Source organism: Gorilla gorilla, chromosome 3 (genome assembly GCF_029281585.2).
Source record: "Gorilla gorilla gorilla isolate KB3781 chromosome 3, NHGRI_mGorGor1-v2.1_pri, whole genome shotgun sequence".
Taxonomy (NCBI): Eukaryota; Metazoa; Chordata; class Mammalia; order Primates; family Hominidae; genus Gorilla; species Gorilla gorilla.
In genome coordinates this window covers 194,821,733-194,887,226 of record NC_073227.2, presented here as the reverse complement: position 1 = coordinate 194,887,226, position 65,494 = coordinate 194,821,733, and the positions used below count along the sequence as shown (strand labels likewise).

General features: G+C 36.9%; 1 long non-coding RNA gene across 1 annotated transcript; it reads right to left on the bottom strand.

Moving 5' to 3' along the window:
- Positions 1-4,968: 4,968 nt before the first annotated feature.
- Positions 4,969-57,474, bottom strand: LOC129533034 (uncharacterized). Its single transcript, XR_008679041.2, has 3 exons — positions 57,365-57,474; positions 24,222-24,286; positions 4,969-6,132 (listed from the first exon to the last, which is right to left on the bottom strand). It is a non-coding gene; the product is annotated as an uncharacterized lncRNA (long non-coding RNA).
- Between the last annotated feature and the right edge of the window lie 8,020 nt (positions 57,475-65,494).

The following is a 65,494-nucleotide window of genomic DNA, read 5'->3' as shown; positions in this document are numbered from 1 at the left end:
ACAGATTGCCACTTCTCAACCCTGGAAACTTTTACTCAGTAGGTCTCAGGTAGAGCTTAGGAATGTATATTTTAAATAATTGCCCAGGGAGCCCTACGATCCAACAAGTTTGAAAGCACTGCACGAGGCCATCTTACTCATCCCTCTGGTTTTAGAAATCATCTACATTCTGGGGATGTCTAAATTTACGGATCCCATCCAGACATCTCTTGTATATCTATTTGACAACATTGCTTAGATGTCCTATATGCATCCTAAACTTAACATGTCTAAAACTTATCTGAGGATTATCTGCCCCATAGTTACTCCATTTCAGTCTTTCTTTTCTCTACAAATGACACTAGAATCCACCTGGTTACCTAAAAACCTTACAGCAATCATTGACACCTCTTTCATGCTTAACTCCTCCATTTAAACCATCACCAAGATCTGTGAACCAGACGTCCGAAACATATGGCACCCATCCACTCTCATCTTTCACATTTTCACTGCCGCTGCCCTTGGAAATAAGTCAACAGTTTTCTTGCCTGAAGTACTGTGATAGCCCCTTGATTTTTCTCCCCCATTTTACTCTTGCTGCTTTCCTACTCATTCTCCGTGCAGCAGCCGGATGATCTTCTTAAAATGCAACTTGGATCATTCCTTGCTTAAGAATCTTTAATGAAGTTTCTCAGTACTTAGGATACATTCCAGTTCTTATCCCATGTTGGATGAGTTACCCCATTTACCTCTCCAGCCACAGCCTGTGCTACACTTCTACTCACCACACTCTGGGCTGTTTCTCTCCAACCAATCGTTAATAATCATCTAGTCTTAGTCTCACTTAAATGTCAATGCCATAGAGAAGCGTTCCCTGACCACCATTCCCTCAAACTAAATTACCATGTCTCTCAGAATCTCTTGTACATTTTTTTTCCTTCTTAATGCTTGTATGTTTGTTGTTTGTTCTTTTGGTAATGTGTTTAATGACTGTTTATCCCACTAAACTATATACCCTTGAAATCAGGAGTCATTCATATTTTACTAAAGACTTACCTACCAGTGTTTGGTAGGTTTGGTGTATACTAAGTTCTCAATAAATGCTTTTTGAATAAATAAGTGATTGTTAGGTATTGAAGACACTTAAGGGAACAAAAAATAATAATAATCCCTGCTTATAGGGGGTTAACATTCAATGAGGGAGCTATTATTACCTGGTATTATTACCTGGTATTATTATTACCTGGTATTAATATGTTTGTGACAAATAAAATGGAAGGGATTTTTTGTTTTGTTTTGTTTGAGACGGAATTTTGCTCTTGTTGCCCAAGCTGGAGTTCAATGGCACAATCTCTGCTCACTGCAGCCTCTGCCTCCTGGGTTCAAGCGATTCTCCTGCCTCAACCTCCCGAGTAGCTGGGATTACAGGCACGCGCCACCATGCACAGCTCATTTTTTGTATTTTTGTATTTTTAGTAGAAATAGTTTAGTTTCACCATGTTAGCCAGGCTGGTCTTGAACTCCTGACCTCAGGTGATCCGCCTGTCTCATCCTCCCAAAGTGCTGGGATTACAGGCATGAGCCACTGCACCCAGCTGAAAATGGAAATTTTTATTACACACACACAAAAAAACTTGAACAACATGAAAACACATTTTATAACATTCATTTGTTCTTTATAATGTGGTAATTACTGACCATGTCAGCATCTGTACCATTTTGATTATTTTAAAACTTGTAAATGAATAGAAATTTCTAAATAATTTGTGTTTAGAAACTATTTAGAAGAGATTTTAATTTTATCCCCAACTACTCCAGTTGGATGACTGTTCGTAACCTCAAGAGACATTCTTCAAATGTGCAGGATTGAGCCCTAGCTGAAGGCCTCATCCTTCCATGCCCTTTGCTTGTCCACCCATCAACAAGCCAGGGTGAGGAGAAGCAAAGACAGCAGCATTTACCCACAGAACCCTTTGTTGGCAGGAGCAAAAATTGATAGTGGAACACATGAGGGCAGTTCCACAAGATCCGTGCATGAAGAGTCGGATTTATCAAGAAAAATATTATTCTTTCGTGAACAAGAAAGAAAACAAGACAATTTAAAAACATCTAGATTAAAGATGAGCATGTCAATTTCAGATGAGTCATGAGCTAATGGAACTAAGTTAACAGAATTCTCAAAAAACTTTCCACTTATTCATATTTTACTAAAACAATGCCAGAAATGTTTTACAAAAATTATAGAAAAAGGAGAAAGCCTGTATTCTAAACCCTAGAGTGTGTTTAGTGTGAACTCCAGGTCTATAGCAATGTAAATCATACAACTGTAGCCAACTAATACCTCATGGGAGAAAGAAACCCAAAATGTCATTTTAAATCAGAAACCAGAGTTGGGTGTGGTGGCGTGCACCTGTAGTTCCAGCTACTGCGGAGGCTGAGGCAAGAAGATTGCTTGAGCCTGGGAGGTTGAGGCTGCAGTGAGCCATGAGTGCGCCAGTGCACTCCAGCCTGGGCAGCAGAGCAAGACCCCTGTCTCAAAAATAAATAAATAAATAAATAAATAAATAAATAAATAAATAAATAAATAAAATTAAAATTATTAGAAACTAGTAAGTATGGTCCATTTTAATCTGAAATTTTCCTTACACTCTAAAGGAAAACATTGTTCAGCTTTTCATTGCCTTGGAAGCACAAGGTCCTGCATAAAAATGTCAGCTACAGATTTCTAAGCAAATGTTCCTTTTACAATATGGCACACATCATAATTCCTTTGCCCTGGTCCTCCCTGAAAAAGAGGGGGAGTATAACCCACTAACCAGCACCCAAGCACTCTTTTCTTCAAAATGAGGAAAGAAGGAAGGAAAGAAGGAAGAAAGGAAGGAAGGAAGGAAGGGAAGAAAGAAAGAGAGAGAGAAGGAAGGAAAGAAGGAAGGAAGGAAGGAGAAAAGGAAAGAAAGGAAAGAAAGAGAGAGAGAAAGGGAGAAAGGAAGACAACCACAACAAAACAAGTTATCCAGAGCAAAGGTCATGCCCTGAATTAATCATTTCTATTTCCTCTAGTCTTTTAAAATATCTCTAGATACTTCCTTTTTGCAAATAATTAAAGGTCAGTTAGTAAAATCACTGTAAAAGTATTTTCCTCAAATAAACTAATGCAATTTGGCCCCTAACATCCAAACACTGGTTAACTTTTACTGTTCATACTATCTCATGATTAGTAAAAGCAAGTCTGAAATTCTAATGCTTAGTCCTATTTTGTTTTAATGGAGAAATTCTCCTGGCACGAAGAAAGTTCTTTAGAAAGAATTCACTCTTCTGAAAGCCCATATATATCTGGTTCTTTCCTTTTCCTCAGAACTTATTGATTCTCACACCAAGGTATAATTTGCCAATTTCCAGACAGGAGTTAATTTTTCTAAAAATGTTATAAGCATTTGAAAAAAAAAAAGTTCAGATCCTTAACCAAGCAGCATGAACAACATCACTGCCATAAACAATCATTTAAGGGCTTTTAGTTAACTCCAAAAGCCACAGGGAAACTTTCATCTCTGTTCTGTTCCTTTGTCCCCATATTGACTGAAAAAGGAAATATATCTTAACATAATATTATTATGCCTTCCACTTATGATGGTGGCAACTTTAAGATAAGTGTGCATAATTATTTTGTCCCAGGGAGGCCTTTCTAATCCAGCAGATCCTACAGAGGGGATATTCTTTCATCAGCTCTTACATTTGCCTCAGCTGTACACTAGGAAATTAGAAAATGTTGCATCAATCATTCCTACCATTCAGCTAGCCAAGAGAAAAATATTCCCAGATAATTAAAAATGCAACTGAGGCCTGTGGGTTGCTAAAACACATAAACAACAACAAACAAGAGTACATTCATAATTTATTATTAATAATATTAGTATTTTTTCTCTTTCTCTGAAGGATTCTTCATAAAACTAACCTTCATGATTTCTCTTATGACCCCATATATTTCTTTGATGAACCAGAAGCCCAAAAACAAACTAGTTAGATGTGGGCAAGAATAATGCCCTTCTATGAAATTAAAAAATATATATATTGGTACTATTCTTTTCCCATCCAGAATAAAGAATGAGAATACACTTACCAAAGAACACCTCAGAGGTATGGCTAAACTCCCAAGTGAAGTTAATAATTAAAGGAAACAAAAAATGTGTGATTCCATTTGAATTCAACTCTGCTGAAGACACAGTTGATATTAAATGTAGCCATTTTAACAGCCAGTTGCCAGGCATATTTGTCCTATGTCCAAGAACAAATGTGCTACATTTTTTTTCAATCTCTATATTACTCTAATTATTCTTACCAATAAAGAATGATGATTGGAAGGTGGCATGTGTAGGCAGCACCAGACCCACCTAATTTTTCAGATTTTAAATACTCAAACCTGTGAAGCAGAACGTTTATAAATGATATCAAGGTAAAATTTGAAATGCCAATTAGGTGAGCACAATGAATTGTTCCATTTCAGAAAAGAAAATGTAACATTTGACACCTTAATGGTTAAGTAAATTTTAATTCATGAAAGAAAACATCCTCAAGTTCCTCTTTAAATGAAGGAAGGAAGGAATGAGGATAAGAGGAGAGTATTTGAGATTTCATGACTGAGAAGGGCTTTCATAGTGTGGCTAACACAAAATAATTATTGTATATACCCTTAAATGATATCATCTTAAGGCAATAAAAAAAACCCCCAAAAAACAAACTAACTAAAAAGCCTAGAATCAAAACTGTACCAAAAAAGCCTAAAAAAAAAAAAAAAAAGCCTAAAATGAAAACTGTGCATGGAACACAATACTAATGTGTTTTAAAACGCGTAATACCCTAGGTAAATGCATCCACGATCAGGTTGATTATCTTTAGAACATCACTTTATAGTTGATTTTATTTCTTTTAACTTTTTTTTACAATGAGCATATTTTATAGTGAGAAAACAAAACAATAAGGCTAATTTTCTAATGGGCATTTTTCTTGTCATCAAGAAATTGTTTGTACTGAATACCATAATATGCAATAGCATAATAGTATCATTATAATTATTACAGTATCATCACATATGCTCCAGAAATGATATTAAAGTCTTGGGGACCCTGGAAGTGGAAATCATTCATACCAGGTGGAATAATAAGGAAATTCTCATATGAGGGAGAATTTAGAATTGGTTCTAAAGAATGAGAAGAGTACTTACTTTTTGTTTGTAGAAAGGGCATGGTGAGAACACCCTGGTCAAGAGATGTGTTTAAGAAGTGTAATTAATTTGGCATGCTTGGAGAGGGAAGCCAGATGGTCAAAGGTCTTGTAAGCCACCACTGTTATCATCATAATAGCTGACATTTTAAAAAATTCCAAACTATGTATTGGGTGACATTCTAATAGTATAACTTACTTTTCATCTTATCTAATTTTTGACATAACCCTGGGGGGTAGGTACTCATCCACATTTTGTAGATGAGATGCTAAGGCAAATTGAGTAAGTAACTTGCCCAGGATAACATTAAACAGTTCCATTAAATGATACCAGTTTAGTGAGAATATTTTAAGGATCAAATGTAAGTACCAGATTCACATTCATTGAACAAGTAGAACTACTTGTTCATTCTTTATTAGAAGTTTCCTATTGTTGTCTCACCCTACACACCATTTTCAAACTCAAAAGCCCAAAGCTGTTATTATTTTTCCATCACTGACTATTATTTCTCTCTTGCCATCCATACATTGTCATTTAACTGACAGTTTCCTACATTCGTCCTTGTCTTCTCTTCTTCCCATCTTCACTCAGGTGTAAGTGGCCTCGCAGGAATGAAAGGCTGTGCTGTCTGTATACCACTGCACTGTTGCCTCCCTGGAGAACTTTATGCCTTACCCTGGAAGCACCCTATCTTCAAAGCAGGGGTGTTTGAAAATTCATTCCCATAACAGTGTGGAGCACATCGAGAAAGACTGTATTGAAACTTCCAGATAGAACTTATGAGGACCCAGACCCAGCAGTGGCTGTGAGGATGAAGAGGCAATGGGATCTGGGACCTCAGATAGATCCAAGAAATATGCAGCAGTGGGGATCAACGGCCTTGTATAGATCCTTGATGTTAGAAGGAAAAGTGAGATGAATGACGATGATATGCACTAAAAAAAAAAAAAGAAAGAAAGAACTTTTATTTTAGGAGAACATTTTTCAGACTAAATGGGCTGAAGGACTTCAGAGTGATTACAGATGCTATTAGGGTGACCTCATTTACACCAAGAAAATATCCAGAAAAGACTTTCTTTTTGCACTATCATCCATCAAAATTATCTATATAAAGTACATCCTAGAAAAAAAATGCGCAGAATTAAAAAGAAGGAACACATGCTGTCTGACCTCAAAGAGTTTAAAAGCCTGGTTGAGAGAGAGATGATGAACAGAGAAAGCATGAGGTAGAGGAGAAAGAATACAAGGAACAGGAGGCACTTTAAAACAAATGAATGAATGCATGTCCTCCCTTGTACCAGACAGGATTTATGGTGTATCCGTGGTTGCAACCAGGGAGGTATTCCAGGAGCTGCAGCATATATATCAGCTTTTAAAAGCTTGGAGGAAGGAAAAGACAAGGTTTACTTGAGAGATGCTAAGTTTGACTGTAATGGAGATCTCAGGAAAAGACGTTGGAAGTGAGTCTTGAAAGGAGAAAGCTTGTGAAGGATCTTGAAGGTGGAATTAGGAGTTTGAGATGTGGGCAAAGGAAATTCATTGAGAAATTTTGATCAAGGCAAAGAATCTCATTGAAGTAGCCGCTTGAAAAGAGGGCCTGTGGGTCTGATGAAGGACTACTCGGAAAAGGCAGAAAGTGGAGGCATGATCCAAGCGCAGGAGAATTCATGCCTAGGCTCCGTGATGTCATGAAGAGGGAGAATGAGACTAAATTAAGAGGTGTTTCAAAGAAAGAATCAATAGGAAACCAGTTGCATTTGGGGTTAAGAAGAAGAAAGAGTCAAAAAAGAATCCTGGAGCTATGTACAGGTTATAAAATTGGAAATCATTTGCTAGAGTCAATCAGTTCTCATGTCCTTTCATTCCTTTCCCCCACTCCAGGACCCTACTGGCTCTGTGAGGTTAGAGTTTTGGACTTTCCTCAGTTAGAACCTGGGTTTATGTTGTAAATTGGTACTATTGACATGGAAATGCTGTCACAGTATACAATTATAAGTTTGTTGTTTTTGTTTTTGTAGAGATGGGGTCTCTCTATCTTGCACAGGCTGGTCTCAAATTTCCTGAGCTCAAGTGATCCTCCTATCTCAGCCTCCCAAATTGCTGTTATTATAGGCATGAGCCACAGCACCTGGCCATAAGTTATTTTTAAAATAGTTAGGTTCAGTTTTTATTCTTTGAGTCTTATAATGGTGTTTGATCTCAGAACAGTAAAATGGTGATTGGACCAATATCTTTAGCAACAGGAAAGCCAACAGTTGTACAAGCTATAGATTTCTTACTCTTAAACAAAATACTACTTCCTTATGAATCTCAGTATGTTTTTGCTGCTATAACAAAATACTGAAGACTGGGTATTTTATAAAGAACAGAAATTTACTTCTTACAGTTCTAGAGGCTGGGAAATCCAAGACCAAGGTGCCAACAGATTCAATGTTTTTTTGGGGTTTTTTTTTTTTTGAGACAGAGTCTCATTCTGTTCCCCAGGCTGGAGTGCAGTGGCACAATCTTGGCTCACTGTAACCTCTGCTTCCTGGGTTCAAGTGATTCTCCTGCCTTGGCTTCCCAAGTAGCTAGGATTACATGCATGTGCCACCACACCCAGCTAATTTTTTGTTATTGTTGTATTTTTTTAGTAGAGATGAGGTTTCACCATGTTGGCCAGGCTGGTCCCGAACCCCGGACCTCAAGTGATTCACTCGCCTTGATCTCCCAAAGTGCTGGGATTATAGGCATGAGCCATTGCTTCTGGCCAGATTCAAAGTCTTGTGAGGGCCGATGTCTGCTTCCAAGAGGTGCCATGTGAGGTGTCTCACATGGCAGAAGGCAGAAGGCAGAAGGCTAAGACATGAGGGTATTTCCTTCAACCTCTTTTATAAAATCACTAATCCATTCCTGAGGGCAGAGCGCTTGTGACTTAATCCTTCTTAAAAGTCCCCACCTCTTAACACCATCATCTTGAGATCTAAGTTCCAACATATGAATTTTGGAGGGACACACACATTCAAATCATAGCACCGTGGAAGCAAATTTCGTCCAACGTTTTAGAATAGTGATGTTGGGTTGAGTTTCTGAACTCACAAAACTGCCATTATAAGTCCATTTTAGTGCCAATCTACATAAAAATAAAAATTTTAACAATGAATTTGCCCTAGTGTCTTTTAATCATCAAAAATTAGGGAAAGATAAATTATCTATTAGAGAAGAATGCATATTCCTAGTTCTTCTTGGTATCATATGAACTTTCCCACAAAAAACTCTGTCCTCTCTTTGTTACCTATAATCCATGAAGAAGATTGCCTTGTCTAATATGCAGGTTTGAAAGAAAGGGATAAGATGCTTTGTCTCAGCTTCTGAGCCTCATTCTCTGATTTGAAATCAGCATGACTGCTGGGATCATGAGCTCTGGGCTTCTCCGAGCCATCTGCCTTGCAGAGGACAGTAGTCATCCAGGCAGATGCAGACCTGGGCCTATTTGTTGTGCCTGGATACACTCTAGACACACCAAAAATATTGTTGCCTATACCACCCAAATAAAAGTTTTAAAAAACAAGTGTGAGACTCTGTGAAATTTTTAAAAATTCTATTCCTTTTTTTAAAATTTCCAGTCATAACCCTCTAGATTGATTTCACAACCCACTAACGGGCCATGATTCAAAGTCTCAAAGCACATCCCAGGCCCCTCCTGCCTTGCCCCATCATCTAAGCAGAATCTTCCTAATTCAAGTCTCTCTCACCCCAACACCCTGATAGTTCCAGAATCTAGGTTTCCTTCCCATCACCACTTCTGGAACATCAGCACATGTTCTAATAATTTCTCATTTCTCACCAAGACTATTGCAATAGTACAAATAGGAATAATCGAACACTAATAATAGTAAATCTAGAACCTACATTCATTAAGAGCCTACTACATACCAGAGGTTGTTCTTGGAGCTCTTCGTGTAGCAACACTTTATTGAATCCAAACAACAACCTAGGCTATTCTCTCCATGGGGGTCCTCTTGCCTCTAGACATGCTGATTCTTTCCTCCATCTGTGCTTGTTGGGAACAGGCCCCCCCAAATCTCACCATAAACTGGCCCCAAAACTGGCCATAAACAAAATCTCTGCAGCACTGTGACACGTTCATGATGGCCATGATGCCCATACTGGAAGGTTGTGGGTTTACCGGAATGAGGGCAAGGAACACCTGGCCCACCCAGGGCAGAAAACCACTTAAAGGTGTTCTTAAACCACAAACAATAGCATGAGCGATCTGTGCTTTAAGAACACACTCCTGCTGCAGATAACTAGCCAAACCCATCCCTTTATTTCAGCCCATCCCTTTGTTTCCCATAAGGAATACTTTTAATCTATAATCTACAGAAACAATGCTTATTACTGGCTTGCTATTAATAAATATGTGGGTAAATCTCTGTTCAATGATCTCAGCTCTCAGCTCTGAAAGCTGTGAGACCCCTGATTTCCCACTCCACACCTCTATATTTCTGTGTGTGCATCTTTAATTCCTCTAGCGCCGCTGGGTTAGGGTATCCCAACCGAGCTGGTCTCAGCAGTGCTCCCTCCATACTACTTTCAGTATGATTCTAAAATACAAACGGAATCACATGATTCTAATTTGTGATATGGCTCAATTTATAGGACAAGCTACTTAGCAAAAACACCAGTCCCGTCAGGACTTGCACCTAGACTTATCTACCAGCATTCCACTGGCAGCTTCTACTCAGAATGCTCCCCATCCCCTATCTGTACCATGCACTGCTTTGATGACTTGTGAGCTCTTTACTCCATATTCAGCCATACTCTATGCTCCCAGGGGCTCCAGTTTATATCTCTCATTGATCATTTCTTCTATTGTGCTAGGTTATTTATGTGCCTGTCTCTCCCACTGGACTGCAAGCCCCTGGAGGGTCAGCACTGCAACTGTTTTATGTTTGCATTACTGTTTTCACTGCTAATATTCTGGTAGCTATCTAACCACATCATGCCAGAACCACTGTGTTAGTCTTCTTCCTGCTCTTCTTGACTCTGTTACTTCAATAATATTTAGCCTGCAGTTGCCAAATATATTGATTATGTTCTACTTCAGCTCAAGCAGTAGCTCCCCATTGCTTGTCCTGTTATATTCAAATTTCCTGCAGTGCATTTTAGAGCCCTTTATAATTGGGTCACTCTGTGCAAGTACAACCTTATTCCTCACTTCAGTAGGCCTAAAAATTCTCAGCTTTCACCTTTATGGGTTTTACTATATTCAGTGATAACAATGTTCCATGACATGTGGTCATTTGAAAGTTATCGCGGCAGAATCTTTAAAACAGAGGGGCCATTTGAGAACAAAAGTCTTGCCACTGAGTGAACCTAGCCGACTGCCCAACATCCATGTGAATGGCTTTGTTCAATATCATGAAAAAAGTAACTCTAACTCTACCTAGAATCATGAATACAGGAATGAGATGATTAAATATTTTTAATTATATGTTTCTTTATTTTATGGAGTAAAAAATATGCTATGATGGTATTCTTAAATTTGAGACGATAGAAGATTTGACATATATCACCCTCTAATGCATTATCAGTGCAGGTGCTTCTCAGGGTCCTCAACTGTCTTTTTTTGTTGTTAATGTTGCCTACAGAACCCAGACTCCTTGCATGTAATTTTCCCTCTACATTCTTGTCAAATGAATGGATGAGTCAATTAATCAGAGGACAAAATGGAACTCAAATAATTTCAACTTAAGACATGATGAATTTAACAGCTGTTTACAAACACAAGCAATGACTGAAACAGTCTATTAGATCCAGAAGACATACATGTGTGGAAGAGAAGCAAAAAAAAAAAAAAAAAAAAGTAATACCACGAATGTGCTAGATTAAGGATTTCTAGGCAGGTGGACAGAAATAACATTAAGGAAAACAAATACAAATATTTCACTTCAAATAGGTAAGAAGGGCTTCCTTCTTTATTTTATTATTTCTCAAGTAATATGAAGTGTAATAATTAAATTATTACACAATAAAAACAATTGATGATAAAATAACAATTGATGACATAATCTTAACATTTCTTTTCATCCTTAATAATGGCTCTATTTGATATTGAAATCAGACTTCCTGTTTACCACATCAAGTCTTGCCTATTTTGCTTGACTTTCAAGGTCTTCTATAACATGGACCAACATGATGTTTCCAAACGTATTCCCCTTTCCTACTCACCTGAATGCGTGGTACTCCAGTCTAGTCAAGGAGTATACTTAGTGTCTGATAAAACTGCCTTGTTCGTTAGTGTTCCCTTTGCAAAAGACAAAGGTATGCATTCCATCTTATGCCTAGTACAGCACTGGACACATAGCAAGAATTAAACAAATAATTGAAGTTCAGCCAGCAAAATAAGTTGGCCTACAAGTACTCAAGAATCTGTACTATTTGTTGAGAACTTGCTAGGTGTGGTTGAGGATTCAAATGTAGACTACATAGAATCTGTCCTCAAGAAGTGAGTTATTTGTCTTAAAGCAATGAACAGTAAAATGCAAAACAACACATAAATAAGTGCTAGATATCATCATACAATATTTTTGCAATTTTTGTGGTCCTTGGCTTCATATCAGAAGATTATTCCTTCTTCAGGAACAGTGTCACAATTATTTTATGTATCCATCAGTATTTAGGTCCAGTACCTTACACACATAATTGAATTATGTTGCACAGACCAATTATGCATTAGGAATTTAAAGAGTGGTGAAGTGGGGGCGGGGCCAAGATGGCCCACTAGAAGCAGCAGCCATCAGAGGTTCCCATTGAAAAGATCCAAAACAGTGTGCGAAATCTGCGCTGGCAACCAAAGTATCCAGGTTCTGTCATTAGGACTGACTGGGCAGCTAGCGTGACCCACAGAAAGGAAGGAAGAGCAGTGTGGTGTGGCAGCCCACCTGAGAGCCACATGGGGCAGGGGAGCCCCCAACACCAGCCAAGGGAGGTGGTGAGTGAGCGTGCTACCCAGCCTGGGAAACAGTGCTTTTTCCACAGAACTGTGCAACCTACAGATCGAAAGATCCCACTCCGGAGCCAGTGCCACCGGGGTCTTGGGCCCCAACCATACAGCCACGTAGATTCTCAACACCCACTCAGCTAAAATTGGCCTAAGCCTACCAAGTTCCCTGGAGGAGGGGCAGCCATAATTACTGCTGCAGCTGCCTGTGGTCTAAGCCATCTGAGCTCTTTGGGGGAGGGGGCGGCAGCCAACACTGAGGCTGCAGGGCATCCCTGCAGGAACTCCAGTTCTAGCTGAGGGCTCAGGGACAGAACTCTGATCTCGCTGGGCCTGAGCCCCTAGGGGGATGGCTGGCCATAGTCTCCATGGACCAGCAGACTTCATCTTTTCTCTTGCTAGCTCTGAGGAATCAGGACAGCCCAGAGAAATGGGTTTCCCCCAGCGCAGCACACGCCCTCCAGCAAGGGACAGCCAAAGTGCTTCGTTAAACAGGCCCTGCTTGCCGTGCCACCCAACTGTGTGAGACCCCCAGCAGGGATTGTCAGACATTCTATACACAAGCGTTCCTGCTGGCATCAGCTCAGTGCCCCTCGAGGTCAGATATCCCAGAGTGAAAAACAGGCACCCATCTTTGCTGTCATTCAGCCTCCTCGAGTGACATCTCCAGGCACTGGAGTGAACCAGATGAATAGGGTCTGAAGTGAACCCCCAGCCAACCACAGCCACCCTGCAGAAGAGGGAACTGACTATTGAAAGAAAAACAAAGAGAAAGCAACAATAGCATCAACAAAAAAAGTCCCCACAAAAACCTCATCCAACTGTCAGCAGCCTCAAAGATCAAAACTAAACGAACTCATGAAGATGAGAAAGAGTCAATGAAAAAAACGCTGAAAACCCAAAAGGCCAGAGTGACTCTTCTCCTCCAAATGATCTCAACAACTTTTCAGTAAGGGCACAAAACTGGAGGGAGGATGAGATGGGCAAATGGACAGAAGTAGGCTTCAGAAGGTGAGTAATAACAAACTTCACTGAGGTAAAGGAGCATGTTCTAACCCATTGCAAAGAAGCTAAGAACTTGATAAAGTTTAGAGGAGTGGCTAACTAGAATAACCCATTTAGAAAGGAATATAGATGACCTGATGGAGCTGAAAAACACAGCACAAGAACTTCTAGAAGCATACACAAGTATTAATAGCCAAATCAATCAAGCAGAAGAAAGAATACAGAGATGGAAGATTATCTTTCTGAAATAAGACAGATGGACAAAATTAGAGAAAAAAGAATAAAAAGGAATGAACAAAACCTCTGAGAAATATGGGACTATGTAAAAAGAACTAACCTATGATGGATTGGAGTACCTGAAAGAGATTGGAAGAATAGAACCAAGTTGGAAAAAAAACACTTCAGGATATTTTTCAAGAGAACTTCCCCAACATAGCAACAGAAGCCAACATTCAAATTCAAGAAATACAGAGAACACCACTAAGATACTCCACGAGAAGATCAACCCAAAAATCATAATCATCAGATTCTCCAAGGTCAAAATGAAGGAAAAAATGTTAGAGAGAAAAGCCAGGTCACTTAAAAAGAGAAGCCAATCAAACGAACAGCATATTTCTCAGCAGAGACCTACAAAGAGACTTAAACTCCCACACAATAATAGTGGGAGACTTTAACACCCCACTATTAATATTAGACAGATCAATGAGACAGAAAATTAACAACAATATTCAGGACTTGAATGCAGCTCTGGATCAAGTGGACCTAATAGATATCTACAGAACTCTCCACCACAGAACAACAGAATATACATTCTTCTCAGTGCCACATGGCACTTGCTCTAAAATCAACCACATAATTGGAAGTAAAACACTCCTCAGCAAATGCAAAAGAACTGAAATTGTAACAGTCTCTCAGACCACAGTGCAATCAAATTAGAACTCAGGATTAAGAAACACTCAAAACCACACAACTACATGGGAATTGAACAACCTGTTCCTGAATGACTCCTGGGTAAATAATGAAATTAAGGCAGAAATCAGGAAGTTCTTTGAAACCAATGAGAACAAAGAGACAACATACCAGAATCTCTGGGAGACAGCTAAAGCAGTATTAAGAGGGAAATTTATAGCACTCCATGCCCAAATCAGAAAGCTAGAAATATCTCAAATTGACATCCTAACATCACAATTAAAGAACTAGAGAAGCAAGAGCTAACAAATCAAAAAGCTAGCAGAAGACAAGAATTAACCAAGATCAGAGTGGAACTGAAGGAGATAGAGACATGAAAAACTCTTCAGAAAAATCAATGAATCTAGGAGCTAGTTTTTTGAAAAAAAAATTAATAAAGAAGAGACAAGAATCAAATAGACACAGTAAAAATGATCAAGGGGATATCAACACTCACCCCACAAAAATACAAACTACCATCAGAGAATACTATGAACACCTCTATGCAACTGAACTAGAAAACCTGGAATAAATAGATAAATTCCTGGACACATACTCCCATCCATGACTAAACCAGGAAGAAGTTGAATCCCTGAAGAGACCAATAACAAATTCTGAAACTGAGGCAGTAATTAATAGCCGACCCGCCAAAAAAAGCCCAGGGCCAGATGGATGCACAGCCTAATTCTATCAGAGGTACAAAGAGGAGCTGGTACCATTCTTCCAGAAACTATTGCAAACAATTGAAAAGGAGGGACTCCTCCCTAACTAATTTTATGAAGCCAGCATCATCCTGATTCCCAAATCTGGCAGACACACCAAAAAAAGAAAACTTCAGGCCAATATTCCTGATAAACACTGATGCAAAAATCCTCAGGAAAATACTGGCAAACCAAATCCAGCAGCACATCAAAAAAGTTATCCACCATGATCAAGTTGGCTTCATCACTGGGATGCAAGGCTGGTTCAACATTCACAAATTAATAAACGTAATCCATCACATAAACAGAACCAATGACAAAAACCACATGATTATCTTAATACATGCAGAAAAAGTCTTTGATAAAATTCAACATCGCTTTATGCTAAAAACTCTCAATAAACTAGGTATTCATGGAACATATCTCAAAATAGTAAGAGCTATGTATGACAAACCCACAGCCATTATCATACTGAATGGGCAAAAGCTGGAAGCATTCCCTTTGAAAACTGACACAAGACAAGGATGCCCTCTTTCACCACTCCTATTCAGCATAGTATTGGAAGTTCTGGCCAGGGCAATCAGGCAAGAGAAAGAAATAAAAGGTATTCATATAGGAAGAGAGGAAGTCAAATTTTCTCTGCAGATTGACATAGTCCTATATTTAGAAAACCCCATCATCTCAGCCCCAAAACTCCTTAAGCTGATAAGAAACTTCAGCAAAGTCTCAGGATACAAAGCCAATGTTCAAAAATCACAAGCATTCCTATACACCAATAGACAAGCAGGTAGCAAAATTATGAATGAACTCCCATTCACAATTGCTACAAAAAGAATAAAATATCTAGGAATAAAGCTAACAAGGGATGTGAAGGACCTCTTTAAGGAGAACTACAAACCACTTCTCAAGGAAATCAGAGACGACACAAACAAATAGAAAAACATTCCATCCTTATGGATAGGAAGAATCAATATCGTGAAAATGGCCATACTGCCCAAAGTAATTTATAGATTCAATGCTGTTCCATCAAACTACCATTGACATTCTTCACAGAATTAGAAAAAATTTCTTTAAAATTCATGTGGGACAACAACAACAACAAAAAAAACCCGTATAGCCAAGACTGTCGTAAGCAAAAGGAACAAAGCTGGAGGCATCACGCTACCTGACTTCAAACTATACTACAAGGCTACAGTAACCAAAACAGCATGATACTGGTACCAAAACTGACATGTAGACCAGTGAAACAAAATAAAGACCTCAGAAATAAGACCACATATCTACAATGATCTGATCTTCAACAAACCTGACAAAAACAAGCAAATGGGGAAAGGAGTCCCTATTTAATAAATGGTGCTGGGAAAACTGGCTAGCCTTATGCAGAAAACTGAAACTGGACCCTTTCCTCATACCTTGTAAAAAAATTCACTCACGATGGATAAAGACTTAAACGTAAAACCCAAAACCATAAAAACCCTAGAAGAAAACCTTGGCAATACCACTCAGGACATATGCATGGGCAAAGATTTTATGATGAAATCACCAAAAGCAATTGCAACAAAAGCTAAAATTGACAAATGGGATCTAATTAAACTAAGGAACTTCTGCACAGCAAAAGAAACTATCTACAGAGCAAACAGACAACCTACAGAATGAGAGAAAATTTTTGCAGTTTACTCATCAGACAAAGGTCTAATATTCAGAATTTACAAGGAACTTAAACAAATTTACAAGAAAAAAACAACCTCATCAAAAAGTGGGCAAAAGATATGAACAGACACTTCTCAAAAGAAGACATTTATGCAGCCAACAAACATATTAAAAAAAGCTCAACAGCACTGATTATTAGAGAAATGCAAGTCAAAACCACAATGATATACCATCTCACACCAGTCAGAATGGCAATTATTAAAAAGTCAAGAAACAACAGATGCTGGCAAAGCTGTGGAGAAATAGGAAGACTTTTGCATTATTTGGTGGGAATGTAAACTAGTTCAACCATTGTGGAAGACAGTGTGGCAATTCCTCAAGGATTTAGAACCAGAAATACCATTTGACCCAGCAATCCCATAACTGGGTATATGGCCAAAAGAATGTAAATCATTCTATTGTAAAGATACATGCACATGTATGTTTATTGCGGCACTATTCACAATAGCAAAGACATGGAACCAACCCAAATGACCATCAATCATAGACTGGATAAAGAATTTTTGAAACATATACACCATGGAATACTATGCAGCCACAAAAAGGAATGATATCATGTTCTTTGCAGGGACATGGATGAAGTTGGAAGTCATCATCCTCAGCAAACTAACACAGGAACAGAAAACCAAACACCACATGTTCTAACTCATAAGTGGAAGTTGAACAATGAGAACACATGGACACAGGGAGGGGAACAACATACACAGGAGCCTAATGGAGGGAGGGTGAGGGGAGGGAGAGAATCAGGACAAATAGCTAATGCATGAGGGGCTTAAAACCTAGGTGGTGAGTTGATAGGTCCAGCAAACCACCATGGCACAACATACACCTATGTAACAAACCTGCACATTCTGCACATGTATCCTGGAACTTAAAGTTAAAAAATAAATAAATAAAATATAAAAATTTTTAAAATTTTAAATATTTTTTAAAAAGAGTGGTGAAATCAACTTTGGAAGAGATTTGTCAGCAATTTTTAATAAAGGTTTCAATTTAGCTGAAGCCACATATTAATATACGAATGGAACAGTTCGGCATGGTAGAGCTGCAAGGACATTGGCTTTGAAGTCAGAAGATATACTTAAGAGTTATGTTCTACTAACTGCTGGCTGAGTGACCTCGTTAAGTCACTTACCCTGAGACTCAGCTTCCATACCTTTGAAATAGCTCTAAAGATAGCTTCGCTTCTTCCTGTCTCACAAGGATGTCTAATGAGCAAATTAAGTAATATGGGGTGAGAGAAAGTTTTGTAAGCATAATAGTACACCGGCATATGTTATCTATTATTAGCTATTATTTAAACTCTTTTGCTACTAGATGAGAATACAAACTTGTTAGAAAATATTCAAGAAGAGTCAATTATCAACAATACAATTTCAGCTTAAAGGACATGAATGCTTTTCAAAGGAATCATCCTGGGTCAGAAGTATTTAGTAACATCTTTAATGACACAGATGAATTTTGGGAGGAGCTCATTAAGTTACTAGTGGCACCAAGCTAAATTATCTTTTCCAAGCTTAGCAACTTAGAGAAGATAATTATACTTTTAAATGACCTTGAAAAATAAACAGAATTAATGGAAATAAAAATTTAATCAGAAGAAGTGAAAAAAGGAAAAGCAAACCATACAGAAATGATGTTGAAGACATGGTTACAGACAAATACAGCATAAAAAAAAGAATTACAGAGGATCATACATGAGTCACCAATGCCATGTTAATGTTTAAAAATGTGTTGATAATAAAGTGAAATAACTAGGATTTTAGCAAGTGGGAGTTACTAGACCATCTTCCCACCATCCTTAGGATTTTATCATTTTGAAAAAAAAAACTTATCAAATACCTACTGCATTCAAGGCACAGTCATAGAGAAATGTGTCTGATCTGAGGCCTTAAAAATGAAGTATGGGCTCCCTGGATGGGATCCCAAGAGAAGAAGCAAAATGATTCATAGTTTGCAAACTAAGGTCTCTGAGTAAAAGTTAAAAGGATTAGGTTTATTTAGAGTGGAGCAAGGGAAAGCAGGGATGTGGAGGTTGGGCGAGATTAGTAAGTATCTAAAATTACAAGAAAGAACATATAGATAGAATAAGAGAAAATGCATGCATCTGTCCAGGAAGAGTTTGTCTTGGGCAACGCCAAGAAGCTGCCTGCCTGAGCATTGTGAGAGTTGCACCACTTTGCCAAAGAGAGGCTTCTTGTTACCAGCATCCTGGACAATTACATGTTCAGTAAGTGCCATTTCACATCGACAGAAATGAAGTTTACACTTATTGAAATTTTTTGTTGCACCCAAATTTTTTTCCTAACTCAATTTATGAATGCCTTAGTGCTGTCAATATCTTTATCTCTTCTGATTTTTCCATATTCTATTACATTATCCAAGCCAGAGGCCGAGGAGACATCCTTGATTTCTTCCTCCCACTTTCCTCCAAATGTTCAATTAAGCATGAAGCTTATTTTTGGTTACCTCCTAAATTCCTCTTAAAAGTTTGTGTCTTCTCTCCAGCACTGAATCTTAATTGTTCTTATTGACTCTTACCTAAACCATTGCAATTACTTCCTAATTGGTATGCGTGCCTGGAGTTCTGGCCCTCCCAAACTTTTCTTCCATCTACACATCCCAGTGATATATTGAAACTGTAAATCTCTACTAAACTAAGTTATTAAACAGTCTTCCCACCATGTTCAGATTGTGTTATTCTGAGAAACATTTATGAAACAACTGGATGCTTGGCACAGGTGTAAAAAGAAAAAAAAAACAACTCTAATTTGAGGCCTAGACCCCAGATAAGGCCTTTCTAGGTGGATTTCAAAAGAAGCAAGAGTCTTCAATAGCTCCCTTTCACCAACAAAATTAAATCCAAGCTTCTTGATGTTCAAGCCCCTTGATCTGGCCCTTCCCAACACTCTGCTCCCAGCTCTTTCTTCTCTCTTTCTTACACTTACACTCCAGCAACATGTTTTTCCCATCCCCTACTTTTGTTCCTGTAGTCCCCTCAGCCTGAAAGCCTCTTCTTCTATTCTTTGCTCGGCTTGCTCTTAGGGATCCTTACAGTCTCTGCCTGGAACGTCTTCTCTGGCCCTCTGAATTAAGATACTCTGTCGGGGTTCTACTGTCCATGGGTCGCTGTCTCTTAATCACCTGTTAGTGTGACCATCTCACACAGTGAGTGAGTACCTTAAGGACAGGGACTTGGATGCATTTCTTGGGTCTCCTAAGCCCCTCTCAGAGTACCTGGTAAAGTGGATGCTGGATGGATTTTTAAGAATTTCTAGAAATGGAAGGAATGAAAGAATGAAACCATCATCAGTTCTTCTGTAAAACGTTACCAAATAATTTAAATTCTAGCAGAACCATAGTACCTTCATGTAAGGTATGAAGCCATGATTTAACTGCGTATATCTGATAAGTTACATTAAATGTTTTTTTTCATTTCACCAGTCTAAATGGAGTTAGAACAAATGGCTGAGAACACAACAGGTATCATTCTTGAATGCAAAAACAAGACAAAGCACAAAATAGGATGACTACAGTGAGATGTTTTATTCTCCTTAGTTGAAAAGCTTAGAGTTGAAACTGGAGAAATATTAGAAATTGTACAAAATTAAAGATGGATTATTTTGACAGGATTAAACTTAGTAGAAGCCACTCTTTTTTATTTGCTACCAAATTGCGAGGTCTCACATTACTTGAGCTCTACCAACCTCTTTACTGTTACACTACCTTGCTCCACTTTCCCCACGGCTGCTATGTACCATGCGAAGGTCATGCATTTGAGCACTCAGCCAAGGAGGTGATGGGGCTGAAATACAGCCCACATGCTGTTCAACAATCCATGTACCCTGGTGCAGTCTGCACCCACTTTGACAAAAAGGTGCACAGAGACACTGAGTAGGCAAGCTGGGCTCTGACTCACTTCACCTCCTGTACTGATGCCACATGGACCTTCTCTCAGTCTCATCACAAAGCCTTTCACATATGCCTGTACCCCTGCCTGGAATTCTCCTTGTTCTCTTTAGCTCATTGTTCGTATTTCAATTTGAGCCACCTTTTATCAGGGAAGCCTAACATCTATGACTGAGTAGGACAGTGCTCCTATGGTTAGTAAGCTTTCATCAAACCATAAACCTCCCTGTCACATTTCCAGGTTGATGATTGTACAATCACTAGATGGACGGCTCTCTCACTATATTGCAAGCTCTATGAAGACAAGGATGGAGTCCATTTTTTACTGCTATTGTACCCCCAGAACACATGGCAAAGGTTAAATAAATGATTGTGGAATTAACAAATTAATTCACACAGAGCACATGGGGCACATAAATTTTGTTGAATGATTGAATTGCTGTATTTCACTCCCAAGTGATTTAGCTGATATTAAAAATAAAATAATAAAAATCAAGTATAACATTCTAATTCCTCTACACATTTTGGACATGATTGGCTTTTGATTTGGTTTGTTTCATCATTTCATAATGATCTTCATCTTCGTCTTCAAGGTTTAGTGTTAGGGGAATAAATCAATACTTGATTTTAGCATCTTAAAGGTCAGAAACACAAAGTTTAGTTATTTAATCATCTGTCAAATCAGCAAAAGTTTAATGCTTTCTATACATGCTTTCTATACAATTTGTTGGAATAAAAAATTAATGCTTTATTAAATAGTGAAGATAATATGAACCAATAATGCAGACAGGTTGATTATAACTGTAAACCACATGCTTATATACTTTGGACTTTTACAGCTTTTAATTTATCAAAGGAAATAATTAGCACACTTTGTGGCAGCTAGTGATGGAATTTATTCATTTGGAAGGCCATGGGTTTCCTGTCATTAAAACTACATCATGTCCTTCCTTTTCTATTAAACTTCCACTGAGGGCAGTAAGAAGTCACTAAAAGGAAATGAAGAGTTTTTTTGGCAATGTTTTTGTACAATGATTTAATACTCTTAAAAGATAGCAAACCCATAATGTATGCCAACAAGTATATCATATAAGATGAGGGGCCCAATTACCACATTATTTCCTTTATTTGAAGTTTCATCTGAGACTCAATTAACTGTGATTTGCAAACTCTTGTCAATAAATTTAGTTTCTTTTTACAGGTTAATGCATTTTTTTTTGTTTTAATTAGTAATGTTTCACTCTAGCAAAGGAATAGATTTAGATTCCATAACCACTGTATACAGTTTTATATGTCAAAGGATATTACTTTCCTCTCCACATGATCAATGGCATCTCATTAGCCAGAGAATCACTGTAGTTAAAGCTCACACATATTTTTTTTCTCACTGAAAGGATTTTCAGTGAGATTAACTACTAATTCTAATCTTCCTTCTGCTGAGATAGTACTAAGGTTTGATCTTGACTTTGTTCCAAATATTAGAACCATAGCTGATAAATGCTCTCTGGCTTGGGAAGGTTTAAATGAAATCCTTGTTTTCCTAAGGCTTAAAATGGGCCTGACAGAGAGGCGGCTTTAGCCTCTCACCCCTAGAAGTGGGTGGTCCTTTGAAGCTATACTCAAGGTACACTGTTGGTGAAGGTTCAGTCTCAGTTCTCTGACAAAGTTGGTGCAGGTGAAGGGGACTTCACATAGTACGTGAAGGGTTATTTGGCTTGACTATAAACAAACAGTTGGTGAAAATGCTTCAGACAAGTTCATAAAGTCCTTTTGCCTGACATATGCTAAGAAACAAAAATGCCCTTAGTTCTTAAAATCACCAAAACGGATAAAACCACGACACCCTGAAAACTCTGTTAATTCATAAGCAGAAAACAAAAAAAAAAACCTTCAAATTTTATCCCAGTCTTTAGGCTATCCCATTATAATTTTATCTGGACAAGAACAATGTAATTATTAATAGTACATCAATTTGTTTTAGACTAGTTGTAGATTTACAGAAACGTTGTAAATAGAGTACATAGAGTTCCTTTCACAAAGTTCCTCCCATCGTTACCATCTTACATTACTACAGTACATTTGTAAAACTAAGAAATTGACTTTAAGTATGTTAATTTTAGGAAATAATAAATAAAAAATAAAAATAAATTTTGTAATGTTTGTAAGTTGCTTTTTTTAAAAAAAAAAAAAATGGCTCCGCATTAGTACAGAGGACCTTTTACTGAATTTCTAAGGATAAGTCCATTTCAACACTGTTTTGTCTGAGCCACTTAAACCAGGTACTGATATTGCTGCTGAGTTTGCAAATTAAGATGTAAGATCAGAGCTTGGTGAGATTGTCATATTGTCTCCTTTAATTTGGAAAACTAGAACGAGGCTAGAGAGAGACTCGTAAAACAGGCTTTATGACTCTCTTCAAGACAGATATAGAAGCCCACGCTCCAATCCCTTCTCCCAGCTTCTGCAATTACATTTCCGCAGGAAGAAAGAAAAGGAATTAGAAACAGGATAATGTAGTCTTAAATCACCATTTTTAGCCTTTGCCTTCTTGTGGGAGCTCTGAATTTTTATAACATGGCCCTCATATTGTATAGTGTGACACAACGAAAAACACAACTTGACCCTTCCTCAATAAAAATCATTTTGTCTGACATCCTATAAACCCTGTGCATGAGTCTATCCTAAGCTCCAGTGTCTCCTCCAATTGGCAAAAGAAAACATTGTAAACATGTACAGTAAAGCTAAAGATCTCTTTCAGTGTAGTTTACAAAGAGCTAATCATTGAACATTTCTGGCTGGGTGTCAATTCCTAATACTGAACCAACTGAAAATGTGGAACATTGGGACATTAGAGATAGTCTTGAGTCATTTGAGTTGTCTCAGGATTCTTTTTAAGTAGTCTAAGAATTAGAATATTAAAATTGAAATATTCTTATTAGAATAAGAATGTAATGTGATCAAGTCTTTAGACCAAATCTGAACTGCACTGGTAACAGCCTGCTTCTAACAAAAAGCTGTGTATCTTGACGTCATTAGAAGTGGATGTTGGGTGTAACACATTACAGTGTTTTTCCACAGAAAGCACATGATAGCCACAAGCTTTCACCATCACCTCTTATCTTGGGCATCAGCAGCGCCAAGAAAGCTAGCCCTGCGTGTCTGAATGCACGTGGGAGGGGATTCACAATCTCTACTCCCACTGACTTTGATAAGACAAGTCCTGATGAGATCAAGAGTTAGGAGGATTCATGACTCACAGCTAGTTTAGCACATATGCAGCTTCTCCAAGTATTTGCACTGTATAATTCCAACAAATGAATACAAAGCTAACATGAACACGAACATATGCTGTGACTATTTTTAATAAAATATTTCATAGCACTTTGGCACACAATATCCTGAGGTCTGCAAAATTTAATGAAAGTCAAAGATAATAGTCCAAGATATTTTGCCCCTCATTTCCAAGTCCTATTTCTAAAGTCAGAAAGAGAGATTTTGCCCTTCAAAATGAAGAGAAATAATTATATATTCAGTGATATAATTAAATACTACATCTAATTACCACGTGAATGTCACTACCTAATGTAACCGACAAAGGCACCAATATATGTTTTAAATGAAGACTTTAAATACAAGGAAATGCTATAATCTGTATCTTGTTCACGAGTTCAAATTATTAAGTTAATTATAATTAAATAAATATGTAATTATTTTACAATTAAAACAGAGTGTTAATCAAAGATAGGAAATTTGGGTTTTAACGTACCTCTGCTATTCTAGATGTGTAGTCTTAGATGCATTCCCAAATGTTCTATGCCTCAGTTTTCTTCTCTGACAGATAGATGAAGAGAGAAGGAGGGACAAACAGAGAGATAGAGGTATTAACAATAGCTACTTTGAATTGCTGGAATTAAACCTAAATTTCCACCATCTATATATCCTGAAATCAGATACTATGTAGCAAAATCCAGGGACACAAACAAACAAACAAAAATTTATTTTTTACTTGTATCAAAGGAAATAAATTAAGAAACCAAATCTAGTTTGGTTTACACCAAAGTGTAAGTTAACAGAAATGCAAGTTTCCTAAGCATTTTAGTCCTACATAATAATATAATATACTATAAAGCATATATGTCATGCTTATAATAGGTAATTCTCTAAACTGACAAAAATGGATCAGTCTTTTTCTGAACTATGAAATACTGACATTTGCTGTCTCTGAATACTTATGCATGAAACTCAATGTTTTAAAACTTGTAAAATATTTAAAATATGGAATTTAAAGTTATTTTCACATAAACTGATGTGATCCACAGTTCCTAAAGCATGCTGTTTATCTGTCTTAAAGGAAAAGAAAACAGTCTTTCATCAATTATGGTTAAGGATCCCCAAACTGAAACACATGTGGCTAAACGCCATTCATATCACCAGCCCACACCAGTCTGGTGGTGGGGGAGAGAAGGAAAAAGAGGAGATAAATGGCCTACATGATTGATTTCAACTAAGACCCAAATCTTGGAGAACAATTATTGGATTTACCACTGTTTGTTTTTGCAACATTTCGGAAATTGGCAAAAAAAAAAAAAAAAAAGTTTACAAAGTCGAAGAGGCATGTGGCAGCTAAGAAGTTGTTTCCTAGGTAAGTGATGTTTTGTTTCAAAAACTTCTTTTCTTAATTTACCTTTACTGGTACTAGGCATTGGAAATCATCCTTGGTGAAATTATCAGTCATGAAATTAACAATATGACGGTGCAAAATATTGTCAGTGCGTGCTTCCCAAATATATACGTGTGTGTGTGTGTGTATACATATGATACATATTTCCAAGCTCTAGTATTATTTAGAAGATTTTTTAGATTATCTGAGCTTACATGTACCTTTAATTATCAGACTTTAAAAAAAAACAGAACCAATCCATTTTGTCCAAAGAGAGGGATTATGTCTAATTAATATATCAACATGTCTCTTTCTCCTAAAACTGACAAATGCTAAATGCTTTATCAGTCTGGCACCAAAAATGATGTTGTCTCTGAATTTTCCCAGACTGCCTTGTCTGAAAAGCTACATGAAAAGGTTTAATGATCATATATTAGGTGGGAACTTTAACCTTCTTTGTACCAGGTCAATTGAGTAGGTAATTGGAAAAGTCAGTTCCACTTGTAATGCATTCAAAAGGAAACTTACATTTACACAGAATGTAGTTTTCAGCCATAGAAATAGTGTGAGGCTCTAAAGAAAAACAAAACAAAATACAACACAATAATTCTGCATATAACTTTTCATTTATTTAATTGTATTAAGGTTAAAATACTAAAAAAAGGAATAAAAGGCACAGATCAGAAGAAAACTTTTTATAAATTCTCTAGTCTCTTCTTCTGAAAATAGGAAAAATTAAATTTAATTGAAAATTAAATATAAATAATTGTTATTGAGAGTTGATTTTGTGCCTGGCATCGTGTGAAACTTTTCACAAAAATAATCTCATAAAAATCCAGTAAAGGCTGGGCGCAGTGGCTCATGCCTGTAATCCCAACACTTTTGGAGACCGAGGTGGGCGGATCAAGAGATCAGGAGTTTGAGACCAGCCTGGCCAACATGGTGAAACCCTATCTCTACTAAAAACACAAAATTAGCCCGGCCTGGTGGCACATGCCTGTAATGCCAGCTACTCGGGAGGCTGAGGCAGGCGAATCGCTTAAACCTGGAAGGTGGAGGTTGCAGTGAGCTGAGAGTGCGCCATTGCACTCCAGCCTGGGTGACAGGGTGAGACTCCATCTCCAAAAAAAAAAATCCAGTAAAAGGAAGGGTTCTTATGACCATATGATAGGTAATACCTGCACAGCGGAGAAGTTAATAGTGTAGACTTGGTGCCAGCTATCATGCTTTCAACTACCACTTATTAGCTGTCTAGCCTTGGGCAGATTAAATAACCTCTCAGTATGTCAGATTTTTCCATCTCTGAAATGGAAATGATATCCGTGCCTCCCTCAGAGGGATGTTGTGAGGAACAGATACAATTGCCGGCATACAGATGTTCTATAGAAGTATTTTTTGTTATTATTTTACAGACCATGAAACAGAGGCCAAAAGAGGCTTTAAAACTTGCTCCAAATCACAGAGTTAAATGACAGGACAGAGGTCCGGGCGTCTCTGCCCTCCAGGAGCCTATAGATTAGCAGGAAAAGCAAGGAAGAGAGAGAGGAATGCACAGCTCTAACTGCTTTAGGAGTGGGACATAGGGGTGTTCCAGCGTGCTGAAGAGTGAAGCAATAGAGGGGCTTTTGATTCAACAGGGACTGCCTGGAGGGAAGAGGGGGAGTTGGGTATATTTGCCAGACAAGGGCACAAGCACAGCTGGTGCATGACGGGCCAAGTCACTGCAGATTTGGGAACTGTAACTGAAGGCAGCAGTCATCTGCAGTACTGACCATGTTTTCTCTGGGGCCATTGGAATGTTGCTGAAGCAAGAGATGGGACCTGAAAAATGCAATTCTCTTCTAAAATTTGTAGCATTTGAAAAACATACACCTATCATTGTAGATAAGTTCTTTTATGTGTAATATATATGGTAATTTTAAAATATATGTGAAAAGAGAAAATCAGGCTTCTTATGCTTTTCTGCTTGGTTCTACATAAATACTGTTTAAAGTAATCTGAAAGGCAAATTATGTTAATAGTAAAAGCATTTAGATTTCACTGTCTTTTATGACAATCTTTTACTTGCCTTTATGACAATGTCTTTTACTTTTATTACAATCTCCATTTTCAAATATTTAACAATTGAGAAAATTTTCTAGCTTGAAGGGTTCACAATTGTATAATAGTCCTCACATTCTTTGGTAAATATGACTAAATTAGTAAATATGAAGTAAGTAATATACCAGACCCAATAACTGGCAACCAGATTGTTAAATTGTTAAAGGAAATAGAGTCTTTTATTGTTCTCGTTGCTTTCAGGATACAAACAAAATTCCAATGTACAGCCAGTAAGGTCTGACATGACCTGGCCCTGGCAATCTCTATAGCCACATTAAGCACCTTTTCACCCAACCCCTTGCAGCCTCACCATAGCAACCACCATTCAGTTGGAGGCCCTTTCCAGCCACAGGGCCCTTGAACATACTATTCCCTCTGTTTGGAGTGCTCTTTTTCTCTACCTGTACCATCTCCTGTCAGTCTTTCAGATCTCAGCTCAAGTGTCACTTGTTCAAGAAAGTCTTTTGCAAATCACCAGGAAAAACAAACAAAACAAAACAAAAACCTCCTAGGTCAAGTGGTTTTCTTCTCCTTCCTTCTTCCGTTCCTCTTCTTTCTTTTTCTTCCTCCTGTTCTTCCTCTTCTTTCTTTTTTAACGTGTTCTGACAAAATTCTATCCTATTCCTTTTTTCATTCAGTAAACATGGACTTATAGCAATTATTTGGCTGCTTAATACCCTCCTACGCACTGAGAATATAACGTGAAGAAAATAAGAACACTCCTGATTCAAGGTCTCCTTCATTCATTTGAATCACATCTTCTCCTTGACTAGCTTGTAAGTTCCCTGGCATGCAGCAAGGGACAATGTTGGTGTTATTCTCATTGTTGTTTCCCCAGAATCTTGCAGAGTCTGGCTCATAGGTAGTACCAAATAAATATTTATTCAATAAATTTAAAATGAATAAATAAGAATAAAATGTAAAGTTAAACTACATACTCTAAAAAAATGATTTAAGGGAGTATAAAACTACAAATCCCAAAAGCCTTCAAACCTAAGGCAAAGAGGGCTGTACACTCACCTGAGGAGGCTCTTCCATATCTAGACCTTACAAGTATCCCAATCAGGCACACGGTAAACTCTTACTCAACAGAAGCCAGAGGGAAAAATTCTGAGGCCTTAAGGGCACTAGGAAACACTGTTAAACTTCCCCAAAATAAGTTAGAAAACAGACAGAAAGAGACAGATCCTCTAAATGTTTTCTGATAAAATATGCAATGATTAATTTATGTATTTTTAAATTCTTTTATTTTTAATTTTTATGGTTGCAATATAATTGTATGTATTTATGGGGTACATGTCAAACTTTGATACAAACATACAATGTGTAATGATCAAATCAAGGTAACTGGGATATTCATCACCTCAAGCATTTATTATTTCTTTGTATTAGGGACATTCCAATTCCACTGTTTTAGTTATTTGGAAATATACAATAAATTATTGTTAACTATAATTACCCTATTGTGCTATTGACTACTAGATCTTGTTCCTTCTATCTAACTGTATTTTTATACTCATTAACTGTCCCCTCTTTATCCCCTCTTCCCCACTATCCTTCCTAGCCTCTGGTGACTATTGTTCTACTTTCTATCTCTAAGAGTTCAATTATTTTTAAGCTCCCACTTAGGAGGGAGAACCTGCAAAATTTGTCTTTCTGTACCTGACTTATTTCACTTAATATAATGTCCTTTACTGCCCTCCATGTTGCAAATGACAGAATTTCATTCATTTTATGGCTGAATAGTACTGCATTGTGTGTGTGTGTTTGTATGTGTGTATACACACATAATTTATCACATCATCAATATATTTTGAATATATATATTTATATATAACACATTTTAGTCATTGATCTGCTGATGGACACTTAGAGTGATTCTATATCTTAACTATTGTGAACAGTGTTGCAATAAACATGAGACTGCAGATATCTCTTCGATATACTGATTTTCTTCCTTTTGGATATATACTTAACAGTGGCATTGTTGGATCATATAGTAGCTCTAGTTTTAATTTTTTGAGGAACCTCCAAACTGTTCTCCGAAGTGGTTGTACTAATTTACATTCCCACCAACAGTGTACAAGGGTTTCCTTTTGTCCACCTCCTTGCCAGCATTTGTTATTCCCTGTCTTTTGGATAAAACCCATTTTAACTGCAGCAATTTACTAATTTAATAATTAGTTGTTTGTCACCTTTTATGTCTTAGGCACTCTGTTGATGTTTCAGGAGAAACTGTGGTTTCAAGGAGCATAGCAACACTGCCTTACCTCTCTTTCTCTTAATTCTTAGCATGGATCTACCTATACGGTTTATTACAGTATGGCAGACCCTCGCAAACTCCTATCACAATGTCTGATACACAACAGATCAATAAAATATTTTGTTGAAAAATACATTGGCAGTTTCCAAAAATAATGCTGGAACCTAACTTTAAGAATATTAAGAAGATTAATTCCGGAAATATTGTCAATTCATTTATCATTAAAGGAGTTTTATCTCTCAGTGAATTTTTCTTCTCTGTTTAGGGATTTAAAGAAAAAAATTTTTTTTTGCCTCCTACTATGAGGTAGCACAAGGGACTCCATGAAAAATCAGATGAAGACCTCTTCTCTGATTGTCTTGCACACAGCCAGGCTCCATGGAGACATGAACCCTTTCTGTCTGCCTTGACCCTTTATTTGTCCCTTTATTCCAGCCACGGCACTATGCTTGCCCTGGCTCAGGGGTCTGTCGCCCAGGAATCCCGGCAATCAGCTCTCTACTTCAGAAGGGACACACATTCTCCAGATTTGTGTTCTTTTAGAATCTTCAACTCTTAGTCATTATCTGTTCCACTTTTACTTTTGATAAAAATGAAACCAATCTGAATAAAGATGAAAAAGGAATATCAAAGAAAATCTCTAGACTTACAATAAAATATTAAAAACAAATACTGCTTCTTGCTCTATCCCCAACTCGTGGCCATACCCTACCCTTCCATTGCTATCTCTAATATTTTTGTGTTCTTTTTATAATAGACAGATAAGCTGAGCAAAAAACACATTTCTCATGTGTATGCATATTTTGCTACTTGCATTTTTTACTATATTCAAAAATAGTATTTTTTAAATTTATTTTTTAATAAAATAAATGAGGACATATGAAAAAATCTAGTACAAAGTAAAATGAAAAATATCAGATTAGATTAATATTCATTAATTAGAATGAAGTTGACATAAAGATCATGAAAAAAGCAAAAGCTGAATAATGAGTAAATAGCCCATAGAAAATATTATGAAAAATACTTCAACTATATCAAGTACCAAAGGTCAGAATCAAACAAGAGGCTCTCTGAAAAATGACAAGGCCCATTTACTGATAGAAGAGAAATCACAGATATTGTTAAAATTAAATTAATCAAGAAGGACAAAAAGCCAGAGCCAAAAACAGATGTGAGTTTTTTAAACCAGAAAACAGACATGGAAAATATGAAAATCAGGATCATAACAAACACAGTAATGAAGAATTCAGAAGCTAAAATGCAAATCTCTCCCTCATTCAAATCCAAACATTTCTCTATAATACAAAGAGAATAAAACAAAAATAAAGTACCATAGGCAGAAACAAAGCTCTAGAAAGAAATGTATTACTGTATTCTAGCATAAATATGCAAATTTTTGACCACATGGAATTACACAGAAGTATAGAATTTGATTAGAATCATAACAGTTAATACAACAGAATGTTTCTGTGAGTACTGGTAGCATTAGAATAGTGTCTATATCGATAAAGTTCAGCAGTCTTCTTATAACTGGATTTTGCAACCACAGTCTACATCAACACCTACAGGAGATGAAGAATGAACTCATTTTTGATTTGTGCATGTGTGTGTCTCTGTCTGTGAGTGCGTATGTGTGTGTTTAGTTTTTAATTTAAATATACTCACTTGAAAGTTTACTTGATAAACTAATTTCAAGTTATAAAAAGGTCACTTCTTAAATCACAATAAAAATGTGCCTGATAATTCTCCAAGAATACCACTAAACATATCTTTTTTTGCACTTTTAAAAGTTATTCCCTTGGCAAATTCAGAGATTATCTTTTCCACTTTTCCTTGAAGTTGACTACCTTCTTACTTGAGTAGAAAACCCTTCCCATTATATTTCATGTATTTTCTGAAAAGAGAGGCAGATTTGGAATAGGTTAAATCTATACATGTTCTGATTTATAGTAACTGTAACTAAAACTTCTGAAAACTCATGTATTTTGAATAGGATTTTAACGTATATTTTAGCACAGAATCATTCAGTTTGCAAGAAACAAAAGAAAGAAATGTATTTAATACAAATGCAAGTTTAAGAAAAAAAGATTGTTTCACAAAATAAATTCCTGAGTATTTCATAATAGAGATAGTATATATTAGATCAGACCACGTTGGTCTTGCTGTATTAAAGTCAAAATATCTTCATATTTAAATACAGAGGAGTTGACAAGGAAATGAGAGTAGGGACCTATATTATAAATTTTGTGAGCCTTAGTAAAAAGACCAGAATGATTTTAAGTTATTGAATGCAACTCATAGACTGAGACAAGGCTTGTGAAACATCAATGAAAGTGAAGTTCTCTAAGTCAATTCTTAATAAAATAATAAACAAAACAGAGAAGGGTATATTTAACCAATATTAGCATAAAAAGCAAACAAACTTTTATAACTTCAAAGATCACCTTTCCCAGTAGTATTTTCACATATAACGATTGACTTATGGAATGAAGATGGCTTTTACCACTTAACTACAGGAGAAAGAAAAAAAGATTGAATATGCTATCACTTGACTGAGAATTGAAGAGTCAAAGAATTCAAAAATGCCATACTTTTCATTTCTTAACTAATTTCTTTCCATTTGCTCCAGATACTACTGCATTTATGAGAAATTATAGGAGATTCATTCAAATGTTCCTTCATTATTCTTCAATGACAGATGAGCTACAGGGACATAGCAGAAAGGATGTGGTAAATCTGAGAGAATCATAGATTAGTAGAGAATACAAAAATAGCACACAGAGTTTCAGAAAACACATAACAGGTCAGGTCTGACATGGATCCTTTAAGCTGCCCTCAACATGCAAAAAAATGAGATACGTGTACTTAACACTTACAGTCCTAGTTTTGAACCAAATTGTGTTGTGTTTTGCCTTGTGGTCAGTCTCACATTTTTATTGCCATCTCACTCTTCTAACTACTGCCATCGTTTTCTTAGCCATGATCTTGTCTCTTTGGAATATAAATCTGGGCAGCTCTACAGCTATGCTTACCTAGATCATGTCTGCAAATAGCCTTTAGATTTGTCTCTGCCAAGGGGACCCTGCCTGTCTAACAGGGCCCAACAATGGCAGTCCTACTATTTATTTCTTTATCAAATATTTATTGAACATGTATTAGGTGGCAGGCGCTGTTCTAGCCACCAAAGAAACAAAAGCACCCATGTCATATTTAAAACAGACTAACTATAGAATTAGAGCAAGAACTAAAATTAAATATCTATAGAGTTCTTGTCAACATCTAGACTTAATTCACTTCTTCTGTCCTATGTGTTCAATAAGAAAGTAATATTTTGAAAGTGGTTTGCTGACCATTTCTCAAGAACACAGATAAATATTGATTGTGGATACTAGAATAATAGTGAGAAGTATTAACCTATGTGTTCTCCCATGCTCCCCCCCCCCCACCCACCTCACCCCAACCCAGAAGGCTAGATTATTTCACTTTGGTAGCTTGACAGACCCCAGCAGATAAAAGAAGGTTGATTCTTGACTTTTGAACTTCAAAAGCTGAAGTCTTGTCATGCATACCCACATGTCTGGAAACAAAGGTAATACTAATGATATATTTACAAATTGAAAATGTCTTTGATAATATTATTCATGAGTTGCCCAAGTTTCTAGTCCTTATGGGTACCTTGGAGATTTAGAAGATTGTTTACTAAGCTGGATGTTTCTCCCTTGCCTTGGGAGAGGTAAAATCCCTGGATGAAAATCATGAGATGTTCAGTTAGAAATAATATCGTAAGACGCTGATGAATGATCTTAAATAAGGTTTGAGAGATCTGAAACTAGAGGATACCTGTGCTTAACTTTATAGGAGAAGCCAAGAGAGAGGGCATGACTCATGTTGTCAGGATTTTTGAATTCTTGCCTATTATAGGGTAAAAGCAGTGGATTAAAATGGTGGCATGATGTGATTTGGACAAGAAGACTTCATATTGTTCTATGGATATAAACTTGGAGGCCAGGGTAGACTGAACTCAAGACTCTGAATTTACTGAGGGAAGTGCCAGTGAGGGGAGTAAAGTTTACTTTGAGTTGATGATGATTTAATTTCTTCCATGAAGTGAAATAAGTGCAGTGTGAAGTTATGTTATAGAAAAATAGGCCTGGCGCAGTGGCTCACACCTGTAATCCCAGCACTTTGGGAGACCGAGGTGGGTGGATCACAAGGTCAAGAGATCGAGACCATCCTGGCCAACATGGTGAAACCCCGTCTCTACTAAAAATACAAAAATTAGCTGGGCGTGATGGTGCATGCATGTAGTCCCAGCTACTTGGGAGAATCGCTTAAACCCGGGAGGCAGAGGTAGCAGCGAGCCGAGATCACACCATTGCATTCCAGCCTGGCAACAGAGTGAGACTCCGTCTCAAAAAAAAAAAAAAAAAAAATAAGAAAGTTATACCTGAGTTTGTGGTCTGAAATAGCATACCTACAACATGCAGTAAGAATCGTGTTACACTTCACAAGACATTTATAGCTGAACGAAAAAGAGAATTTACAATAAAATGAAGAACTCACACAAACCTTAAAGAATGAGGCATCTGTAGGTGCTAAAAGACCTAAAGTTAAATTAAAAAATGATAACAATAAAGGCGCACTAAAATAAGTGCATATTTTTTGGTGATATAAATTGATACAAACTCCCACAACAATTCGATTTCTAAGGATGTATTTATAAGTAATAGAAAATATATATAAATCTGTTTATATGAAAATGTTTATTATGTCATTATTTATAATTACCTACAAATTGAAGCACTATGGATATCCAGCAACAGGGAGCTAAACTTCTATTTCTGATGAGGTATTATATATACAAACATTAAAAATTATGGGTTTTAAAGCTATGAGATAATCATGGAAAACTATTTATTAAAGAAAGTAGTTGAAAATAGAATAAAATATATACTAGGTATATAAGAGACGTAAAATACATACTATATTATATATGTATGTGTACATATATATTCATTTTATATGTACGTGTACATATATATTCGTTATGTATGTACGTGTACATATATATTCGTTATGTATGTACGTGTACATATATATTCGTTATGTATGTACGTGTACATATATATTCGTTATGTATGTACGTGTACATATATATTCGTTATGTATGTACGTGTACATATATATTCGTTATGTATGTACGTGTACATATATATTCGTTATGTATGTACGTGTACATATATATTCGTTATGTATGTACGTGTACATATATATTCGTTATGTATGTACGTGTACATATATATTCGTTATGTATGTACGTGTACATATATATTCGTTATGTATGTACGTGTACATATATATTCGTTATGTATGTACGTGTACATATATATTCGTTATGTATGTATGTGTACATATATATTTAAATTACTTTTATATTATAACTGTATTTCCATCTATTTTTTACTTTTCCAAATTTTAGTATCTCTCCCCATACAGACCAACTCCAAGCCTATTAGTTTATGTTTTCATCATTCGGCCTTCTTTTGATATTAAGTGACTTAATGCTACATAAATATTAAAGATATAGCTAATCCATAATTTTATGTAATTTTTTTACTTCATATTCAATATCCTCCTTAATCACAAGTGGTACTGGCTACAGGAATGCATTACTGCACCAGTTTAGTGACACTCAAATCTCTTTATTGCTTCAAACCAGTACCCTAGAATGTTTTGTTTTTCACATAAAATTTAGATTTTTTTAAATCTCCATATGAAACATGCTGAAATTGCCTATGTAAAAAGCTTGCAAAGCCTAGGCCTATGCAGTCAGCATACAGTTCTAAATATCATAAACACATTCTCCCATTTAAAAAGAGGAGCAAATTGCTCTGTTCTTGAAATTAAATAAAAGCCACTGTCAGTATCTTCAACAAGGTAATGAAACAATTTGTTACCAGGTTCTAACAAACCTTTAAAGTGTATTTACAGATTGAAGATTAGGCAAAATCCAGCCCAGAGAAAACAAATGCACAATAATTTGAACCCGGAGTGATGACATTTAATGTCATTCAAGACAGACTAATCTTTGTCAAGAGAAAAAAAAATGGTTTTACATAAATCTGAATGTTCCTGAATGAATGCTGGCTTGAAAACCTGATAAAAATTACTCAACCTTATACAAAGACAAGAGCTTATTGTTGCAAAATCTTATGAAGGAAAAACATGTTTTGAATGATTTTATTGTCGGTACCATGGATTCAGAAGCAGCTGTACCATTTTTCCTTGGGTGAAAAACATGTTTTTAAACTTGATTTTTAAAAAATCTCAATTTTTGCTGGGCACAGTGGTGCATGTCTTTAGTCACAACTAATCAATAGGCTGACTCAGGAGGAACACTCGAACCCAAGAGTTCAAATCTAGCCTGGACAACATAACAAGACCCTGTCTCTTAAAAAAAAAACAACAACTGATTTTTAAAGTACATATTTATGTAAGAAATATTTAAAGATATATAAAAGCAAAATTAAAATAAAAATGATTCATAATACCACAAAAAAAGTTGTTAACATATTGCCTTATATTTCTAGAGATTTCTCAAAATTTTCTGAACTATTAAATTATACTATGCATACTAATTTATAAACTTTTTAAAGACATCATAAGAGCATTTTCACATATCACTTAATTTTCAGATTTATTTTTAATGACAACATACTTTATATGATATAAATACCTATATAATTTATTTAATCAATAGGCTACATTGAGACATACAGGATGTTACCAAAATTCATATTTCAAAAAAATAAACATTTTTATGGTTTGGTTATAGTAGTAGTTAATTGAAAATAGAAGGCAATTATTTTAATTTCCCTTATATCATTCAAAATTTCAGACTTTTAGATAAAGCATTATTTAAATTAAATAAATGCCTATAAAACATATTTTGTTAATTCTTTTATCATTCTAGACTCAATAATAAGTGATAATTATGATTTATTGAGGACCTTTTTTGAGCCATTTATTTGTATACATGTGATCACTGCATTCCTCAAATTGTTGGTCCATAAACAGAAGCCTCCCATTATCTTCAGAAAGAACTTTCTTAAGATGAAACCTTATTCTAGCTTTCCAATGGATTTAAGGTACACAATTAAATGGGTCCCATATGAAACTAAAGTTTTGCCTACAAATTTTACTAATTCCTGTGCAGAAGTCCATAAACCAGAAGAGGAAAGTATGGAGAAAAATTGTGATAAAGGGCTCACTGTTTTTTTTTTTTAAGATGATATTTTTAAGTAAAGAAAAAAAAGCTAACGAAGATGGCAATTGACTCTTAAAGCTCTATGCCTCAACTTTTTTTTCACTTCAAAGTCCCTTAAGTCTGAAAATTTCACTTTCTACTCAAAATTTTTAAATGCTTTTAGTTTCATTTCTAAGCCATCACAAATTTCAGAATATCAGAAACAGCGATGGGCAGGACTGTCACTAACAGCAGAGTCCAAGTAATTCACATCATCCATTCTTCCGCCAGACTTCCAAGGCAAACCCCAGCCTGGCACCTTTGTCATGTCCAATCTATGGCGCCAACTTCCTCCCTGAGGCACACTTCTTCATTGTCCCCCAAAAGTCTATTTTTTCAAATGCCAAGTAATGTGAATGTTTGTTATGGGAATAACTCAATACACATGTTCTGCTTCTCTTTCTCCAGTGTTCCCAAGATAACTTCAATCCCCTTCTAACTCTTCAGCCTTCACACCTGAGACATAGATCTAAGACACCACAAATTTGCAAACTACTAAATTTAATGAAGAAACAGCAGGTAGAAGATGAAAGCTGTTGCTGAAGAAACACAAACCTGAAGACCCAATTTTTCCCCTACCCAGGAAAGTTATTAGGGTAGACTCAAGGAATTTAAAATAGAAGAGAGTTTAGGAATGACAGTGATTGAAAAGGAAAGAAAGGTGCTATGGTTTGAATGTATCCTCCAAAGTTCATGACTGAAAACTTAATCCCCAGTGCAATGGTGTTGAGAGGTGGAACTTTTAAGAGGTGATTAGGTCATGAGAGCTCTGCCCTTATGAATGGATTAATGTAGTTATCACAGGAGTGGGTTTGTTCTTTTGAGAGTGGTTTTGTTATTGTAGGTTTTTTATAAAAGGACATTCAGCCCTGTCTTGCTCTCTCTTCATGTGGTGCCTTTTACCATGTTGTGATGTAGCAAGAAGGCCCTCACAAGATACCAGCTCCTCAGTCTTGGATTTCCCAACATCCAGAACCATGAGGCAAATACACTTCTGTTGTTTATAAATTACCCAGTCTGCTAGATTCTGTTGTAACAACACAAAACAGACTAAGACAAAATGATTATATGCACGGCCTCTCCCATCTCTTCTATAGGTTCCACCTGGAAAGGGGATCACCAAGAGAATCTCACTGGATATTGAGGACTGACACTGTATATAAGAAACTAGTCTCTGCTTCTTGTTTCTTTTGCTAAGCCAACCTTACCCAGCACTGCCAGACTTCATAGAGGTAGCATGTGGCATAGCAAGATGGGAGAGAGTACAGCTCACCCTTGGTTTCCTGAGGTGCCTTGTTTGGCATGGTAGTAATTCCTAGGTCTCTTGTGGGCCTAGAGAAGGCTATAGAAAGTAGTAGAAGGAATAAACTGGCCTGACAGCACCCAACTCCCCAAAAATGCAATACTGTAGAGTAAAGTTACCTCACCAGCATAGTCTGTGGGGTGTAGAATGGATCCTCCCACTGGACAGTACACCACGGTAACCCTATAGGATCATCCACCACAGAATCCACAGAGGTGAGATGGTGAGGTGGTGGCCATCTAGATGCTCTAGGAATATCTCATGTGGCAAATTAAATGAACTCAAATCACACATCATCTACAGTGAAGGAGCCAATTGAATATCAAGAGCTTTCTGCTCTTTTCTCTGGCCTGCACCTGGTCTTGTAGGCACATGTTTTGCCCATCTCACATTCATCCCTGTCTTCTCTCCCTTTCTGGTCACTTTGGGATTATTCCCACATGGACCCTGTTAAATTAGTGATAAGACAAAGATGAAAGGTTAAGACAGACTCTGACAACAAGACAAAGCTCAGATAAGGAACTGTGAACAGACAGATATTTTTCTACTTGGACTGAATAGATGGAAATTAGTCTAATTGGACTGAATAGTTCACCCAAAGAATATTGTTTAAATCAGAAGAGATTAAAATACTTCAGATCATCTCTATGACTTCTACTGATGAGCAGAAATGAAGGCTTGTGCTAGACAGTTTTTAAGTTACCCTCATGATGCCTGCCTCCTGGTGTTCATGCCTGTATGATCCTCTCCTCTCAAGGGTGGGTGACTTGTGACTTGCTTATATCCAAGAGAATACAGCAAAGATGAGGGAGTGTCACACTTATGGTTATGTTACATTATACTACTAACTTGCTAACAGATATTTTAGAGTATCTCTTTCCCTCCATTCCTGGCTTTGAAGAACCAAGATGCCATGAATCCCATAGCGACAAGGAATTGAATTCTGCCAATAGCCTGACTGACCTTAGAAGTGAGCTCTTCACCAATCGAGCCTGCAGATGAGAAACCAGTCATGGGCTACACCTTGATTGAATCCCATAGAAGACCCAGAAACCTGCTCCCACAGAAATTGTGCAATAATAAATGTGTGTGGTTTCAAGCTGCTAAATTTGTGATTTGTGATATAACATAGACTCCTGACCCACAGAAATTGTGCAATAATAAATGCGTGTATTTTCAAGCTGCTAAATTTGTGGTTTGTCATATAACATAGAAGAAAACTAATACAAGGCCCATAAATAAAATTTGACGTAAATTATAATAAGAATAGGAAGTTACTTTTTACCTATACCTAACATATTTTTCCAATTTATTATCACTAAACTATATTTAATTCTGCCTTTAAACCTTTAGTCAAACTGTTCCTATATTCCTTCTGCCTATGCATACTTCATAGTTTCAAAATACCTTAGCCATCCTCAAGTATCACTAATAACACCTAGTAACACCAACCTTCTCTGAACTCCTGATCCTCCAATATAATATTAAATAGCAGTTGTGTGAATGGATATACTAAGCTCATTCCTAATGTTAGGGAGAAAGTATTCAATCCTCTACCATTGAGAAAGATGTTAGCTATAGATTTTCATAGATGCTTTTTTTAAAAAATCAGATTGCAGAAGTTGTCTTCTTTTCCTAGCTTTTCTAGAATGTTTATTATGAATGGTTATTGAGTTTTCTCAAATGAATTTTCTGCATTTTTAAGGTGATCTTTTGCTTTTGCTTTGTACTCTATCAATGTGGCCAATTACACAGATATATTTTCAAATATTGACTCAACCTTGCATTCCTAGGATAAACTTCATTGGCTAGGTTAAATTGATAATATTTTGGAGTATTTTTAGTCTATATTTATGGGCAATATTGGTCTGTAATGTCCTTTTTAAAAAATGTATTTGTGGCCGGGTGTGGTGGCTCATGCCTGTAATCCCAGCACTTTGGGAGGCCAAGGCGGGCGGATCATGAGGTCAGGAGTTCAAGACCAGCCTGACCAACATGGTGAAACCCCATCTCTACTAAGAATACAAACAAAATAAAATAGCCTGGCATGGTGGCATGCACCTGTAATCCCAGCTACTCGGGAGGCTGGGGCAGGAGAATCATTTGAACCCGGGAGGCGGAGGATGCAGTGAGCTGAGATGGTGCCACTGCACTCCAGCCTCAGTGACAGAGCGAAACTTTGTCTCAAAAAAAAAAAAAAAGTATTTGTGAGGTATGTTACTAGGGTTGTTTTGATTTTATAGCATGAGGTGGAAGTGACTTACTATTCTGTCTTCTGAAAGAGTTTGTATACAATTGGTATTAATTTATCCTTAAATTTTCTATAGAATTCAGTGTTGAAACAATCTGGATACAAAGTTTTCTTTGTGAAAAGTTTTTTTATTATAAATTAAATGTCCCCAATAAATGCAGAACTACTCATATTTTCTATTTCTTCTTCAGTAAGTTTCGGTTAGTTGAAATTTTAAAGGAATTTGTCTATTTAATTTACACTCTCAAATTTGTTGTCATGAGGTTGTTTATGATATTTTATTATTTTTTACACTTATAGGATCTGTGGCTATATTCCTTTCATTCGTAATACAGGCAATTTGTATTTTCTTCCTTTTTCTTGGTTATTCAAGAAAAAGGAATGAATAGTTGATAAAGATGAGGTAATGAAAGAAGACAAACTTTTAAAGAAGTTTAAAAGTGAAAAGAGAAACTAAATCACAAAGGTTAATGTTTGTTCATCATTTACTATGTGCCAGGCTGTGTACCAAATTCTTACCTTTGATCTCCACACTATAATTATATAAGTGGGTGACATGGTTTGTCTGTGTCCCCACCTAAATCTCATCTTGAATTGTAACTCCCACAATTCCCACGTGTCATGGGAGGAACACAGTGGGAGGTGATTGAATTATGGGGGCGGGTCTTTCCCTCGCTATTCTCATGATAATAAATAAGTCTCACAACATCTGATGGTTTTTAAAAGAGGAGTTCCCATGCACGAGCTCTCTCTCTTTGCCTGCTGCCATCCACTTAAGACATGACTTGCTCCTCCTTGCCTTCTGCCATGATTGTGAGGCTTCCCCAGCCACATGGAACTGTAAGTCCATTAAACATCTCTTTCCTTTGTAAATTGCCCAGTCTTGGGTATGACTTTACCAGCAGCATGAAAATGGATTAACACAATGGGTCTTACAAGTTTCACAGATGCATGAATTTAAGCTTTAAAAAATTAAGTGACTTGCTTTAAATGACTCAGTGAAGAAGCACTGCAACAAGTAAGAGAAATTAGAGTCTTAAAGAAATGTTTTTAAATAAACAAAGGAGTGATTTAGTTTGAAAAAATACATGAAAACATTTTAAAAGGTAAATACACCAAATGTTATCAATGTTTTTCTCTGTATGGAGTAGTTTTTATTTAAAAAATTTGTATTTTCCCTTCTACAATAAGCATAATCAAAAAAACTGTCTTTTATAAAAAGAAAACTGTTAAGACAGATAAAATTAATTATGTTTTCATGCAGGGCAGGAGGAAGCCGGGCAAAGTGCTACCATTTGAGGGACTGGGATCAAGAAGCAATAATTTATTCATTCAACAAATGTTTACTGAATTTCTACTTTGTTACAAGGAAACGAAAAAAAGAGAATGAACAAAAGAAGACAGGATAATTAAGAAGACAGAAGCAATGAGCAATGAAGTAGAGAGAATTCCCATGAAGTGATCTCATTCTCATTAAAATAGAAAGTGAAGTCAGTGGGTAAATGTGAGGGTGGAGGTGAGTCTAGGACCTTGAGTATGTACACAAAAGTGGAAAAGATCACTGTGGTTTGCTTTGAAGCCCAGAAGCAAAAGTATAGAGGAAAGAAAACAGAGGCTGTCCAGAGTCGAAGAGTGTCAAGATGAAAAGGCAAGGGTCAAGAAGATAAATGAATTTTGAAGCCAGATTGACCTTTCATTTTCTTAAAACTCCAATGTGGAAGTTACTATGGATGGGTGGAGATAAAAGAGAAAATCCTGGAGTTAAATTATAGGATGGGAGTGGAGGGTAGAATCCTGAAAAAAAAAAACACTTCGATGCAGGTAGATGGTATGGAGTCCAAAAGAATGCCCTTAAGTGATCATTAATGAGCAACAGTCTGGAAGCTCACCAAAGCTATTTGTGGAAACTGCATTTATTCAATTTATAGAGTTCTAACTTAATTGGCGAGAAGAACATAATCCATCTTTCTGTGACACTCAGATACATTTGAAGTGATCATTTCAGGGCATAATCAGAATTTTTAGACATCTTAGAAATTATATCCTGAAGTTTCAAATGTTATTAACATTCTTGACGAAAGTCTTCCATCTCTAGTGAATACAGTACATTTTTGTTGTTAGGCAAATGGGTGTGATGCTCACGGCACTCCTCCTGTGTCTCCCATTCTGCTTTAGTTAGCTCATCCATCAATTAAGAGGACACACTTAAACTGTTCAAAGACAATCCAGAGAAGTCCTTAGCCTAGGACGGTCCAGCCAAACTGATGTGCTGCTGTTTCGGCTACAGCCCTTACTCAGACGGAATTCACTCAGTGCCGGAGGTAGAGAGACACTGCCTTATTTGTTTTGGCAATAATTGTCTCCCTGCCCTGAAAGAGGCCCTAAAATTGCTTCTATGTTTAGAAACAAGATTACTCTGTTGAGGCTGCTGGTCAGAGAGTCTCACCTCCTTATAGAAGTCTGTTATTCCTAGGGCTCTATTTCGTAATTTCAGCCTTGGTGGTGCTTGGTTGATGAAGAGGCATTTGTTCCACACAGACAAGGACACAGGAAGCCTTATTAGCATGAGTGCTGGAGGAGGTCACTGTGGCTACTTCCTATGGGAACATTAATCGTGGGGGCTTTATTGCCTCCCAACTACTCTGACTAAACATTATGACAGATTCAAGTTTCTGGTGGCTTTGATTGAATAAGGAGGACAATTTCATTGTTAAAGAAGGTGGACTTCAAGCCAATAGATTAAAAAGTAAATCCAAATTCAATAATTTTCAGTTACTCACATACAGAGGAAAAGATAAGCATTGCCGCTTAGTGAGTATCTCTGTGCAGGGGAAGCAGGGGTTTCTTGGTCATCCATGCATGATCTCTTCTCTATGTGTCACAGGAAAACCATCAAAACATTCCGAGCCACCACAGCAGCCAGGACCTCTCTCAGTACACTTCTAAGCCACTCTTCAATCCCTGATCTAAATTATCCAAAAGGTAGTACTTGGGTCCTCAGTAAATACTTCCCATTAATTTAATCTAAGCCCAGGATTTTAAAATCCCAGATAGCTCATTCAGTATTTACATTAACCATATGCTCCCTGACTTTACACCACAAAATCACCCTTGTTATTTAAGGACGGGAGGCAGTTGTATACACAGACTGACTGTAGAGATTTTGTATTTTATCATGACCAATTTCAATTTATTGTCCCTCTAAGTTATGATGAATAAAAGTCATACTCGTTGCCTTAAAGAGAAGATTTGTCTTCCAAAAGAAAATCTCAGCAGATTAATGTAAGACCTTCCATGCCAAAATTAAAGCCAGCTAGATTTGTTTAAACTTTAAAATGAAAAATGCATTGCCTCTTTTTCCTTGCTGCCCCCACTCAGCATGAAAGCTTCTCCTCACACAGTGTTCCTCCATCTCAGTTAATAGCAATTCTAATGTACCAAATAGCCCCAAGGCTATGGAATCATCGTTGACGTCCCTCTCCAGTGCAGAAGTCAACCCTGATGGCATTACTTTCAGAATGTGTCCACAGCCTGATGACTTCTCATGACCTCTGCTGGTCCTACCTCAACCTATGCCACCACTCTCTGTGACACACTGGATTCTTCTCAGCATTCTCCAATTTGGTCTTCCTGCTTTCACTTCTTTTCTCTCCATTCCCCTATTGAGCAAGTCATGTCACTCCTCCACCATTCCAAGGGCAAAAGTCTTTCACCAGGTCTCCAGCTGCTCACTGACTTCTACCACTTGCTCTCTGACTCATTCCCCTCCACTCTCATGGCTGTTCCTCAGTCACATCAAGTGTTCTTCCCCAAGGCCTTTGCACATGCTATTCTCTCAGCCTGGAATGTTCTTCCTCCAGTTGACCACATGGCTTAATTCCTCTCTTCCTTCTGGTTTCTTCCCAAATGCTAACTCAACAGAAGAAGTCAAATCTCACCGCCCCACCCATATAAAGCAGTTACAGCTGCCTGCTACCTTGTACCCTCTCACCTTGCCCTGCTTTATTTTCCCTTTATAGCAATTATCACCCCCTTGACTTATGACGTATTTATTTGCTTATTGTATGTCTCCTCCAATACCTGGCCCACAGAAGGCATTCAGTAAACTTTTTTTTGAGTAAACAGTGCTGATAATCATAATAAAGACCTGTTTGGTCCCTGGATTTCCTACAGAGCAGTAGTAAGAGAGACAGCAAGATGCAAACGTAGCATCTTCAACATAACAACCATGGCTGATCACTCAACAGTAACCAAGGACCTCTGTGGAAGCATAAAACAAAAACTAAAATGAGCTACACTAACTTAATAAATTTTAAGCCTAAAGGAATATAATTATTTCAAAACTTGGTGAATTGATTCAAACCTGAAATACATCTAAATAAATAAATTAAATAATAAATCTATCTCCTACTACAAATTTCAAACATCAGTGCAAACCTGAACCAAGCTGATGCTTGTCTCACCTCTCGAGTAAAATGCTGCAGAGCCTTTGAGAAGACATTTATGGCTCCAATGAAGCAACAAGCATTATACTCGTTCTTTTTAGGCATGACCTCTTATGCCAGTTACTACAATATTTCTCTGTGCCTATTGATATTTCTCTGCTAGAGTAGATTGTTCGTGTTTTCTTTCCATTTTTTCTCCTTTCACTCCTGGCCATAATCCAGACCAAGCAAATAGTTATTTGGGGCTCCTCAGTCAAGGGGTTGGTTTTAGCTATGACCTGAGAGACAACAGCACTGGCTAGGGATGAGGATTTCATAGTACAAGGTCTCTGGGAGGTGCTGAGATTTTAACTAAGGGTTGCCAAAAGCCATATCCAGGGATAAAGCAAAAATCAGAAACATTGCTAAGTTCCCTCAAAGTATCAAGTGAAAAGAATATGGGGGAAGTAAACTCTTTCAGTTATTCACAAAATACATGTTTGGATTGGAGTTAAAAGGATGAACAAAAAGCATCCCATACCTTCAAGTTGCCCTCAGTTTGGAAAAAGCAGACAAGTACATAGGTGAATATTATATACAGTAATAAATGCTAGGCTTTATGGGCAAATATAGGAGGGAATGTCATCCAAACAAGGCTTTGGTAGAAGAGACTTGGGTTCTAAATCCAATTCCTCATTTCCTAACCGACATTTTGGGAAAATTACATAAATCCCCCAACTTTGATTTCCTTAAGGGGGTAGGAGAGGTCTATAATAAAAACGATTTTTAAAGCAGCTAAAATTTGTATTATGTGCTGGGCACATTTGTTTCCTTCTGGTATGCGAAGATTATGTTAAAAGTTGTTATTAATATTCCATTTCTTAACTTTATGAGGTACATACTGAAGATGATATCAAGGAGTTTCCTGATGGAAGCCCATGGTGGGGAAGTGGGGCAGGGATTAGGGGAACTGTCAGGAGATGTGAGGGGGAGAAGTGTGTGATCAAATCACTTTGCCAAGTTCTTCTTTTGCTAGTCTGTATTAATCTGGCCACTCTCTGTGCATCTAGAGTCCTAAGAGGAATCTAGAAAATAAAAGAACTAGTGAATGTGAGATAAGACAGAATTTTTTTAACTCACCAAAAATAAGATTCTGAGGTTAAATCCCTTCTTGTCAATGTCTTGAATCCCCTCAAACTGAAATAAAAGCCATAAATGCAACCTCAATAGACGCCCACGCATAAAGCTGGGAAAGAATTCTTTTGGGTCAGCAAATGAGAACTTAGCCATACTCTTCTCTGGAAGACCCAGAAACTCAGGTATCTTGAACTGAAGAAGGAAATGTGGGTACTTCAGGTTGTTTCCTAAGGGAACTCTCTCTCTAACACTGATTTATCCATGATAACAGTGTTCCTCAACTCTCTACACTACTGCTATGGTAACAGTAGGGTTACTATAACAATAGTTACCTTCTACTGAAATAGCTATTATCTGCTCAACAAGGTGCAAATTATTTTATATGCATATTACATTTAGTTCTTGTAATAATGTTATGAAATAAACTTTATTTTCTCCAAGTTATAAGTGAGGATATTCAGCCCTAAAGAAATTAAACAATTTGCCCACGATCACACTCTTATTAGCTTGAGCAATATGAAATGGCTGACATTCCACAATTTTTTAACCAATACACATGGCGGTTTCACCTGGTCAAACCCTGGTGAGTGGCAGAGCCTGTCCAAGCTGGGCCTGATCTGTGTAGTCAGTCACTATGTCAGATACTTCCCAATGAACCAGAGACAACAGAAAACCTGGCACGGGCATGCATAATGCTACGTTTTAATAAAGTCATTTACGTCTTCATTCTACCTTCTATTACAAAGATATTTGAAACTAATTGATTTTATAAACTGTGAATTTAGAATTTAGCCTGCATTTTTATGCAATCACCTCTCTTTGTCCTTACGGGAAATTGAGGTTAAGAAAAATTTCTTGGTAGTGTTTGACAGACTCTAAACATTATTCACCCACATGACATCTATTTATTCAGAGTAATACCGTTAAGAATCTCTTACAAAATTCTGTCCCTAAAAGGAAAGTTATGTTCTGTAACAATAGCAAAGAATGCATATAAGATAAGCTGACTGAAGAAATCTCTGCAGATTTATGCCATCGCAACAACTGACAGGGATTCATTTAATCACTCAGGCATTTCTATTAAGCTGGTATAGGCTGAAAGAATAACTTAAAGAAACTCATAAAGTATTTCTGATTTGGAATGGACTTAATTGGCTTTACCATTAAGTATTTTTCTAGTATCTAATATTTTGAAAGATTCTAATGTTCATTGAATACCAAAGCATGATGTGTATCTTAATGTATCTACTTAATAGCATCTGATGATAAGAAACATCTGCCAATAAAAACTGGAAAACTTTACAGGAAAAAAACCCAACTTATTCTTAAAGTGGCCCAGAACCTGTTAAAAAGATTACCATATGAGTCTGCTTGTTATTTTTCTTTCAAAAAACTATTTACAAATTAGAGTATACAAAATTCTTTTTATATAAAGAATTTTACAAAGCAGCTGACATTTGCTCATTTCTACATGTATGTAAGAACTGTTATAAGAATTTTAATTCAATTTCCTTTATTTTTATAACAAATCTGAGCGAAACCACCAAGTGCTTTATTACAGTTGCAGTGGTTTCTAGCCTATGGTTGTTCACATCAATGGGTGCGAGTGGAGTGGGCACAGTGAGCAAATATCTATTGCTTCCTGACTGAATATTCTCTGGGATTAAAAATCTGACCTTCCTGATAGATTGTTCAACCTTTCTGCCTGGGAGGTGTTAACTCCTAGAGAGAGGTCTCTTTACTCTAATTTCCCTGAGAATCCAGTGGACTGCATAACAAACATTATTTCCTGACATAAAATAGGCCTAATTCATCATCTTAAGTTTTCACATGTGAATTTAGGGTCATTTACTTCTAATTTAATAAAATATTAAAATACGAATGTTTAATCATTAGCTAACTGAATTCTAAACACCATCTTAAATAAATAGCTTCTAAGTAGAAGTCCAGTATGGGATAAAATATGATAATTATAGGTGTGCAAATCTAATATAACCAATTTGAATATGAAATCACAGAAAAAGGTAAGAAATTACATCCAAAATTTGGAAAAATGTGTATTTTCTCAGTATGGACCTCCCTAGTATAACCCAACACATTAAAAGTGTTTCAAATTCAATTTTTGTACATTTACAGCATCAACTTCAGGTCAAGTCTGACCCGTTTACAAATAATATGTTTTATCCTGTATTTGATCATTAAAATGAAGCTTCAAAGAGTAATTGAAAGAAAACTACATGATAACATAAGGGACACTTTAAGCTAAAGTTTGCAAAATATAATTTAACACTGTATCATACCAACATTTTCAGTTCTTTTTCTACTGCTATTAGCTGTATCCTAAATAAGCTACAACAGTGCTAACTTATGTTATGTCCTAATCTCTATCCAGAGTAGTACAATAAACTTAGATGAACTTGTTTCAGAAGCAGAAATGATTACTTCTAAAAAGTAAAAAGGGAGAAAAATTAAGCCCTCTTAAAAATCTTTTTGTTTTGAATGTTGGCATAGTTACTAAAGAGAAATTTATATTCTGGAGACTTCTTCTTAGATGTTGAATACTGTGACCAATTGTGGTGATGGCTGAAAGAAGAATAAGATTCATGAGGAATTTCTTTTACAAACATCTTTTCAAAACCCATCCTTGCTATTATTTCCCTTCCACCTATATTAAACTTAAAATTGGCTGTATGCACAAGTTTATCACTTAAGCTAATTTTAATCATAAAGCTTCATATATAGCTATAGGTTGAATTTAATTTCTGAATGTTCAGCCAAAGTCTAAATTTAAATCCATATTTTAAATATATCTTGTGGTCAAGCTACATAAAATAAATTGCTGAATAATCCTGAGAGTATAAATACTAGAGAGAATTGTGTTTAACTTAGTACTAGAATGGCATTCTTATTCCTGGTATCTCCAGAATATTATGCTAGAAGAGTTTCTGGTTGAACACTAACAATTCTAGAATATTTCAAAAAGGGGCAATTAGAAATCATTTAGTCCAACAGTCTGTTTTTAAAAATGAGAAAACTGACTTCCAGAGATTTTGAGTGCACTGCATAAGGTCATATGGCTGTTAAATTAAGTATAGCCTAAAGATTCCTCCTTACGTATTTTAAGTTAGGCCTAAAAGCTTCTCCATACATAGTGAACTCTCACCTAACTGGAAGCGTGAGCAGACCGCACCTGATCTTATGACAAGTAGCAGAGTCTCAGCCAATCATAGCAGCCAATGTGATTTTGGCCAATCACAGGCAGCCAACTGTTTAAACCATGTTCAAATAAGGCAGACACTGCGCTGTAACTAACCCAGCTCTTTCTTTACCTCGCTTTCATTTTCCATATGTCACTTTCCTTTTTCTGTCCATAAATGTTATCTGATCATGTGGCAGTTCCTGAGTCACATCTATCCTGGTTCTGGGGCATCCCGATTTGTGAATCATTCTTTGCTCAATTAAACTCTATGAAATGTAATTTGTCTAAAGTTTTTTTTTTATTTTAACATAGCTAATTAATAGCAAAGTTGAGACTATCATCCAGGTCACCCAACTAAAATTCCATTGCACATTTGGTGGCATCAGGCTTATGTCAAAAGGTTATGAAAATAAATTCATCCCATTAAAGAAGTTTGCAAAGTGTGTTCCTTGGAGCTCTACTGCTCCTTGGAGTGATGTCAGGGATCACAGGCAAACAGGAAGACGTGCCACTGTATATTCACTTTAACCTAAGCATTTCCTCTGTTTCCCTGTTTTATATAGTGTTCTTTTGAATAGTATTTTATGTTTTAGAAGATTCTCCTACCATAAAAAAAGAAGGTTTGAAAACTAGTTCCCAATCCCTGGTTCCAGATAGTAAAACTAAAACTCTTCCGCTACCAATACCTAAAAGTGACTGAGTAAAATAAAGTAAGCATTCTTTTAAGGGGTTATGTAACTTTGTAAAAATACCCTATGTCCAAAACGCAGAGAGACTGAAATAAAAGGAATCTCTTGGAAATGATTGTCCTTTCCTTAGGTGTGTAAATGGAGTACCAGAAAAAGAGAACAGATGAGATAGGGAATAGCAATATTTGAGGAATAATGGCTGAGAATTTTTCAGCATAGAAAGTTAGAAAGCACAATGAGTTTTAGGCAGAATTAAAACAAAACAAAACATCAAACCTCAATATATGAGATAAAAACTTCCCAACGCCAAAGATAAGGAGAAATTAAGTGTTAGAAAAGACATATAGCTTATAATAGCAGACTTTCTTTTCTCTCTCTCTTTTTTACTTTTTTTTTTTTTTTGAGACAGGGTCTCACTCTTTCACCCATGCTCGAGTGCAGTGGTATGATCATGGCTCACTACAGCCTCCACCTACCAGGTTCAAGAGATTCTCCAGCCTTGGGCTCCCGTGTAGCTAGGACTATAGGCATGTGCCACCACGCCTAGCTAATTTTTATATTTTTTTGTAGAGGTTGGATTTCGCCATGTTGCCCAGGCTGGTCTCAAACTCCTGGACTCAAGTGATCCACCTGCCTCGGCCTCCCAAAGTGCTGGGATTATAGGCAAGGAGTCACCACGCCCAGTCAATAGCAGACTTTCAACAGTGAAAATAAGGCAATAAAACAATCGAGCAATTTTCAAAGTCCTGATAAAATAACTGATATCTGAGAATATTCTCAAAAGTAAGGATAAAATAACCTTATTCTCTACCCAGTGCAAACTCAACTTATTTCTTACAAACCCTCTCTGAAAGAAAGGTCATACTTGTTGAAGAAGGAAATTGAATCCTGAAGAAGGAAACTGAATTCCAAAGAAGTGTAGGCAGAAGTTATTAAACGTATGGGTAAATATAAGTATGGTGTCAACCTGTTCAGGCTGTTTTTAACAGAATACCATAAACAGGGTGGATTGTAAGCAACAGAAAATTATTTCTCATTGTTCCGAAAGCTGGAAAGTGCAAGGTCAGGGTGATGGCAGATTAGATATCTAGTGAGGATTTGCTTCAGATTCATAGACCGCATCTTCCCACTGCATCCACACATGGCAGGAGGGGGCAAGGGAACTCTCTTGGGTCTCTTTTGTAAGGGTACAAATCCCATACCTGAGGGCTCCACCCTCATGAGCTAATAATATCCCAGAGGCCTCTCCTCCTGACACCATCACACTGGGAATTAGAATTTCAACATATGAATTTTTGGAGACACAAACATTCTGTCTATAACTCATGAACTTTATAAAATAATGAGTATAATGATTCATATAATGTTAAAATAATGTTAAATTAAAATGCTGTAAATCAGCAATACAGTAGTCAGTTTTGCTTTCTGCAGATTCTACCTATGGCCAATTGAGGTCAGAAAATATTAAGTGGGAAATTTCAGAAATAGACAATTCATAGGTTTAAGTTGCAGGTCATTCTGATGAAGTCTCGTGCTGTCCTGCTCCATCCCACCCAGGACAGGAATCATCCCTCTGTTCAGATATCCACACTGTCCTTTAGTCACTTAGTAACTGTCTCGAATATCACCTCAACTCTCTCAGTATCACCGTGCTTGTGTTCAAATTACTCATTTTAATTAATAATGGTCTCAAACTGCAAGAGTAGTGATACTGGCACATTGTTATAATTGTTCTAATTTACTATTGTTGTTGTTAATATCTTGCTGTGCCTCATTTATAAATTAAACTTTATCATAGTATGTATAGGAAAAAACATAGTATATATAGTATTTGATACTATCCAGGGAGGCTTCAGGTATCGCTTGGGAGTCTTGGAGTATTCCCTGTAAATAAGGGGGGACTACCATACATAAAATGAGAGGGAGGTGATCAGAATTCAAGCATTATAAGAATCTTGCATATTTTTAAAGAAAATACAAGTAGTAATTAACATTAGACTTTTATAAGCCAAACATTCACGTCAAACATGTAAGGTGTAACCACTGAAAGAATAAAAATAAAATACATAAGCTTCAACCTGGTAAAAAGGGGAAAGTAAAATAAAGAAATGTACGTAAAGGAAAAAAATAAAGCAAATACAAAAGAAGCTAAATAATAATAAAGTAAAAATTTCACGACTCAAACAAATATTTTAGCAATTATAATAAGTAATCAGACTATACACTAGTTAAAAGATTTTGATTGAAAATATCTAGCTAATGTGATGTTCAGAAGGGACAAAACATAAAGAAACAAAATAGCTGAAACTAAAGAAATGAAAAAGATAAATCAAAAGAATGCTAACAAAGGCAATTTGGAATAGCAACGCTCCTATCCAAAAAAAAAACTTTAATAAAAATATATATAGTGAAAGGAAAAGGTAAACCCTGCCGTGATGGTTAATATTGAGTGTCAACTTGATTGGATTCAAGGGTGCAAAGTATTGTTCCCAGGGGTGTCTGTGAGGATGTTGCCAAAGGAGATCAACATTTGAGTCAGTCGACTGGGAGAAGCAGACCCATCCTCAATCTGGGTGGGCACCATGTAATCAGCTATCAGCACAGCTAGAATAAAGCAGGCAGAACAAAGTGGAATGAAGTGACTTGCTGAGCCTTCTGGCCTTTATCTTTCTTCTGTGCTGGATGCTTCCTGCCCTTGAACATCAGATTCCAAGTTCTTCAGCTTTTGGACTCTTGGACCTACACCAGTGATTTGCGGGGGGCTCTTGGGCCTTCACCACATACAGAAGGCTGCACTGTCGGCTTCCCTACTTTTGAGGTTTTGGAACTCGGCCTGGTTCCCTCGCTCCTCAGCTTGCAGACGGTCTATTGTGGGACTTCATCATGTGATTGTGTGAGTCAATACTCCTTAATAAACATCCCTCCATATATTCATCTATCCTATTAGTCCTGTCCCTTTAGAGAACCCTGACTAATACATCTACTAACGTTTTTTAAAAGGAAATATTGGCAGGGCGCGGTGGCTCACGCCTGTAATCCCAACACTTTGGGAGGCTGAGGCAGGCAGATCACGAGGTCAGGAAATCAAGACCATCCTGGCTAACACGGTGAAACCCCATCTCTACTAAAAAAAACACACAAAAAATTAGCTGGGCGTGGTGGCGGGCACCTGTAGTCCCAGCTACTTGGGAGGCTGGGGCAGGAGAATGGCATGAACCCAGGAGGCAGAGCTTGCAGTGAGCCAAGATCACACCACTGCACTCCAGCCTGGGCGACAGAGGAGACTCCATCTCAAAAAAGAAAAAAAAAAAAGGAAATATTTACCACGGTATTATAAAAATTATTGTATGCAGGTAATAACATAGCCTCGAAGTATAAAAACAAAAAATGAGAGAATTATATAGAAATATTCACAAATTCATATGGCTAGAGATTTCAATGCAACCTTTACGTAAATGTCTTTATAAGGTAAAAAGTTAATAAGGACAAAAATATTTTAACACAATTAGCAAGATTGATTGATATAATATAAATAAGCCAGGCACGGTGGCTCATGCCTGTAATCCCAGCACTTCTGGAGGCTGAGGTGGGAGGATTGCTAGAGCCCCGAAGTTCAAGACCAAGCTGGGCAACATAGAGAGATTCTGTCTCTATTAAAATTTTAAAACAAAAAGTAAATAAATTAGTTCGGCATGGTGGCAGCTGCTTGGGAGGCTTAGGTGAAAGGATCACTGGAGCATGGGAGGTCAATGCTGCAGTGAGCTGTGATTCCACCACTGCACTCCAGCCTGGGCAACAGAGCAAGACCTTGTCTCTAATAATAATAATACTCATAAATAGATCTCTCCACATAGGAAATTCAGTTACAAACTTTTTTTCAAAATCTGTGGATGTTATGGGTTGAATTTATGTCCCCTCCAAAATTCATATGTTGAACTCCTAACCTCTAGTACCTTACAATGTGACTGTATTTGGAGACAGAGTCTTTAAAGAGGTAACTGTGGTTAAATGAGATCATTAGGGTGGACCCTAGTCTAATATGACTGGTATCTTTGTAGGAAGAGGAGATCAAGACACCGACAAGATGAGGTTAAGACCATGTGAAGACAGAGAGAGAAGACTGCAATCCACAGGCCAAGGAGAGAGGACTCAGAAGAAGCAACCTGGCTAATACCTTTATCTCAGACTTCTGGCATCCATTATTATTAAACAACAGATTTCAGTTGTTTAAGCCACTAGCCTGTGGTATTTTGTATCATGGCATTTCTAGCAAATACAATGAATAATTTATAACAATTAACCAGGTATTAGGCTAAAACGCAAATTTTCAAATAGAAATAATAGAGATAAATAATAATAATAGTTTTTTTCTGACCAAAATAGAATTTATAATAATTTTGTAATACAGTGAGAAAGAAAAAATATATTTAAAATTTAAAAATTTAAATTTAAAACATTATTAAAAGACATGCACTTAGATTTTTGGGGTTCAGAAAATATATCACTTTGAACATTAAAATATATTTAAATATAATAATGAAATAATTACAAATCACACTTTGTAGTAAGCAACTAAAGCATTACTTAGAGAAAGACGCATATAAGTTTAGTGTTCAAGTCAATAAGGTAAATAAAGATAAATGAAGAACCAATGAAGTAATAATATAAACAGAAATTCATGATACAGAAGACAAAGCAGCCAACACATGCTTCATGGGCGAGTTCTCATATTTGTGAAGAAAATTGCCTTTCAAGTTTTGAAATAAAATAAGAGAAAGCAGAAAAAGGTCGGGGGAAGAAGATATGGAAATAGTAAGGTCTTACACTCTTTCTGGAATGTTCCATCACATATCCATATCTATCTGTTAATGTCTGCCTTAAGAAATCAAAGTTAGGGCCGGGCATGGTGGCTCACGTCTGTAATCCCAGCACTTTGGGAGGCCGAGGCAGGTGGATCATCTGAGGTCAGGAGTTCAAGACCAGCCTGGCCAACATGGTGAAACCCTGTCTCTACCAAAAAAAATACAAAATTAGCTGGGCATGGTGGCATATGCCTGTAATCCCAGCTACTTGGGAGGCTGAGGCAGGAGAATCGCTTGAACCTGGGAGGCAGAGGTTGCAGTGAGCTGAGATGGTGCCACTGCACTCCAGCCTGTGCGACGGAGTGAGATACTGTCTCAAAAAAAAAAAAAGAAAGAAAGAAAGGGAGAGAATGAGAAAGAAAGAAAGAAAAGTCAAAGTTAGTAAGTTTCTCTGAACTTTTCAAATAGTTACCTACTCTCTATGCCACCACTTTATCTTATAAATACTTTAAATATCCTGTCCAGAAAACTGTATTATAACGATTTGTTTTCATGGTTGTCATATCTCCCATGGTGGCAATCAAAGAAAATAATGCCTTATTTCCCAGTGTTTAAAGAAGTGCTTGGCTTTCAACACATGGTTGAAGATAAACAAATCAATTAATAAATGAAGATTGAAGACTGAGGAAATTTACAATGTGGCCAAATACATACCCCAATACTTTATTTCTTCATATTTAAACTCCAAATTCCTTCAAACATTATTCATAAGACACAATTTATAGAAGCTTCAGTATTCTAGTTTCCCTCCTTTGATGACTATTCTGCTTTATATTACTGATTTTAAAACTATCTCCAAAATATTGTGGCTTAAAACGCAATAATCATTTTATTTTATTTTATTTTTTACTCTCTTTCATGGTTCCTGTTAGAAATTAGAAAAGGGTCCTCTGGGTAATTCTGGCACAAGATCTCTTTTATTAGTTTGCTGTCAGATGGTGGATAGAGCTGGAGAAGCTGGGAACTGAACAGGCACTCTCTTTTTCTCTCTTTCTGTCTCTCTCCTTCTACCCCCACCCTCCACATGAAATCATGTTGTCTCTCCATAGGGACTAGCAGCATAGCAGCCCCAGTACACTGAAAATGCTTACAGACTTGGTAAGGACTCCAACATGAATTTTCCAGGGAAGTTGTTTTTTCTTTTCTGATCTACCCCCTCATAAGACATGAAGTGTCACCTCCAGCATAATATATTGGTTAAAAGGGAGTCAATAATTTGCCTGGATTCAGGGGAAGGAAAATTAGATTCTATATCTTAGGAAGATTGTTGCAATGTTCTAGAAGGACACATAAGGCAGGAGATACTCTTGCAGTCAGCTTTCGAATATACAATCTGACACAGTCTGTTTTCTAGCCACAAAAAATCACATCCCTCTCACATACAAAATTCACTCAACCCCACCCAAAACCCACGAATTCTCATCCCACTATACTCAAGCTTGTAGGAGACCTTGTCGTCTAATCAGATTGTACACTCCAGGCTGTTCAGGTGAAGTTCCTCAGGTACAGCAAGTTGCATATTATTATTCTCAATCTAAAGGCCAGTGAACTAAAAAGACAAGTCATCTGCCCTCCTCTACACACTCAGCATACAATGGTGAGATGGGTATAAGACAACTATTAATAAACAGGCCCATTCTAAAAGTGGGGGAGAATGTACTGTGCATGAGGCAATTCTGCAACCCAACAGGACATATCTTGCCAGTTCTTTGACGGGGGCTCAGTTCTAATCTCTGGGAATTGTTCTCCATGGTTCCTGGCTCTTCCTTGTGAATTATTCTTTCTTTTCTATACAAAGTGGCCTGATTTGTACCTGAGATTTCTTCTTCCTGTCCTTCATAGGTGGAGTCTAAATGCCTCCTTTAGGCAAGCTTCTGGTGTTTCCTTTAGAATAATTGTTTTAAAATATTTGTAGGGTTTTTTAAAATAAATCATATTGGGGGTCACTCTATTACATATAAGCACAATCTCTTTGAGCTAAGACTTTAAGACTCTTAGCAGCTGTATTATTTGTGGAAGGTATGGTATTTGAAAGGCATGCCTTATGATCCTTAGAGGTACTTTTGTCTGTCTGTAAGGTTTTATAAAGTACCACTTTAGATCTTTTAAAGATCTTAACAAGAACTCCAAATTTTACCTATTCTTTTTTCTGAGGTCCTTTCTTTGAGAACATTTTGCTGGGAAAAAAAAAGACTGTTCTTCACCCTTTACGTTATATGTCCTCTAAATTCTACTCGAAAGCTGAAAAATATGCCCTTTAGTTCATCTCTCACTTCTCCTCAGGCACCCTCAACATTCTGCCTGGAAATCTTAGCTGTCACTGAGATGATTAGGTTGATTTCCTCTTTTCCATGTTACTGCAAAGAACAGTCCTGCTAAACTTCCCACGCAATAACAGGACTCTCACTTCCCCCAGCTTCCAATAATATTTCCTTCACTTTCTTCTATGCCTTTACTGACAGCTCCTAAGGCCATTAGGATTCTAACACTTTTCTGGAGACCCTTCCAATTTTTACTAAAATGCTCTTCGAGATCAAGCTCCTGTCTTTCACCCAGTACCAAAACCAATGCAACATGCTTTAGATTTTTGTTACAGCAGCACCTCACGTCCAGGTGTCCAATTCTGTCCCAGTGTATTAGTCTGTTCTCATGCTGCTGATAAAGACATACCTGAGACTGGGCAATTTATGAAAGAAAGAGGTTTAATGAACTTACAGTTCCATATGGCTGGAGAGGCCTCACAATTACGGCAGAAGGCAAGGAATAGCTGGCCATGTCTTATGTGGATGGCAGCAGACAAAAAGAGAGAGCTTGCGTAGGGAAACTGCTGTTTTTAAAACTATCAGATCTCATGAGACTTATTCACTGTCATGAGAACTGCACAAGGAAGACCTACCCCCATGATTCAATTACTTCCCACCGGGTCCCTCCCACAATATGTGGGAATTCAAAATGAGATTTGTGTCCCCACAGCCAAACCATATCATTCCACCCTTGGCCCCTCCCAAATTTCATGTCGTCACATTTCAAAACCAATCATGCCTGCCCAATAGTCCCCTAAAGCCTTAACTCATTTCAACATTAACTCAAAGTCAAGAGTCCAAAGTCTTATCTGAGACAAGTCCCTTCTGCCCATGAGCCTGTAAAATCAAAAGCAAGTTAGTTTCTTCCTAGATACAATGGAGGCACAGGCATTGGGTAAATACAACCATTCCAAATGGGAGAAATTGGCCAAAACAAAGGAGATCCATGCTCCAGGCAAGTCCAAAATCCAGTGGGGGCAGTCAAATCTTAAAGCTCCAAAATGATCTCCTTTGACTCCATGTCTCACATCCAGGTCACGCTAATGCAAGACCTGGATTTCCATGGTTTTGGGCAGCTCCACCCCTGTGGCTTTGGAGGGTACAGCCTCCCTCCCAGCTGCTTTCACAGACTGGCATTGAGTGTCTGCGGCTTTTCCAGGTGCATTGTGCAAGCTGTCAGTGGACTTACCATTCTGGGGTCTGGAGGACACTGAGCCTTTTCTCACAGCTCCACTATGTGGTGCCCCAGTGGGGACTCTGTGTGGGAGCTCCAACCCCACATTTCCCTTCTGTACTGCCCTAGCAGAGGTACTCCATGAGTGCCCCATCCTTGCAGCAAAATTCTGCCTAGACAACCAGGCATTTCCAAACATCCTCTGAAATCTAGACAGAGGTTCCCTAACCTCAGTTCTTGACTTCTGTACACCTGCAGGCTCTACACCATGTGGAAGCTGCCAAGGCTTGGGGCTTTCAACCTCTGAAGCCACAGCCCAAGCTGTACCTTGGCCCCTTTTAGCCATGGCTTGAGGGGTTAGGACACAGGGTACCAAGTCCCTAGGCTGCACAGAGCAGGGGGCCCTAGGTCTGACCCATGAAACCATTTTTTTCCTCATAGGCCTCCAGTCCTGTGGTGGGAGGGGCTGCCACAAAGGTCTCTGAAATGCCCTGGAGACATTTCCCCCATTGTCCTGGCAATTAGCATTTGGCTCCTCGTTACTTAAACAAATTTCTGCAACTGGCTTGAATTTCTCCTAAGAAAATGGGCTTTTCTTTTCTATTGCATTGTCAGGCTGCAAACTTTCTGAACTTTTATGCTCTGTTTCTCTTTTAAAACTGAATGCTTTTAACAACACCCAAGTCAGTTTTGAATGTTTTGCTGCTTAGAAATTTCTTCTGCCAGGTATCTTAAATCATCTCTCAAGTTCAAAGTTCCACAAATTTCTAGAGCACGGGCAAAATGCCACCAGTCTCTTTGCTAAAACATAACAAGAGTCATGTTTCCTCCAGTTCCCAATGAATTCCTCATTTCCATCTGAGACCACCTCAGTCTGGACTTTATTGTTCATACCACTATCAACATTTTGGGCAAAGCCAGTCAATAAGTCTCTAGGAAGTTCCAAACTTTCCCACACTTTCCTGCCTTCTTATGAGCCTTCCAAACTGTTCCAACCTTTGCCTGTTACCCAGTTCCAAAGTTGCTTCCACATTTTCAGGTATCTTTCTAGTAGCGCCCCACTCCCTGTACCAATTTACTGTATTAGTCTGTTCTCATGCTGCTGATAAAGACATACCCAAGACTGAGCAATTTATAAAAGAAAGAGATTTAATGAACTTACAGTTCCACATGGCTGGGGAAGCCTCACAATCATGGCAGAAGGCAAGGAGGAGCAAGTCATGTTTTACATAGATGGCAGCAGGCAAAAAGAGAGAGCTTGTGCAAGAAAATTCCTGTTTTAAAACCATCAGCTCTCTAACACTTATTCACTATCACTAGAACAGTACAGGAAAGACCTGCCACCATGATTCAATTACCTCCCAAAGGGCCCCTCTCACAACATGTGGGAATTCAAGACAAGATTTGGGTGGGGACACAGAAAAACCATATCACCTAGTTACTGTTGTTACATAACAAACCACTCCAAAACTGTGTGATCTAAAACAGCAACATTCAGTGTATTCTCTCTCATGGGTTCTGTGGGTCAAGATTTGGCAAGGGCTTATCTATGTGGTTCCCAATCAGATTTTTTCATTAGAGAGACAAGTTTGGACGGAGCTTGTGCATCTCTTTCTGTAATCTCAGGGCATCTTCTTTGGTCTATTGTTTTGGTGGTGGGGGTGCTAGTTTGAGCTTCTTCATGTCATTGTAGCCTCAGGGCATTGGAACTGCTTACATTGGTGGCTCAGGATTCTAACATTAGTCTAGAAGCAAGGCAAAAGTTTCATTGTCTTTTCTGACATAGCTTTTAGGTCATGCAACACCACATCTTCCACATTCCATTGGTTACAAATGAGACAGAGATCCTCCCAGATATCGGAAGAAGAGAATCAGCTTCCACCTCTTGATGGAGGAGTGTAAACGTTCTCAAATAGGGGTCAGGAAACTAGAGCCTATGGGCCAAACTTAGCCTGCTAGCTGGTATTGTAATGAAGATTTGTTGGAATACAAACAGTCTTCACTCATACATTTATGTATTGTCTATAGCCACTTTTGTATTGCAGCAGCAAAGTTGAGTAGTTGCCATAGGCACCACGTGGCCCACAAAGCTTAAATATTTACTAGCGTTGTTTTTTTTGTTTTGTTTTACAGAAAACGTCTGCTGACTCCTGTTCTAAAAGAATAAGTGGGACAGGAGATATTGTTACGGCCATTTTTGAAAGATACAATCTACACTAATTTCTTAAGTTTCATAAACGTATTTCAAGAGTTAAATGAGTGAAAGTTATGGAATTAAGGATTAGGAAAATATTAATATAAATTGAAATATGTCTTTAAAAATTGTCATTCATTAACAAAATTCAAAGTAGAATATATACTACTCAAAGCTTTGGAATAAACAAATGCAAATAAAATGGATCCAAGGAGGCATATAAGACCAAAAAAACTACATGTACAATAATTTAAGGAACAAAGGTAAAATTAAATATATCTTATAGTAAATATTAATGGGCTAAACATCCCACTTAAAATATAGACTTCAACTAGAGTTTCAAAAAGCCAGCTAAAGATATCTAATAAGAAATACACCAAAAGACAAGCACACAGAAGTTTTAAGATAAGGAAGCAATGGGTCAAAGTAATTCACAGTCCAAGCCTTTGCAGTTAGACAGTTATTTGAATTGACACTACCAACTATATGATTTTGGACAGTTTGCTTTCTCTGACATTGTTTCCTCATGTGTAAAATACGATAAGAATATCTACACCATATGATACCATGATGATGAAATAAGATGATGTATGAAAAATGCTTAGCATCATAACTGTATTACTAAATGTTAAATTAATTATTTATTTTTATCATAAGAAGTTAAGTAAAAAAATATGTTGTATATCTTTATTTTAGCATACCGAATGTACTTGCAAAGTTTCTGAAAAGCTGTTTGGCAATACACGTCAAGGGCCTTAAAATTCATGCCCTTTGACCTGATCAAAGGAATATATCATAGAGAAATAACAGAAATGTGCTCAAGTATTTGTATCCAAGGATATTAGCCACAGCTTTATTCGTGATAGCAGAGAGACAGACATCATCCTAAAGCTCCAGAGTCAAGCCATTGTAAAATTAGGACACAATTAATAAAAATAATGTTCCCGAATATTATTTTATGGCCTAGACTCATATCAGTTTAAATCAATTTTACCCTTTCAGTTTTACAGGCTACGAAATTTGGATTCATCCTGGACTCCTCTTTTTCTTTCTGATTCCACATCTTATCTGTTATCCCAAATCTGATATTCCTTCAAAACAGAGTGGGTCTGACCACTTCTTACCATTTCCTCTGCTACCACCCTAATCCAAGCCACTTTGATCCCTCCTGGATTAGGGCAGTAGCCTCCTAGCTGGTCTCCCTGCTTCTGCTCTTTCTCCCTTTTCTCTAAACTGTAATCAGGAACTGGTACAGTGATCAGTGATCAGTACTGTTAAAACCTAAAACCACTCATGTCCTTCCACTGCCACAATATCCAGTGTCTCCCCATCTCAAGCAGAGTAAGAGCTGAAGAACTTGGAAGACCCTAACTGTATCCCCTATTACTCCTTTTATATTATATCCAAAAACCTGCCAGATGCAATCCAGCACTTTGAAGACTTTCCAGAGAAAACCCCACTCCACTTCAAATATATAACTTGCTATGTGTGAGGCCATATTACTCTGTGAGTAGGTACCTGTTTTCTCTTGTTTTCTTAAAATAGCAGTGGGAAGATATTTACTCAATTCCTTATTTTTCATATCAACAAAGGACAGCTGCAGAGAGCAATCCAGAATTATTTATTTTTATATTGAGAGTTGTACTTGTGGTTTTGTATTAACATATGAACAAATGCCTGGAGGTCAGTCTGAGAAGCAGCAATATTCAAAACTGAATATTGCATCCATACCGTGAAGACTTTAGTCAGAAGGTAGAGCATTAAATAGAATTTCTGTACTTGCTAGGATAAGATTACATCACTTCTCAACTGATGCAAAGTATGGAACTAAGAGTGAAACTTTAAAAATATCAATTATATATCTTTATTATATACGTGCCATGCATGGAAACATTGTTTAGGTTTTAGTAATTTCTCATCTTCTCACTCTACTACCAAAGGAAACACTGCATATAGAATTAACAATAAGCAGAAAGATACATTTTTAGTGATTATAGTTATGACTTAATTATTATAATTATGCAAGATGTAATAAAGCATAACAAATATTTATGTTATCCTGCATTTAAAGTTATGTACTGAAATAAAGATGATCAGGAACCAACTGACATGTCACCAGGGTAATCTGTGACATCTGATTTCCACCACACTGCTTTCTCACAACTTTATAGTCATTACTCTAAGCCTTGTAGCTTACATAGAGAGAGAAATAACAACTCTCTATCCAGACAGCAGTTTGGCTAATTATTTTGCCTAATGATTTCTTAGATCTCACATCATATAATAAATGGTTGATATTAATTTCAATATGCTCTCCAAAGTTCAGGCAAGTTTCATAATGTTTTGAGTTTTGCTACTAATAAGTGCACTAAAAATGCATAGTAAAGACTCATTTGGTGGATAGAACAACAGTTACCAAGAAGGTCTTTAGCCTGGGATCCCAGATATTTTTAATTCAATGTCACCATGGAGCCCCCATTCGATGTCTTAAAGCCACTCTGAGGCCCATTGAACACTGGAAAATTTTCCCAGTGGATCAGCCCGTTTGCAGAACCAGGTGTTTCTGTAATTGTGACGCTGTGAAAAACATTCACAGTGCTCTAAGGTCCTTTAAACTCTCCTTCCACCTGTGCTTTTTGGTTGAGTTCAGTGGCTGCTTATGCTTTTCAGGGATCTACTTGTTTATGTAGGTGCGTTTCTTTGTTTCTGAATTTATTTTGCTACATTTTAAAGAGGAGAATTTATAGGAAAAGATTTAACAAGCTGGTGTTGGGAGTCGCTCACATTTCAACCAGGTGCACTCCTAATGTGCAGGTGTAAACCAATGAACAGGTAAGGAAAGCATGATGTGAGCAGCAGGTTCTGAAGGATTAATTGTGTATGTCCGTAATGAATGTATCCCAAGGTGCATTTTAAACATCTGTTATAAATTGAGGCATTTTCCTCCTTTCTCCCCACTAACTCTTTCCAGTTTCCCTGTCACTTATATACATAGAGTAAGCATAGCCTATATTTGTATATCATGAGAATAAGTGTCTCTTTTTATTATTATAAAATTTAATTTCATAGGAATTTTAATTTGGGGGTAACAAAAACATCTTTACTGTTCTAAATAACTGATTATTTATATATTTGCAAATAGTTCATTTCTCTTAAATACTACTACGTTAGGACACATTTTCATTTCTTAATCTTCATTTTTCTCTGACATTAGATAGTAATATAATCCCTTCATCCAGGTCTGTACCTTAAAAGTTTTTCCAAATGGGACAATTTTTCATTTGTATTACTCACTTTTCTTACTCTGAAAGAAATTGAAAATTTTCATTATTAAAATTCAGTTTCTAATCAAAATAACAACATCTTCTTGTGATTTATTCCAAATAACATATTTTGTTTTCTGCATTGCATGCTTAAGAGCATGTTAGCTACTTACTTTTTCATATAATTTATAACAAAGTAATATTTTGATTACTTTTAATACTGTATAGTCATGCTGATAGGACTTTTTTGGTGTCTATATTTAATTATCTTTTTATTCTTATAATGCAATGTTCTAGATTTTGTTTTAGCTCTTTTAAAATGCCATTTTCACAACTAAGTTTAAATTATATAATTAGAAAACAGGTATGGAAAAAGTATAATCTTTGGGTGAAATTAAATATAGTACAAAGTCTAAATAGCAACATTTCTTCTCATATTTTAAATAAAATAGTTTGTGTTAAACTATCATTTTTAAGAAAAAGATTGCATTTTTGTTATATCTTTTTGAAAAATTTTAACATTTATGTCTACATCCATTCAATGTCATTAAACTGTAAAAGGAAATATTTTAATCACACTGAGATTTTCAAACATTACAGTATTTAGTACCAACCATTCATTCAATAAATGTATTTATATCCTAGCATATGCTATATAAGATCAGACATTTAAATGTCCATAGAATTGGTTTCTTTACATGGAAATATTTTGAACTTGGTATTATGGATGATTGGAATGTTATTGGCTTATGGGAAAAATGACACAATCAGTATCTGATCTCTTGAGTGGAGGAGGCTGTGGTTGTTTGCCCCACTTTGGCTTAAACAACAAACTTTTATTTTCTCACAGTTGGGGAAGCTGAAAGTCCAAGATCAAGTTGTGAGCAGGGCTAGTAATTCCTGAGGCCCCGTTCCTTGGTTTGCAAATGGCCACAGAGAGAGCTCTGTGGCCTCTTCTATGTGCAAAGTTCTCTGGTGTCTCTTTTTCTTCTTATGGACACCAGTCCTACCAAATTAGAGCCCCACACTTAAGACTTCATTTAACCTTAATTCCCTCTTTAAAGGTCCTGTCTCTAAATACTATCACATTGAGGGTTAGGGCTTCAACATATGAATTCGGAGATGGGGAGACACAGTTCAGTCCACAGAGTAGGTTGACTGAAAAGAAAACAAGACTGATATTAATATTTAGAGGGGATGCACACTACCAGCTTCATGCTAATGGGCAAATCATGTAATTACTCTAAGCATCTCTTTTCCAATTTATAAAATGGTAACTATAATCGATTTATATCAAATTATTTGTAATAACTTGTGGTTGTTATCTTTGGCCCAACCTTTCTATTGTTTATTGCAACGTTTCTATTGAGGGGAAGTAATAGAAAATGAGGATCATTTCTCAGTAAATTAAAGTGAAATAAAGGATGTCATTAAAACTTCAGAATTTAAATCAGAGGGTTCAGATTTTGGCAGCCCGTGGGCCAGAAATAGCTTGCAAATTGGTTGCTGGTCTGCACAGTGTTGAAAATTTTAAATTAGTTGCCAACCTTTAAAAGTTGATTGAATTCACATAAAAATCTGGATTTCCAACTTAGCTTCCTTCTAAGCATGGTAGTAATAGACTATCCCTGGGTTGACATTCCAAGATTGCCACCAGGGATATAGTTTTTCCAGCAAGCCACAATCCCTGTTGTGTCTGTGCACCAGCAACAGCAATTTATTATCACATTTGTGCTGTTGCTGACGGAAATATAATGTGACTTATACTGGGGCTCTAGGTTGTTGCCTCTTGATCAACCAATTATCTTAAACTATAGGTTGTTGAATAAAGAAGTAATAAAAAATAAGTCTGTAGTTTATTTACGGGAAGGGATGAAATGAATAAAAGAAGTCATATGTGAAGTTATAAAA